Raw genomic sequence first — 72,089 nt, forward strand, 5'->3', positions numbered from 1 at the left:
TTCGTCTATCTTTTTACTATTAAACTAATATCAACAAGATCTTCGATTCTCGTTTAGATTGTTTCGGCTAAAAATCACTCGATCTAAAATTCGAGTTTTGGGTTGTATACTGCTAAACCAAAACTTTGAAAAATCATAACTTCCTCATACGAAGTCAGATTTTGGCGTTCTTTTTATGCACGCTCTCAGTTTAACGTATTCTACGACTTTCATTTAGTTCACTAAGGCCAAATATCGCTCTATCGTAAATTCACTATTTACATCGCGTTGTGTCGTGCCGGTTCTGTTGAGAAACTTCGACGGGTCATAACTTCTTCGTTATAACTCGGATTTCTGCATTCTTTATATGTACAGAATCCTTGTAATATATATTACAACTTAGTTAAGATTACTCCTTCTAAATAATCTTTCATCAAAAAGTCTTTTGACGCTCATTGTCCTCAAATTGACTAGCCCGAATCTGCGGGCGTTACAGACCAACTTTTAAAGTAGTACACAAGATTTTGTATGATAATCGTAAAATATTTAAGGCCTAAAGTTATAATAAAGAAATGGCTTGTTTTTGTCTTTTAGATGTCGTTAATGCTTTAAATACTTATGTTACTTGTGTAAAATAAAGTAATAATAATGACTAGAAAAATATGCTAAAGAAATGAGATTTTACATTTAGGGTCTTTTTGGTGACGGAATGACAAATGAGTTGAATGGAAGGGACAAACTAATGAAATTGTTGATAATCATTTCATTAACATGTTTTGTTAGTTTTTTGGATCGAAATAAATCATTTATCTATATTGTGTGGTATGTATGAAAAAAAAAGCATGAATGCAATAAAATTCAATAAAGTTGAAAAGAGAATGAGCTTAGAGAGACCAACTTTTGAGGCGGTACACAAATCTCCCTATCTATACTAATAAAAGAGTAGCTATTTTGTCATGTGTCACCATATTAGATCTCTTAATTAATGTGTTGCCATTTGTCAATCTATTAGTTTTTCATTTAAAATTTATTAGACATCCTCATTGATGTGATGCTATTTGTCAATAAATTTATTCTCTATTTTAAATTTTATATTATTGTTTTCATTAATTCACAAATAAAAAATGTCTAATATATAATAAAAATTAATTTTACATATTTTTTTGAATTAACGATTATAATTTTACATAACTAATAAAAATATCTCTTAATTAGTAATTTATTTAAAATAAATGATTAATAATTTTGATTTTTTACTATAAAAGTCTAATTAATTTTATAACCGTGGTTCCCACAGGTTATAAACTAGTATGTTATATAATGAAGACAAGATTGCAAAAATGGTATGTATGGTTGGTAAAATCATGTTGTTTTGGTCCAAAAAAGTTTGGTATTGCAACAGTGTGGTCAAATTTTGTATATCTTATGTGATTTTGGTCCATATAATTGACATTTTTGTGTGGTTTTGGTCAACAACCAATTTAAAAAGATGAATATACCCTTATATAATTTTGTTTTAATTTCTTATTATTTTTATTAAAAGAAAAAAGAAACAGGAAATACCACCTACCCCATCCCTCCTACTCACACCCTTACCTTTCTCTCTCTCTCTCTCTCTCTCTCTATATATATATATATATATATATATATATATATATATATATATATATATATATATATATCCATCCATCTATCTCTCTCTCTCACCAGTCACCCTACCATCTGTTGAACCACCACCTGTCGGACCACCATCTTTTCCTTTCCAGATCTGCAAAACGAGACCGGTGTCATCATAACACCCGTCGTCCACTATCGGCATTCGTCGTTGTCACCTCCCTTCACCGCCACCGAGTCCGACACTGTCATCCCTTACCCTTCATTCAAAAAACGACCATTCATAACCTCGTCGGCGACCATTGTACCACCAGATCCGACGGAAAACCATAGCCTCATTGTCAGAAAACCCTAAATTCGTTTATGCGCAGATTCGTCCCTATTCTGCCACCAGTGTTCGCCCCTTTCCCTTTCATTGGTGTGGTGGATAGTGGCCGAAGAAGACGACATATTTGCATCTCGATCTAGAATATGTATCTTGTCGAAGAGGGTACAGTAAGGGTAGTGTGAACAAAAAGAAGAAGGCCACAAAACCACCAAATCCGAGTTTTTGGTTTTATAACACTGGTTCTCTCTCGTCGCCTATGTTTTCTGATGACTTCAACATCTGATTCCTTTTGTTTACCTGAATGTCGAAAGAGTACCTGAATGTCGAAAGAGTAGGATAACAAATTATCAATTAGTGCTTGCTAGAGCTGCAACTGCTCGAAAATAGGACTTGCATTCGTCATCTATAGTCTTCTGTATAGAAATGGGGAAGGAGAGATGAGTCCACTACCAATCAACACCGGTGTTGGTGAGTGTTGTGTTAGGGGAGAAGAAGCAATAAAGAGAATTAATAGATAAAAAAAGAGAGAGTTACACATAGAAAGAGGGATAAGAGGATGAAGAGGGTGGGTTGCACTCTTATTTTTAATAACTTGAAATCATTAAAATAAATTTAAAAAAATTTAAAAAAAAAAACAAATATAAAGGGTATAATTGTCTTTTTAGGTTGATAGGGACCAAAACCAATAAAAATATTCAATTTTTAACCGTTTGTGCACCACCAAAATTTTTTAGACCAAAAGTCCGCATAATTTTACCAATTATAAGAACATTTTTTACAGCTTTATCTATAATAAAATTTTACATGAAAACGGTAAATATTTAAGGCATAAAAGTTATAACAAAGAATATTGTGTTTTCGATGTCATTTATGCTTTAAATATTGGTTTTACAAGTGCAAAATAAAATAATGATATAAAGTTGCAAATGACTTGACTAAGGAATGAGATTTTACATTTAATGAAATTTAGTTGTTATACTAAAGGCGTCACGTATTGCTTACCGGCGGTAAGCTTATGTGGCACATATGCCGGCAAATACTATGCTGGAGCCCATTTTCATCGCCGGTATAATACTGGCGGCACTTTTTCACCATTGGTAAATTAAAATACTAACTATTGATTAGTTAATGGAAATTTATGTTTTTTTTTATATTCAAAGGTAAAAAATTTACCACATCCTATTTATTTGCAAATTGTAACAAAATTGATAAAATCCTATGTGACGTCTATGTGCAGTGTGGATCCAATGGTGGATCCAACTCACAAGTAACGTGGGGTGCATATTGATCGTTGACTATTGATCATTGACCATTATTGTGTATTAAAGTCCAATTAATATCATAACTAGTTCCAAATGTCATATTATTTTCATAGATATAATTTTGTTATATTTAAGAACGTTTATTATTAGCCAAGATTAATGTTACAATTAGTTCCCACTTTCGCTAATGTGGGCTTACATATCCACTGTGAATAAAAGAAAACAAGATGCATATTAGAAAGCACAAGGTACAAAATTATATAGTATGAGAATTTAACATTTAATATTTAAAAAAAAAAAATAGCATACATTTAATATTTTAAAAAAAAATAGCATACATGCCTACTCAAAAGAGAGTAAATAAATCAGTTTTCAAAAAAAAAAAAAAAAAAAAGATTCGGGCCGACTGTAATGTAGTGGGGCCACAATCTATAATCTAGTGAGCCTCAATGTTTATAATTTTAAAAAAAAATGTATATCGAACTACCATATATGAAGAAGCCCACATGGTCTTAGTTACACCCCACTTAACATACATTGTATGTGTTACGTTTTTACCATTCGCAAAACAACTACCATACCATTTGGCCTTATTATTTCATCGGCATGTTTAGTTACTCCTTTGGAATGGAATGAATCATTGATCTATGTAGGACAAAGTAAAGAAATTGTTGATTATCATTTCATTATGTTTGGTTACTTTTTTTTGGAATGGAATGAATTAATGATCTATGTTGCTTGATAGGTATGAAAAAGCATGATGAAATAAAATTAACTGATACCGACAAAAATACCCTCATAACACAAATGAATAAATTATAATTTTTACAACATTATACACTCATTTTATAACATACATACGAATATATGGAAACTAAGAAAAAGAAATTGAAAATTATCATGTTAACCTGAATAAAATATATAAATACTATTATATATCAACGTTTGTATACAATACTTCAAAAAAGAGAAAATGCCCACACTCAGATTCCAAGAGAATAATAATAACAAGCATCATCTAACATGGGGTGAAAGATCAAATGGCATTGCTCCAGTTTTCGACTTCCTTGTAACGTTTTAACCGTTCCAACATAGTCCTTATGGTTGAATTTAAAATTGTATCAAGAAGTAAACATTTGTATTTGTGTGATTCCATTTGCAAATTAGATAAAATAATCAAAACAATAGAAATAATAAAAAGGACAAAATTGATAATAAACCACTCCAATGATCCATTTCATGTTGTGTCTAGTGCTAAGCACCAACAAGTTATGTAGTCTTTTTCCTAAAAAAATCTTCACAATCAAACATGCTTTACATAATAAAGCACAAACTAATCTTTCTTACTATACTTTAAGGCCCTGACATGAAAAAACTCTAGGCAATTTTCAATATAAACAATAGTATCGATTGTAACAATGTGCTATCTATGGTGCAAAAACGACAATCATCACATCTACAAATTCAGATAAACTTTTCAGGCTCATATGTGGATGAAAAACACAAAGAAATCAACAATTTTATAGTGTGAAACTTGTAATTGATGGATTAAAAAAAGCGTTAGTTTAACCGATAGATTAAATTGTTATAGGTAATTGAAAATCTTTATAGCAACCAAATGACATATAGGAACCAAGAATAAGAAAGGTTGATATATAAAGTTTTTAGAATTCATTAATTTCGTACACACGAACAAATTACTTAAAAAATGATCATCCATAAACTTTATGCTGATTGATACACACCAACAAAATTGACATCAACACCAATTAGATAGAAACAAATCATAATCAAGATTAAAACTAACCTTCCAAATTTGATCTCGACCCTTTGCTATCGTCGAAGAACATTAATCTTTTTTTACAAAAAGAATGAAATAAAATAAAAATCTATTAATAAAAAGCACATGTTAAAAGAAATGGAAAATTTATATTTTGAAAAAGAAATTAAAAATCTTTTAGTCACTTTCAGTCCTCAACAGCTTATGCTTCCAAATACAGCACCTGACTTTCATCATCTTTGCATTAACTAACCCAGTTTGCTAAACCTTTACAATCCTCATTAAAGGACCAAAACTGAAAAAATCAATTATATACCTAGGAACCAAAATATGTAATTTCTTATTATTACCTCTTTAATAATATGTAGTTTTTTTCAATCGTTAGACAACTTATCCAGTCCAGTGAAACAAATAAAGCCTAACAACACTTTATATGTGGAAGAAAAATTAATAAAAAGAAAAAAGGAACGAATAATAGTGACTTGTGATACACTTGTTCTCTAAATCCTAAGACTAATTTTTTTTTTTTATGAGAAAAAACTAGAGCAAGTATACTCTCCTGTTGAAGATAAAAACAGAGCCGCTTTTTCTAAACTTGTAAAGTGACAATCCTCCTAACTATTTAAAAAAAAAAAAAGGAAAAAAGAAAAAAAGAGAGTTAGATCTTGAAGCTTCTTCCACCTTTCTGCCATATTCCAGTGCCATGAAGACCTGATGAGAGAATAGACTTTGAATCAGGGCGCCATTTCAACTCTTTAAGAAGAGAAAAAAGTGTCGCTAATTCTGGTGACATGGCACTGTCTTTTATGTTGTTACAAGAAACTACTTTAAGTCGCTTAAGCTCTTTCCATGAATCAACTAAAGGGTCAAATCCGTCCATTGTAAGTAACGAGCATCCTTCCAAAGATAGAGACATCACTCTCCTACATACATGTCAAAAAAAAAAAACACACTCACTCATATATATATATATTGATTATTAAAATCATTCATGTGTAATTCACCAAACAAAACATATAACTTCTAAATTCTAATTCATGGAAATGAGTAGATAAGAGAAGTAAATACAAAATTGTTAAAAGAAAGTGAAGAGAAAAAAAAAAACACCTGCAAATAGTTGCAGTAGAGAATGTGTTGTTATCCAATCCCCAACAATCTTCAAAAACAAGTTCCCTAACAGCTTCACACACCAAAAACAAAGCTCCTAAACCTTGTTTATCTCTCAATTGACACCTCTGTAAATGTAATTCTTCAAGGGTAGGACAAGAACCTAAATGAACATCAGGCCCTGGATTTGGATCAATGAATTTGCAAGATTGAAACTTCAAAGTCTTCAAATTTGTGCAATATGACAATGCTGCTAACCACCCACCTTCCAATCTATGATCAGAAAGAGTCAATTCTTCCATCATTTGACAACATTGACCAATAGCTTTGATTCCATCGTAACTCCCTTCACAACCAACAAGTTCAAGTTTCAGTAATCTTGGACATACTTGAGCCAAAATGGTTAACCCGATGTCTGAAATCACTGAATCATATAACCCATCAACAGAGCCTATCAGTTTTAGGATCTGTAAGTTTCTAAAACCTGCAAGTCCTTTTAAATCCATGTCTGTAATGGAACATAGCTCTAGTTCCTGTAAAGCTAAACATTCATTTGCAATAGATGCTAACCCTTCTTTGGTTGCACCAAGTAAGACAAGCCTTCGTAAATTAGGGCAGCCTTGAGCAAGAATCTGAATACCTCTATCGATCAAATTAGGACTCAAAAAATCAGGTTTCCAAATAAACCCGGAATCTGATATGAAGGAATTAACATGAATAGACACAAATTTATTACTGAAACAAATACCCGAATTACGAGGGGATACTATGCAAGCTTGAACGATATCAACATCAAGAAGATTGGGAAAACGATGGGCGAGTCTACCGGAATCAAGAAAATCCCAATCTAATAATCTCAAGGATTTCACTAAACCACCGCTAATACGCAACCACCGTTTACAAACTAAACAACTTGAAATTTGTTGTGATTTTGTGAGATTGGAGAGGATGCTAATCAGTATCTGGTCGGAAAGCGGAGAGGTGAAATCTGGTTTTGACGAAACGGGACTATTTTTATCTGGGGTTGTTAGGGTTTCGTCAGGTTCAGAAGGGGGGGTGTCTGAATTCGAATGGGAGTTGAACCTCATTTTGATAATCTCATTCTTGAGAGGTTTCGCGTCTTCCACCAGCTGCGTATCCTTTTCTTCAATGGCAATGAAGGTATCACTTAGATTTGCTGGAGGTAAGAACTAGGGTTAGGGCTTGAAACGAATATCCCAATTCGAAAACTTTATTCCCACATTTTCCCTTTTGGTTCTTCAAGATTTTAGCATAAACAGCTGAGATTTGGTTGAAGCATCAACATGAATTTGATTTCTCAAGACAAAAAAATGATTTGAAGCTACCAGGTAAATCTCTCTCTCTCTCTCTGAAATTTGTAAATTTGTCTCACTCTTTCTTTCTCTCTCTGTGTATGTATACGTATATGTCTATATCTATATGTGTGTTTAGTTTTTCTCGCGAGTGGATGAGATTCGTGGGACGCACAAAGTTTCTTCTCTTTGATTCTTGGCATTATTATAATGGGGTGCGGTTAGTCAGAAAAAGGAGATGGAAATATATACAAATTTTCTTTTTATCAATATCTGTTTCACCATTTTTCTTTATATATCCACAATAATGAACTTCACAACATTTATAAGAAAAAAAAAAAAAATTAAATACATTTTATTCAAACAACAAATTTAAACACATTCTTGTTTTGAGCAATTTTTTAATTTTCGTCCTAGTGTATAATAGATTAATAGTACAATTTATCTTAAATACAAAGTAACTAAATATTATTGGTTATTTTATTGTCATCATTGTTTGTGTGTTTTTCTCTTAGAATTTTACCTGGATCATCTCAAATCTATACATGGACTTACCGAATTATAAATTTTTTGAAAGTATAAATATATTTGATTCGTTACCCATATTTTTCTTACATATATAATATATTAAATACTCTTAATTAATAATGATATTTTGTGTTTTAGTGTATCCAACTATAACCTAAAGGGCAAACCAGTTATAATAAGCAATGACCATAACTTAGCAAAATTACCCTATAATGAAAAGTAAAATGTTTTATTATTTTGTTCAAAAAATATAGTATTGCTTAAAGATGACATAATATGAATTAATTATTGTGTTTATTTGACCATTTAGGCAACATAGTTTTTGTTTTCGTTCAATCACGACGGTTTTTCAAATTTATGTAATCATTAATTAATAGCTCTTGTAAGTCGTTTTATGTGTTATTCACTAAAATAACTAAATTTTGTTTGTTTGATATTAACTAAAATAATCAAAATATGATGTGTTATATGAAATAACTAGCTTTTTGAAAAACATATTATAAAATAGTTATGTACATTGTAAATAAACTTTGTAAACAAATTTAAGTAGAGGCGTCACGCCATGCGATGATGCATAAATTTTGTGTATGTACGTTAGATAAGAAATTATTTAAGTGTTATATTTACTATTTTCGGTCAAGAACCGAACTTCATTCACTTCTTATATGTTGATGATGGCTTTGTAACGTCCCAAAATTCAAAACTAAATTTTTTTTTTGATAAAACATTACTTTAAGCAAATTCATCATTTCAAAACATAAACAGAGTATTAGTTTTCAAAACACATATACGTTATCATAGTAACATTCCCAGGCTGTCTAAATTATGGTGTGTGTCATGCGATCACCTCGAGCTCTTCCCTCCGCTACCGGAAGTACCTGAAACCAAAACTGAAAACCGTAAGCACAAAGCTTAGTGAGTTCCCCACCCTACCACATACCATGCATAACCACATACTGCACATACTGGGCCACGCCCGCTATCCTGGGCCTCGCCCCCTACCTCGGGCCTCGCCCGCTACAACGGCCCCGCCGCTCCAGGCCCCGCCTGGCTTCGAGCCCCGCTCGGATACAGATCTGTTTCACTTAGGCCTCGCCTGTCACAGGGCCTCACCCACTAACATATAATATCACGTAAACATATCACATCACATCACATAGGCTAAACACATACTAACGGATCTTGTCCTAAGGCCTCGCCTATCTCTGGGCCCCGCCCTTGTCCTGCTACTGATGAGTCATGGAACCCCGTCCATACTCCTGTTGATAGTGAGGTACGGGCCCATCCCACCCTCACTCCTTCCCTAACTTGGGCCTCGCCCCTGCTCTGCTGCTACTGAGATGTGGAACACCATCCACACTCTGTTATTGGTGAGATACGGGACCTCGCCCACACTCACCTCCCTACCAGGCACATACAAGTATCACACAGACAATAAGTATAAACTATCACATAAACCATTCCTTGGGCACCCGCCCTCTATCGTTGGACCTCGTCCCAAATATCATACTAGCATACTGTGCCTAGGGCTAACCCCCGGGTCTTCTACTCATAACTACATGGGCCGGCATTGTGGCCTTAGACCCATTCACACAAAGGGAAACTCACCTGCACTGGCTGAACTGGCTGATGAACCCACTAGTTGCTGCACGGCAACTCTCTGAACTTCAGGTCCACTCGCTCCCCGAACTACTAATATCAATACAACACTGAGTCTAACTGACCCCCGACAGACAACCAAGTCAACTCTGGTTTAAGTCAAAGTCCTGGTCAAAGTCAACCTTCCTGGTCAACCCTACTCGCCGAGTCCACCTACTGACTCGCCGAGTTCATATGCTCCGGGTCCTTCCATTCGCGACACGACTCGCCGAGTCAGTCCATGACTCGCCGAGTCCAACGATTTCCGAATCCTGACCTGTCCAACTCACTGAGTCTCCACCCGACTCACTGATTCGAGTCTCAACTCGAAGGGTTTGGGGTTTCGCGACCTGACTCGCCGAGTACAAGGCAATCTTCATCCAACTCGCCGAGTTGTTCTTCCAACTTGCCGAGTTCATGCCCAACTTCATCCGACTCGACGAGCTGTTCATCCCACTCGTCGAGTTCCTCCTCATCTTCAAGCTACTCTCCGAGTCCACTCAAAGGACTCGCCGAATCCATCCGGTCCTTCATACATGCAGAGGACTTTTGAGTCATGCAGGGACTCAAATCTGTAGATCTACCCTTCCCAAGCCTATTCCTCACATAAAGTTGCAAACTTTACGTGTAGAGAAGGAGATCTAAGCAAAATACACCATAAACTAGGGTTTAAGGCAAGAAGGCTCCATAATCAGCTCAAGGGCAGATACTTTATGGGACACTACACCAAAACAAGCATGGATCTGAGGTAGCAACCTCAGATCTGGACTTCTAACTCGAAATGGTTACTATTATGCCAAGAATGCCCAACACACATATAGATCTAGGTGCAAGGGAGTCCAAGGACTAGCTTATTACCTCCAAAAGCTCAGAAATGTCTTCTCAATCTCGGATCTACAGCCCCCTTCTTGCACTCTCAAGATTCTTCTTCTTTCTCCAAGCTTAATGCACTCTTCAAGGCAATAAATGGCTCAATCAATGGATATGACGGATAGGGTTGGTATCCAGGGCTAAAGAGGCAGTAAAAGAACCCTAGGAAGAAGATTAAGACGTTTATATAGGCTCCAAGTCCCGAATTTAGGGTTTACCACGCACAGACCAAACTCGCCGAGGGCGAGTCGGCCACTTACTCCTCGACCCGGATCCCGCTCGGACTCGTCGAGTTCCTCCGTGGACTCGCCGAGTCGCCCCTTAAAATTAAGGTTTTCTTTCCTTTCTTGGCCTTCAAAACTTTGGGTGTTACAGGCTTGTTTGTAGGAGTGGGACGAAATGAATATTACTAATTTGATTGTTATTTTGTAATTGTTTATTTGATGTTTGAGATAAATTTGAACTCGCAAAAGTCGTATTGTTTAGTATGAGGGTCAATACTAATGAGGTGGAGGATCTTGTGGTGGTTACATGGAGTAGTGATGCTACCTTTTAGTACAAAGATAAGCAAGGTTGATAGCTGAAAAAATGTCATTCAAAAATTCAAGAAAAGGTTAGCCACATGAAAAAGTTAAAAGGTTATCGAGTGGAGGTCAGTTGACTTTGATTAAGTCTATCATAAGTAGCTTGTGTATCTATTTCATGTCACTCTTTAAAGTCTAGTCGCTTGAATCAATGAAGTCTTGCTTCTTTTGGGGTGGGAATGACATGGAGTGGAAAGATATGGTGTCGAATCTATATGCCAAAAAACCATTATTGAGTGACATTGCTAATAATATATGATCCTATATGATCACACCTTTATCAGGTTGGCACATTTTGTATATTTATTATTAATATGATTACTAATAAATAATATCAGTTCTTGTATTTAATTAGTGAATTATTATTGTTTTATGAAAATAATAATTATAAGAGAGTATAACTAGTTATTATTTCATATTATATGAATTAATTAGTTATATACAACATTTTGAACTAGTTGAATTCTTTTATCTTTTACCTAAAGACAAAGTTTATATTTTATAAACTTTAGGTTTATAAAAATTAAAGAACTTTTCTCTTTTCAAGAGGTATGGCCGAAAATATTAAACAAATAATGAGGTTGCTTGTCAATCTCCATGCTTTGTTTCCTCATGCTTCTAAAGGCTACCATTACTTTAGAGTATTTTAATGGTTAGGCCCTACTTTTCATGGGGTATTTAAATGAGTGTCTTGCATGAGTTTTGAGCTAGTTTTTTGGTCATGTATTCTTCCTTTCTTTCTCTCTAAACCCGTAAGTAAGAAAGAGCCACGTCTCTTTGAAGTTTGGTGCTTTACTTTGGTGTTTAAAGCTTCCTTGAGTTGTCTCATTTAATGCTTATTTGAGTTAAGCACTTAAAGGCTTAAGACGCTCAAGAATACAAGAAGGAACTAGCATTCCAAGTGTCTTACTCTTGATGGTGGATACACATAGAGAAAATCATGTTCTTTGATTTTTGCTATCTTCGTCAACACCCCAAAACCAAGTGGGTTCAAAGGCTTCAAACGTTATCATTCTAAACACTCTTTTGTTTTTTTTATTTCATTCTAAATGGATCCATGATGGTTTGGTTTTGTTATGAACTAAAAATAAACTTGTTATTTTTTAAAGTCTTCCGTTGCCGATTTTTGTGAAAAACAAACTTATATTTTGTATCAAAACCCATTAGTTAAACCCCAAATAAAAGGGTTCAATATGACTTTGTTGCAAAAATGGAAGTGATGTTTCTTATTAATCAGAAGGAAGTGTGGGTCAAGGTGATAAAAGTTGTTCATGGTGAAATGGGAGGTTGTCTCGATTTTCTTCAAAACTGATCGGTGGTGGTTTTTGGTCGTTTATGGTTAAGAGCTTTGATAACCTTCATGAAAAAACTAATTTTCCATGACTCCTTGATGCGTAAAAGTGTGGGTAATGGTACTTGGACAAGAGTTTTGGGAGGATACATGGGTTGGTTAAACTAGGCTTATGGATTGTTTTCCTAGGTTGTATGCACTGGAGATGGAAAAAGAAAGGTGCATTGTTGATCATTGGCTTGATGTTGGATGGATGTGGAATTGGAGGAGTGGATGAATGGTCATGAAGCGGAATCAATAACATATAAAATCTAAGTTTTAAGATAAAAAAAATTAAAACATTGCCCAAAAACATAAAGAATGAAAGTTGGACGGATAGACTAGGGTCGGATCTGGGACGGACCTAGATTAGGATTTCCTTAAATATAGATGTAGTTTTAAAACCATAAAAACCATAATGTAATAGTAAATCTTTACCTATATCGAGTGTGAAAACGCAGTTACATATTCATGTAATACTAAAGAGGATATTATTAAAACAATAGATGTTTGTTGTAGTTAAATGTGAGTGATTATAACCTTGTTATCGACTATATCGTGTGTTTGTCTGACATTCTTAAAGCGTCGTGATATGTTAAGACATTTGTCACCCAGACCCATCGGTCGTAGTTGTAACGAACTGTTGGATTAGTGTCTAAGTCCATAACTATATTTGGTATGTACTTGACCCGGTTGTAGCATGGTCCTTTTTGGTTGCCTTTACCAAAGCAACTGGACTAGATGATTTATGGAGAGAGAGGATATTATGGTTTATTAATATATTATGGGAATAATATATTAAAAGAGAAATCATATTTTTTAATTAATATTGATCAAGAATTAATTAAGAAATTGATTTTGTGATCAAAAGAGATTGATTGAACTAAGGGGACTGGAATTGCAATTATAAGATAATTGGATTTTGGGCTGTGGATCTCTTGGATTATAGGGTGGATGATTTTAAGGTGGAAGCCCACTTAGAAATCGTCCAAGGCCTTGTTCTCGAGGGTTTCATTGGACTGCTTAAGGCCTAAGCTATCCAATTAGGGTTTTGATTGAAACCCTAGCAGCACACCTATATAAAGGATCCCAAGGCTTCATATTTCGGTTAACCAAGAAACCTTAGAGTTCTAAGAGCTGAAATTAATCCTCCATTCCCTCTCTTCTTAATCATCTTCTTGCCTTGGTGTTTGTAAGCCATTAGAGGTATTACAATTGTGATACTAAGCTCTTGAAGTTGAATATTCTTGCTGCTATCAAAGGTAATCATCTAAACTTGTTTTAGTTGTAGATTTCGATTTTATAGTATGCTAGATTAGGGTTTGCAAGCTTTGGATAAATTTGCATGTACAATAGAGAAACCTAGATCCAAAGCTTTAAGGTTTTGCATGTGCACATAGGAATGTTCTTTTGCTCAAAACTCATCACGAACAACTATAGGTGAGGATTGTCAATCCTATATAGATCTATACACAACTATCTCGTTCATTTAAGATTTTGGTTACAATTCAGGACTTGCCCTAGTACTTGTTTAGCAATTAGTAATATGAAGAAAATGTCTCACATAATCGTTCAACGTGATCTTTTTCATTGTTTGTAAATATTCCGAATTCTCCTTTGCACTTGTAATTATCAAAATGTTCATGATAATTATAGTATGTAATAATTATATTTTTATATAATTATTTTTCGTATATTTGTCATATCGTTTTCATTCGTTTCATAAATTATACTTATTATAATTTATATAAGTGTTTTCGTCGTGTTATGGTATTTTATGTCTAAAAGATTTTATATATATTTGAAACAAGTGGTTTTCTTACATTTAAGACACTAAATATAATCAATAAAGCAAACAAAACATTTTTTTGTAATAAGTGATGACAACTTACTAGTTTTGGTCATTTTATAAAAATGTGACAACATATAAATCTTGTCTTTTTGCCAAAATTCATATGGTGCACTTTTTATTACTATTTTTTACCAACAAAGTAATATTATGTATTTTTTGTTGGTGATTTTAAAGTGTAAGAGTTTTATATGTTATTTTCTCAAACTATACATGAATCTTAGTTTATCATAACACATTTTTGATGTAAAACACTTTTATAGCAAAATAACCAAACATATTCAACATACTATATTTTGAGACCAAAATAAATAGTTAAAAGACTTGTATCCCCCCCCCCCCCCCCCCCAAAAAAAAAATAATAATAATAATAAATAAATAAATAAATAAATAAAATAACATTTAACAAGTAGAAAAATGAGGGGTATGAACTCGCCTTTTATGCTTTCCCTAGAAGATGGTGAATAAGAGGGAAAGATCTAGTTCTTGCAAGCAAACACCTTCTTGACTTGTTTACGAGAACTTGCCTAGGGTTTTTGGTTCAAGATGGTGATTAGGAGTAGAAAAGATGATGACAATGATATGGAAACTTGAAAGATGCATGGAAACTTACCAACAACTCTTGCAAACACTTGGAAAAGCCTTGAAACAACTTGAAAAATCTTTGAGGGAACTTGTGTGACATCCCCATTTTTATAGCCTCAAAAGACCGATTTGTTTATGCTTTATTTTCAAATCGGAATAACTTTTTAAAGAAAAGTGTTGCGGAATTTGTTCCTAGAAAAACATGATAAATATGTTATCAAAGCATTTCCGAAGAAATGTATTTTATTCATTTTAAAAACTTTGGATGTCATCGTGAATACAGAAACATAAGCATAAACAGAACTTACATTCATTTACGCTAGTGATATACATTTTTTAAATCTTTCGGTTTAGTGTAGCTTTATATCGACATCTGTGATACAAATAAACTGAGTGGGTCGGGTTGGGAAACCTGGTGAGTACATAGGGATTTCAATCCCACAATGTTATATCATATATATATTTTTTAGAACTCACAAAATATACAATTTCACCATATATAATCAACTTTACCCCACCCCGTCGATCCTCACAACAAGACGATTCATACTTTAAAATTAACCTCTTTAACCAATCCATACTCACAGATCTAAAATTTACCTTTTTACCTAATCCATAATCCCAAATCTGAAATGTACCTTTTTACCTAATCCATACTCCTGGATCTAAAAGTTACCTCTTTACCTAATCCATGCTCACAGATCGGGTATGTCTGATCCATACTCTCGGATCTAAAATTTACCTCCTTACATAATCCATAAACCCGGATCGGGTATGTCTGATCCATACTCCCGGATCTAAAAACAAGTAACTATGTCCTAACCATGATCTCGGACTAAGGATAACAGACTAAGTCTAATCCATACTCTCGGATAAATGACAAGTTTTAAAGTTATTCCCTCCGTGTATATTTCACTTGTACTCACAAGGAAATACTACCCAATATCCCTCTTAATTTATTTAGGTCTACTATGTATCCTAAATCATCATATATTTATCAGATATGCTCTTAACATGTATTTCGGGCAGTATCAAAACCAACTATTTCATCTACTCATGTTCTACCCAACATATTCGTAGATATAAAATACATATACAGTTTAGATCTGAAGAAAAAATTTAGATCTAAAAAGAAAATACATATACGGTTTAGATCTGAAGAAAAAGGTCTAGATCTGAAAAACAAAGTTTAAATCTTTCATCCAGCATCGATCTCAAGTATAAAATACATATACGGTTTAGATCTGAAAAAGAAAAGTTTAGATTTGAAAAGAAAAAGTTTAGATCTGAAGAGAGAAGTTTAGATCTTTCATCCAACACAAATCTCAAGTAAACAGATAATATGCACATATAGCACGTAATTTATATAAAATGTTTCATATCTATGTGTAAGTAATTATGCACTCACACATAAAACTCTTTAACAAATATTTAACTCTTTAATAGATATTTAATACTTTAATTATCATGTTCATGAAAGGGACTATGCACTCACCTGATAAAGTGGTGATTCCAACTTGGACAGCGCTTCGCTTCTTAAAAATATGGTTTCCTTTGACGAAACCAAGTGGTTTGCTTAAAAACCGAGCTTTGCAGAGACAGAGTTTCTAAACCGAAAAACTCTTTTTCTCGGAGCCCTCGGGCGCTCCGGGGCTTTCTTCTAGTGCTAGGGAGGTTTCTTAGGCTTCGGGGGTATTTGGGAGGTTTAAAGAGAGAGTAGAGAGAAAAAGAAAGAGTGAGAGATGTGAGAAAATCGGTTGACCTCGCACCTCCTTATATAGGCCGAAGCCTCGATCTACGCGGGGCGTCCTTGCGGAGGTACGTTGGGCGTTCCTCGGTACACAGGGTGTACCCTCGTACGCAACGCGTAGGAGCGGGGTTGGTATTCGAGGTTCGTACATACGTGTCATTCTTCGGCTGGAGCGACGTGGCCGAACCGAGGCCTAGCATTCGAACGTTGCGTGTTCCTTCCTCTACGCGGGGAGTTCCTCCTCGGACAGCTTCACAGATTGCATCCCCGACTTCTAAAATTCTTAGCTTTCGCATACGAGCTCCGTTTTCGACGTTCTTTATATCCACGTGTAGGTAGAGACGTACTCTACAACTTTCATTTAGAATCCATCGGATAATTTTGACTTTATTTTTAAAGTTGTATTTTTAACAGGCCAGGACAGGAAAAGTCCGTTAAAAATTCATAACTTTGTCATCCGATGTCCGTTTCCGTCTGTTTTTTTATCATTGAGCTCCTATTAACGAGATCTCGATTCTCGTTTAGGTTGTGTCGGCTAAAAATCGGTCAATCTACTATCCGAACTCCAGACTGTATACTATTAAGCCGAAACTTGGAAAAATCATCAGTTCCTCATACGAAGTCAGATTTGGGCGTTCTTTTTATGCATGCTCTCGGTTTAACGTATGCTACGACTTTTGTTTATATTGCTAAGGATAAAAAGTACTTTATTATAAACTCACTTTTTACGTCACGCGGTGTCATATCGGTTTTGTCACGAAACTTCGACAAGTCGTAACTTCTTTGTTATAACTCGGATTTCGACGTTCTTTATATATACGGAACCCTTGCGACATATACTAAAACTTAGTTAAAAATTATTTATTCTAAATAACCTTCTATCAAAAAGTCATTTTTGCCGCTTATTGTGTCTTAATTGACTAGTCCGTATCTGCGAATGTTACAACTTGAGAGAGTATGAATGAAGTTTGAAGATGAAATGGAGGTAGGGGTGGGAACTCCCGGCCGTAAATAAGAGAAGAGAGGGAAGGGGTGGCTTGGTGGGTTGCATGGGGAATGACATGGTAAGGCTTTTAGAATAATAAATTTAGGGTTAAGCCTTTTAGAGTTTTATATTTTAAAGTATTATTTAGGGTGGTCTTATAATAATCATAAGGAAACAAATTTTGTCTCTAGTTAGTTATTATAAAAACTAACTAGTTTCTTTTATTAAAGTGGTTTTTATATAAGTGTTATAAAATGTGTTGTGTATTTGTATAACTTTAAAAGATATAATTACTAACTATTACGTTAATCAATATTGTTGAAAATAATATTAATAAATATGTAATTAAATCATTTCCCAATCCATTTTGTAAAAATATGAGCGTCTAAACACGGTGGATTTTCAGATTTAGGGAATTTGACATTTTATCGGAAAAATCAACGGAGTTTAAAATAAATACTAGGTCATATTACGTTCTATAAAGTGTGTTCCGATACTTTATAATTATCCACAGATATGTCCACTCCATTCCTCTTTTTATTTACTTAGGCTAAACGATGTAGACACCTTTTTACTGGTGGTAGTCTGACGTGGACACCTTTACCGCCGGTGAACACGGTGCCTTACCCCCGTTTTACCACCGGTGAGATATTGGAGGTGTAAACTCACTGATGGTGAAAAATGATTTGTGTCTTTCTCTTCCTACTCTCTCTTGTTCTCTCTCTGTGCCTAATTCTTTTCAAGAACAGCACACCTTACCTTCTTTTAAAAATGATAAAAAATGCAAATATGTCACTATTAGTCTAGGTACAAATATTGCCACCGGTGGGACACCCTTTAGTCTTATAAAACTCTAATTTGGCATTAACTATTAAATGCTTTAAATGTATGACATGCAGAATAGAACAAATGTTGCTTGGTAAATCAAACTATGTTTCATGCAAGTGGGAAGGGTTAAAAATTATCTAAGATAAAAAATAAAAATAATTACTATTTTGATTTTATTGGTTGCATATTTTATTTATCATTTTGTTCCAACCTTTTTTCTTTTAATAATTTTCAATTGTGCATGACTCCAACAAAACTCTATTAATGGCGTCACCTAGTTTTACAATAATATTGACATACAAAACTCATTAAAGACTAAGACCATTCTAAAAAGTCAAAGCTTAAGAGAAAGTAGTTGTGGTCTCCTATAAAGCATTGGTTGATCTTTTATGTCAGAAAAAGATCAATATAACTCGATATTGCTCTTAAACGTATAAAAACAAGTCCTTTACAAGGTTATAAATAAATTGGTTTTTGTAAGGAGTGCATATGATTTTGCAAAAATCATATATTTTTCGTACGGATTCTGTTTTTTGTTGTTCTTGGTTTTGTTGGTTTTATACCGAAGAGTATTACAATTCTCCTATTGGTTGATTTGACTAAAACTCAATCAATCTCCTTTTCAACCCTACGACGCTCCCTTCGTCGTAGGGTTAAATTAATAAGTTAGAAAAATCATAACTTCTTCATACCAAGCCAGATCTTTACAAAATTCATATTTTCGGAATTAGGGGGACTCGTGTTTTCGGAATATGTTATTATTTTTGCGAAATAATACAACTTTTTGCACACTTATTTTTATAGCTTTCGAATGATCTGACCGATTTTTTTTATATATTGGAATACGAAATTTTGTATTTTCATCATATATTGACAAATATTTTATATTTAGTATGTTATATTTGATGTTCGACGGGTTTGTGTTTAATGTTTGGTGACAATTTTGGCGATTGTCACACACGTCGTGGTGCTCTTCATCCACTAGCAACCTACTTTGGCCACTGCGTTGTGGCACTCATATGTCGCGTCGAGGAGCAAAGTGTATTGCTCTTCTTTTTGATGATGAACCCTCGTCACGTCGTGGTACTCTACCCACCGCGTCGCGGTTCCGACTTGACAGCAACCCCTTAGGCTAATTCCATTCCAGCTTTGGGAGATTTTTGTACCAACTTCTGACCTTCATATATTCTTTGTTTCTTACACTTCTATTGAGTCATATCTCACTTAATTAATATGGGTCTTAATCTATTAAATAACAAACTTTTCCCAAAAAACATAAAATTTATGTTTTACCCTTTTGACCAATAATATATCTTCTCATGCATTCTTTCTCTTGAAATTATTCATCTAACCTCTTCTAAGTGATGTAAACTCTTGTTGGCTATTTCGTGAAGTTACAACTTCATAATCTTCTATCTTTCTCATAATTGACCGTTTTGCCCTTTTAGTCAATATTTGACTAAAAGTCAAGTTTCTCTAAATTTCAGGTTCTTACAATTTCCATATACATAAATGTATTCTAATATTTCACTATCCAAAAAGGGGTAATGACACAGGTTGTTGGTTGTCTACCCGCTCCATCTATGTATAATTTTTATGTTTTTTTGTAATTTACTTAAAGCATAGTTGATTACAACAAAAGATGCAAACGATGTCATTAAATAATTTAACACCCAAGTTTTCTCACTAGGCATAATTATAAAATATATATTTACGTCAGTCAACAATTGTAACCTTTTATGAATAAATGAAAGAGAATTATTTGAATATATGTGTTTACATATTTTGTACGAGGAAATTAGATAAATATTTTTTTTAGATAACATTTATGTAAAAACGTAAATTAAAAGTTAATAAATAGGGCTAAAATAAACATTAAAAAACATAAAAATCAAAACCAAAATGCAAAACAAAAACCAAGAGGTAAATTAAACAGGGAGAAGAAGAAAATGGATGTAGGGACAAGAAAACTCTATCGATAAACGTCATATGGGTTTATGTACTTTAGTTTTGTAACATATTGATTGAAATGTTGTGTTGATGGTGTGTGAAACTGGATGTAGCTATAACGAACTCCATCATAAACCTAAATATACCTAAATTTGGAATCTTGGAGCGATTCGTTCCGGAGGACATGGGTTATTGATAGAGATTTTCAATTAACCCAAATCTGGAACCGAATACTTAAATCTAGAGAACCTCAAAACCTAATAAACCAATAAGGTCTTCTCTAATTTGGTGTTACATGGTCAAATACACACAAGGAAAACATCGACAATCGTCTTGGAAGGGGCTGTTGGAGTTGGCTATTCATTTGTAAACTAAGTTTGAGTTATTTGTTGCAGACGTAACTAGAGAGAGAAAGATGTGACTAGTATGTGTGTGTATGTAAGAAAGAGAGAGGGGGGAGAGAGGTGGGTCTTTTATTATTTTCTAGTTATTTAGATAGATAAAGAATGAAAGAAAAATAGAAAATAAATACACAAGGGTATTACGGTAATTTCAATTTTCGGATGGACTAAAACAACATACAAACATGGTCAAAATGACCATCAATCCAAAAAAAATGGAGTTTGGGCCAAAACCCAAAAAAAAACGCATACCACATGGACTATTTTTTGCAGTTTTGTATTAATTTAATTATGAAATGAAAATTCTTCAGAAATGGTCCTTGTGGTTTCCAAAAAATCAAGTTCGGTCATTAACTTTTTAGGTCATCTGTTGGTCCATGTGGTTTCAAAATTTTTAATGAATGATCATTTCGTCAGTTCTTTTCTGTTAAGTCTAATCAATGACAGGGTAAAATGATATTTTCTATACCTCAGAGACCATTCTTGAAGTTGTATATTTTATTAATAAAAACCCTAATACCCCCACCCTCCACACTACCCTCTAACACTTCCTCCTATTCACTATACTCGAATACCACCACTATTCGTCACTAGACTGCCACCTCCCTCAGCAATCAGACGTCACCCGAAAAAAAAAAGCATAGGTCGGGGTTCGAACCCGGACCTATGCTCTGCAAGTTCAAATGTTTAACCAATCGGCCGGGTATGCCTTATCCAAACAACTAACATAACAAAATATATTTATGTGCTAATAGATAACACCCATTGCACCAGATTTCATTGTATTAAACACTCCACGCGACTAAGCATTAAACACTAATAGTCATTGCCCTTACAGCTTCCTACAACACCTATAAACCGTCATTTTTCGAGGAGCATAATCATTACATAGATAACCACTACATAAATTGAATGCATGCAATCATCACCTTTTTTTTCATTTGCATGCATGCATCCTTTCTTAAGAAGCAAAATTAGTTTCGATCGATTACAGCTAAAAAAGAGAAGATCACAAATAACCTCAATTTAGGGATGTTATTCAGGTCGGAACCGAACCGACCCGAACCCGAATAAACCGAAAACCGAATAAGGGTAATTGTATGAACCGAAAACCGAACCAAATAAGCAATACGGGTTCGGTTCGGGTATTATTCGGTTCGGTTCGGTTCCGGCCCGAATAACCCAAATAACATGTACAAGATGATTAAGGAGCCGAATAACCCGAATAACCCAAATAACATTTACAATATGATTATAAATATTGTATTTTGTATGACTTTTGTAGCTTATGATAAAGACAAATAACATGGATAACACGGATTAACTATTCTTGATATATAAAATGTAAAATCCAACCACCACAATCTTAAGATATAGTTATTAAGCAACATATTAAACACTAAACATTAAACATCCAAAACACCTAAAAAAAACTATCTATAAGTATATAAGTTAAACATTAAACATTATTTGAGTATTTTGAGTAACGATTGATAGAACACAAGACCGAATAAGCAATTGTACAAATGGAAAAAAATGTGACTTTTCATATTCGGTTCGGTCCATTTGGACCGAATAAGCCCTTATTCGGGTAACCCGGACCGAATAAGCCCTTATTCGGAACCCGAAAACCGAATAAGCCTTATATAGATACCCGAAAACCGAATCGAATTGCTTATTCGAGTCTGATTCGGTTTTCGGTTCGGTTCGAGTTGTCAGGCCAAATTCTCATCCCTACCTCAATTAATGTTTCATAAATACAACATCACCACCATATCAACCACCCATTACAATCACATCATCCAAGCCCCTTATATACTTATCATTCCCCCTCACATCTACACTCTACAACAAAGATGAAATCTGAAGAAATGGAGAATGCTCAACACCCTGATTCGCCAACTCCAAATCACCCAGAAAGCATTGACATTAGTGCAACACAAAATCATCCAACACTATGATGCAAAAGAGGAAATCATGCTTAACATCTCTACTATTTCACGTTACACGAACTATATGATCCCGACATAAGTCCTCTAGGATGCAAAGAAATCTGATGCGGACAAGTACATGATCTAACACCTTCCTGACGACTAAGTCAGATGACTTAACAACAAAGAACTAACAAAATGACCAAGCATTAAAAGTTTTGATACCATAGGGACCAATGTTGATAATCTAAAAAACTAATGGTTAAACTCGATTTTTTTGAAAACCATATGGATCATTTTTGGAATATTTGTCTTATGAAATAAATACTCCCTTTCTTACAATTTACAAGTCAAAATAGGAGGGGGGGGGGGGGTTATTTTTTGAGAAAATGACAAAAATAGCCATTTACACTAATTGCATTACAAAAATAGCCAAAAAAAATCGAAATTACAAAATTAGCCTACGATTTCACAGATAGAGATGCCCCATCTGCGAAATGAGCATCTCATCTGCGAATGTACAAGTACCTAAAGCACAGTTGTGCTTTAGGTGCTTGTACATTCGCAGGTGCTTTTATTTTATTTTTTTTAATTTTTTTTTCTGTATATATAGGGGTAATTTCGCAGATGGAATAGGTCCATCTGCGATTTACTCTCATTCTATCTGCGAAATTGTGGTTTATATATATATATATATATATATATATATATATATATATATATATATATATATATATAGTTTGACTATGAAATGAATTGGTTTGACTACGAAATCATGTTGCTATATAAAAAGTTTTGTAGAAAAATATCATTTTGGTTGTTATATAAATCATGTTCCATTAACTTGCCATCTCCCACCGGTTACGAGACAAACCAAATATTCAATCATTTTTTGAGCAAATTGTAGAGAAAGTTCCTAAACAAATAACAACCAAAATGATATTTTTCTACAAAACTTTTTATATAGCAACATGATTTCGTAGTCAAACCAATTCATTTCATAGTCAAACTAAAAAAGAAAAAAAAATACAAAAGAAAACCACAATTTCGCAGATAGAATGAGAGTAAATCGCAGATGGACCTATTCCATCTGCGAAATTACCCCTATATATACAGAAAAAAAATTAAAAAAAAAATTAAAAGCACCTACGAATGTACAAGCACCTAAAGCACAGCTATGCTTTAGGTGCTTGTACATTCGCAGATGAGATGCTGATTTCGCAGATAAGGCATCTCCATCTGCGAAATTGTGGGCTAATTTTGTAATTTTGATTTTTTTTTGCTATTTTTGTAATTTCATTAGTGTAAATGACTATTTTTATCATTTTCTCTTATTTTTTAGTATAAGGGCAAAATAAAAGTAATAGTTCAAAATTCAAATCTAAATAAATTCACGTTTGCTTAAAGAAAGTCCACAGAAACAAAGGGTGTTTACATTACTACAACTCTACAAGAACTCCGATCTTCTAACGCGAGGGAGACTCGAATAGCTATCACCTTAGCATCTTCAGATCCTCTACGCCCTAAAGGTTCGGTTCATCGTTTCCTACTTTCCGTCGATTTAGATTATTGTTTTCTTTGTAAGCGGCATAATCATGTTCTAGCTTTTCCGTTGATCGCAATTCGTACCAATTCTTTTACTCAATGCAAATTTTAGATCTGTTTCCGATTAGATTTGTATCTGGATACACAAATCATTATGTAATGATGCAGAGTTAACTGTATATCTTTGTGATTTAGTTGAGATGCTTCGGATCTGATTCCCCGGTCTACTTTTTCATTTTTCTTTTCGTCATTTGGAGATTCTTTACCGATGTGAATTTGATTAAATGCAGTTTTATCATAAATTTGTAGCTAGATTTCCGGATTTGCTTGAAATCAACAAAAATTCAAACTAAATAGTTTAATTTCTGAAAACAAAGGGAAAATTTTGGTAGATAGATCATATGGAAACTTCATTTCAATCTTTTAAGATCGATTTGTCCATTGTGGATCCGAATTTTCAAGGTTGCCTGATCGAATTTCCTATATCTTTCAACAAAATTGAAAATTTTAAATATAAACTTATGGGTAATGTATGAAAGTGCATTGCTTTTTCTTGCATTTACCCTTTGATTTGATTGTCAACAGTTTTCAACTTTCAAGTTCAAAAATGGCTTTGAACGGAGCAGCTCCACCACGAGGAAGTGCAGCAGCCACTGCGGCCAACTTGCGAAGGAGGAGGACAGGCGGCACTGGGGCGGCAGCAGGCGGCACAGCCGGAAACATGCTCCAGTTTTACACAGATGATGCACCTGGATTGAAGATATCTCCAAATGTTGTTCTTGTGATGAGCATTGGGTTCATTGCTTTTGTTGCAGTTCTTCATGTCATGGGTAAGCTCTACTTTGTTCGTAGAGAGGCTTAAATCAGAAGATAATTTGTACTCCATGGGTTGACTATAAACATGTTTGTTAGTTTTTAAAATGGTAGAGATTTTATCTTTTTGTTGTTTCTTAAATCATTTGGTGATGAGTTGAATGCATTGGGCTGTGTTTGTTAGACTGGATTGGACTGATATGTTCAAGGTCTGTAGGGCTATTTTGTATGATTAGAATGACAAGGGCATTCATGTCTTTTTGTGCAGACAAGAAATTGGAAATGAGATCCTAACTCATCTTGTTCCACTTTTTTCAGTGAAAAAATTGCAATTTTTGCTCTATTGACATCGGTCACAGTCACATGAAATATAAAGTTGAAACGATATTCAGTCAGTAGATAGGATTTTCACATGCAGAAGCAGAACATAAAAGGAAATTTGATTAAGAATTCAAGGGAAATGCAAAGTTCAAAAGCAAATTGGAATAAAATTGAAGGTACAAAACATGAAATAAATGAGCAAAGAAGGTGAGAATATACTCTCAAGATAAATCAATACTCCAATGCAGAAAATACGAAGATCACCAAACGAAATCTGTCAAGGGGTTTTTTTGTCGATGAGAAAAAAAAGATGTTTATATTAGGGGATTGAACTCAATGGCTAGCTAAAATGATCAAAATACATAGTCCGTGGCCATTTAACGGCACCCGTGGCCACAAGTTGCAATTCGTGTAGTTCATGTGTCAGCCATGAATTTGACATGACATGATCAAAATACATCGCTTCCTTTACAAGATGTATTTGTGTCATGTTTTGTCACTCACGAATTCATGTATTCGTGTCTCGAATTGCCAGTGTAAAAGAAGGTTGAAACAAAGATCAAGCTATATACTCTTGTTAAACATCGAAATATCATATTTACCCAACAAAAAAATCAAAATATCATATTTACCCTATATAAACATTAAAATATCATATTTGCCTAAATTTTATTTTAAACATTCTTTCTTTAATTTTGTAATCTTTTTAAATCCTTATATTTATCAATTTACTATTATACCCTCTTCATAAGTTTTCAATTCAACAACAAATGTCCATCTAAAAGAAAGTTGATTGAAGTGATTTTTGGAACAAGAAAATTTTCAATTCAACTTCAAATGCCTCTCTAAAGAAAGTTGATTGAAGTGATTTTTGCAACAAAGAGGATGGTTCGTTGTTTAAGATGTATGCATATAATATCAAATGGTTTTTCTAGGGTTTTAGGTGCGAGGGGGAAAATTGTAAAGCGACTTTATAATTGGATTTGTCATTGAATCAGACTTTGACAAGTGATTGATTTGAGAAAAATTAGATTCACTAGACATTTTGTTCATTACTTTTGAATAGGATTTAATGGTGCCAAAATTCAAAGCAAAAGAGTTCCATACCTAATTTTGATTATCCGAATGATTTTAGATGCTTCAAAAACACATTGAGTCGTCCCTGATCATGGAAATCAACAGGATCGGGTTTAGAAGATTCCAAAGCACTCATGTCATCCTTGCCTGCTACCAGATGACTAGCCACCTGTTTCATTAAATAACAAAAAAAAAAAAAAAAAAAGTTAACATCCAAAAGTTGTTGAAGCACCTCAGGAGATGTGAAAATGACAGATATTGGACCTGCAGCCATTCTTCACAAAGCTCTTTTTGCTCATAGTGTGTCATCGGTAAGCTATAACGGATTAATACCAAGCATAGATTGATGGGCTTGAGTTATATTGAGAAGAGAATGTTCCATTTGCGAGCTTGAAAGTTTCTTTGTAAGTCGCCAGCTGACGTCTTCGACTTACCCTTTTGATCAAATCATGTGGATCTTCTATCCATGGTCTTATGACATCTTCATTTATACTTTTTTCTTCAATATTTACTTACAACTTTGTGGATTTAATAACTCAACTTTTGACATCTTTACAAATCCTTAAGATGTAGTTGAAGTTGGGAAAAAGCAGGATCATAACACATCTCCTTTTTTCACGACAATAGTGGTTGAAGGAGAGGATGTTTGATTGGTCATAGCTAGATCTTTTGTTGATGTACCAGCCAAAACATGGCATGGTTTTTATATTTAAGTCAAAGATGAAGATCATTTAGGGTAGTCTAGGCTTAGAGGTATGTTTTAAAAAATGTTGTTGGTTTCTTTAGACCTTTGCATTGCAAGGAGTACTTGTACTATTTATAAAGATAGATAAAAGATGTGACATTTCTATAATAAGAAAACAATTGTATTTAATAAAATTGAAGAAAGTAGTTTCTTTATATTGTTGTTCTGTAATGGTTTAATATATATATATATATATATATATATATATATATATATATATATATATATATATATATATATATATATTCCTTTACCATACACGAATATTTAAAAGATTTGGAATGTTGTGTGTCAATGGTCACAAAGGTTGGGGATGTGGGCGTTTATCGGCGTCAAAGGAGATGACTATCGATTGCCTGAGGATGATACAGATGAGGTGGAGTGGACATGGTTTATGTTAAAGATAATAAAATAGGGGAAATAATTAATTAAAATAGAAAAAAACTGATTATATAAAGTGTAAAACTGTCTTTTTACCCAGCTTAGAAGCCTTTTAACGGCTGTTATTTTTAATGACCGACAATCAAACTAAAACCACTATATATATATACACACATCATAAATGGTACCTGTGTTTTTCCCAAATTCAAAGTTTAGTCCTTAAATTCTAAAAATTTCACAGATGGTCTTTGTGCTTTCTAAACTTTTGATGTTTGGTCTTTATTGCTCACTCTGTTAAGTTTTGTCTGTTAACTAAAAAATATTTTTGTCATTTCACTACCACAAGGACCTTTTATGAAGGCTTTCGTTATTTAAAAAAAATATAATTATTTAATATACAAAAGGTCCCTCAAGATTATCATAATAGGATTAGTAAGTGAGAATGATGGGAAATTGGGTAATTGGGTTATTTGAATGTTGATGGTTATATAATTAAAATTTATAATATTGTGGGTTGAAAACCCTATGTATCTTACTAGGTTTCCCAACCTGACTCACTCATTTTATTGCATCACATGTAGTAGATCCAAAGATGAAATTGTTTAGTTAGGATCCTGAGTGGAATAAAGGATAGGCTTGCATTAGTGATTTCTGGAACTTTTTATTTACGTTTTCTCGTATGTGTGAATATAAACGAATGACATCTCAAAGGTTTTAATAAAATAACTTTTGTTATTTCAAAAATGTTTATTTAATTGGGAACTTCCGCATTTCAATACTTAAAAGTGTAAAGGTCTGGAGTAGCTCATACTCAACTAGACCAAGAATATGGGACAAAAAGGAAAACTAAGGACTAACAAGATCTAACAAACCATTCACCAAGTTCAGAACTTTCTACCTCCTAGAGAATGCTTGAGAGGTGCAAATCCCAGATCTACAATGATTGAAGCTTTCCAAGCAACACTACCAACTTCTTCTTCCTTCAAAAGCGCCCAAAAACAAACGTTTAGCTCACAAGGCACAAATATGGGGTTAGGGTTTCAAGGGAGTCGTTTAGAGAGATTGAGTCTGAGAATGGAAAAAGGTTTATGGAGATTAAGGTGTTTAAATGGGGTTCAAGACCCCAGATTTAGGCTTTATACCTCAGTCGAGTATGCCTTGCGTACTCCTTATGTACGCCTTGTGTACTCAAAGACATCCATGTCATTCTTTAATGACTTACGCCCAGTGTACGAACCATTTTTGCAATAATTAAATACTTGAGTCAAAAATTGAAATACCTGATTTGGCTGGGTGTTACAGTTCTCTCTCAATTGAATCACATTTCGTCCTCGAAGTTCGATGTTGCGAATAACTTAGGGTAGTGCTCCTGCATCTCTCTGCCTCGGGTTCCTAAGTCCACTGGGAACCCTTCTGATGTTGCCACTGAACCTTGACCAAAATCGTTATTAGTCTCTCAACATAGTTCAGGCGATCATCAACCTAAACATCGTGCAAAGGAATCATTGCTGACTCATCAGCTACACACTTATGAAGCTGAGAAACATGAATGTGTCGTGAATCTGGCTAAGCTCCTAGAGCGAATCTAGTCGATAGGCTACCCTGACCACTACTCGAAATGGTCCAATAAATCGTGGCCCCAACTTGCCCCTTTGAAACGTATTACACCCTTTCAGGGTGATACCTTCAGTAAAACCATATCCCCGTCCTGAAACTCTAACTCATATCGTCGTCTATCAACATAACTCTTCTGCCGACTCTGAGTTGTCTACAATCTCTGTTTGATCTGTTGGATAAGCTCTGTTGTCTGAAGGATCACCTCGGTCTTCCCCATAACCTTGACTCTGACCTCTCCCCAACAAACTAGTATAAGACACTTCTTCCAATAAAAAAGTTCGAAATGTGGCACACCAATACTAAAATGATAGGTATTGTTGTAGAAAAACTCCGATAGGAGATGGTACAAATCAATGAATAAAATTAAAAATGTTTTAAATAATATATTTCAAAAAACATATTACTTAAAGTTGACATGATACAAGTCATTATTGTGTTTATTTAACTATTTAGGTAATCAGTTAGTTATTGGTTTTTTTATTCGTTTTATGTTTTACTCTCTAAAATAATCAAATTTTGCTTGTGTGATATTCACTGAATAATCAAAATAGGATATGTGTTATATGAAATAACCATCTTTTTTAAAATATGTTATAAAATAGTTATGTACGTAATAAAATAAACTTGGTAAAAAAAAATTAACTAAAGGCTGCAGTAGAAATTGTGTATTTACAAACTACAATAAGGTAAGAAATAATTGACACTATTAATTTATATATATTATTGTCGTCGTTCAAGGGCTGGTCATATCCCAACTTCTTTTACGTCGATAATGCATTGTTTGTGGGATAGTTGGACAAAAAAAAAGTTATTGTTATTCTGATTATTATTTTGCAAATCTCTTTATTTGGTGTGTTTATGTGTTAAATCTGAGGTTGCAGAAGTTGATTTTTTTTATATCGGGATCGAGAACAATGAGGTGGAGAATCAATTGGTGGTAGCTAAAAAAATGTCATTCAAAAATTCCAGAAAAGCTTAGGGTGCATTTGGTTGTGGAAAATTGTTTTCATTTTCTATGAAAATGTTTTCAGAAAATAGGGTTGAGTTTTCATTTTCAATTTTCAATGAAAACGCGTTTGGTTGGAAAGGGTGGAGTTTTCATTTTCCATCTTAGAAATTTGGAAAACTATAAAAATCACTTTTCTAATTTACATACAATTTGGAAAACTGAAAATTTTCATTTTCTTAGAAAACTTTGGAAAACTAAATGAACCAAACGCGTTTTCGAAATTTCCGATTTTCTTGGAAAATTTTCCAGTTTTCTGTGAAATTTTTTCAAGAAAAACCGAAATTTTAAAAACGTGTTTGGTTCGTTCAGTTTTACAAAATTTTCCAAGAAAATGAAAATTTTCAGTTTTCCAAATTGTATGTAAATTAGAAAAGTGATTTTTACAGTTTTCCAAATTTTTAAGATGGAAAATGAAAACTCCCCCGGTTTCAACCAAACGTGTTTTCTAAAATTTTCATTGAAATTTGAAAACGAAAACTCAACTCTATTTTCTAAAAGACAAAACTGCACAAACGGTCGCTGTGGTTAGCTGAAAATTGTCACTTTGGTCCAAAAATGTTTAGCACCAAAGGTCCAAACTTTTCATTTTGTTGCAAGTTTGGTCCAACTTTCTATAAACTTTTTCATAATGACTATTTTGCCCTTTTTTTTCCTTTTCAGTTTTTTATTATTTAAATACTTTTTTGATTAAAAGAAAAAATAAAAAAGAAAATTTACATTTTCAATTTTATTTTTATATTTTTTATAACAAAAAAATGAAATCTCTCTCATATACAACATCTCTCTCTCTCTCTCTCTCTCTCTCTCTCTCTCTCTCTCTCTCTCTCTCTCTCTCTCTCTCTCTCTCTCTCTCTCTCTCTCTCTCTCTCTCTCTCTCTCTCTCTCTAGGTTTGTTTTGATAAACACCCAAGAACATCATCATAAATTCAAGAGCACTCAAGAACATAGTCATCACCACCATTCGACCACCGTCCACCGTCACCACCATCCGCCATCACCACCGTCCACCATCAACACGGTCCGCCACTACCACCACCTCTATCTCCACCTAAAAATCATTCTTGAAACAAACACACACACACACAACATCTGGGTTTGTTCTTGAGCTCTCCCCCAAAAAATTATTGTCAAATCTGAAGCTTCATCAAGAGTTCAAGAACACACACACTTACATTCAAGAACACATTCATGGACCCCATATCTGATTAACATAAACACGCACAAAATCAGATCTGACAAACACACACACACACGAAATCAAATCTGATGAACACACACACATACACACGAAAGCAGAGCTGATGAACACACTCACACACACAAACACACGAAATCAAATCTGATGAATACACACACATTAAGTCAAATCTGATGAACAAAAACACACGAAATCAGATATGATGAAGGGCTTTCAGATCAAGTTAAGGGGTTCTCAGGTTCACATCTCCGATATCCTCATCAGACGACGAGCTCCTCCTCAGATGATTCGCCATCGAGTCGCACATGATGGAGCTGGAGCCGCTTGTTAAAGCAAGCCCTAGTGCCGCCGTAGAAATGCTTGTCTCCAAAATCGGCTCACATCTCCGATCTCGTCCCTGAAAATGAAGAATTTTTTGTATGTGTTTGTGTGTGTGTTTCCAGGGGACGAAAAAGAAAGAAGGAAAAATTCTTGTCTTGAATGTTGATTTTTTCAAAGAGAGAGAGAGAGATTTCATTTTTTTATTTTCTTATAAAAAATTATAAAAATAAAATACAAAATGCAGTTTTTCTTTTTTATTTTTTCTTTTAATTAAGAAAGTATTTAAATAATAAAAAAACTAAAAAAGAAAAAAAATAATAAGGGCAAAATAGTCATTATGAAAAAGTTTATAGAAAGTTGGACCAAACTCGCAACAAAATGAAAAGTTTGGACCTCTGGTGCTAGTCCAAACCTTTTTGGACCAAAGTGGCAATTTTCAGCTAACCACAGGGACCATTTGTGCAGTTTTGTCTTTCTAAAAACATTTTCTTAGAAAATGAAAACAGTTTTCCACAACCAAACGCACCTTAACTATTGATAGGTGGTCAAGTTAAATTGTGTAGCGTTGCCACCCTTTCCTTTTTGTATTTAGCTACTTTTCACATGAAAAAAAAGGCCTTTATTCATTGGTGGCAGCTCACACGGATGCAAATGCAATGACCATGGATTCTATTTATTAGTAGTTCATCAGCTGAGAGAAATTGGAGCATACGTACATAACGTCAAGAGAAACCAATTGAACTCCAAATAGGCTGATAAATTGGTGTTTAGACATTCGAATATTCGTCTCCAATCGAGATTCTCTGAAAGTTACACATCCGGACCACACAAGAAGGGGGATAATATCCGGACCATACATACATTCAACTCTAAACATAATATCAGAGTTTTCCATTAAAAAAAAAAAAGAAGACAAACTAGTAAATATTCTCCCCCCAAAAAAGGGTAAACACAAGTATTTACACAAATCCAATTGAAAACCAACCTAGTCTCTATCTAGTGCATGGTATCAGATATCCCTCCAGCAACCACATTATCATCCACCGGTTTCGGCCCACCACATGATCTCGACACCGATTCAAATAGCTTCTCAATCTCCGGTGCACACCTAGTGAAAGATCGGCTCCAAAAGTTGTATCGTGGATTCTGCCACATCATCATCAATCATTAATCATTAATATAATATATAAACAAGAGTCAACAACCACTATGTATTATAATATTACACTCAAAACATGAGACAGATGTTTATGATAACTACCTTGATAAGCTCAATGAAGGTGATCAGAAGCCCCCAAGGGTGTGGCCTGTTAACTATCAACCGCTCCAACAGAACTCTCGTTATCTGTTCCTGGATTGCCTCCTGCATTTTAATAATAATATTATTGTTATTAACTCCTCTAAAGATATTAACTAATTAATTAATATATTTGAAAGTGAGGTAGCAGACCTGATTTGATTCGGAGAACAAGTAGAGAAGGATGAAGGAGAAGTAATGCGTATGGTTGTTGGGATATCTCAACTGATTTGCAACTGCATTCAAAAAGAGGTAGCGCCCTTCTGTCTCAAGCTCCAATATCAATGTTTGAAAGATGTCCAGAGCGGCCCCCACCAAGAAGATGGCCAGCGAAGCATTGCTCGCCATCGATTGTCCGTGTGGCGTTCTTGCCTGCAACTGCTGGATTGCCTGCATCAACGCAATTCTTATCATTCTTTCTTTACAACCAACAACTATTTAAGATTTTTTTTATTAAAAACACACACACCTGCATTCCAACATAAAGAACAAGGGAATTCATTAATGGCACATTGTATCGTGTTCCTGCCCTTGCTGCCTCACTTGGTGAAAGAAGCAGTTTCTGCTTTAGTTCAGACAGAAATGAAGTCCCTTGTGGCCTTGTCTGTATAACAAAACCAAAATTATAAATTAAATAAGAGTCTGAAACGAATCCATATTGTTAACAAATTAATTTTTTTGATATGTAAGTACCTTTAGATACTCATCCACGTCATTTTTCATTTGCTTGGTTTTCAGAGCTGCATCAACTTCCGACAGAATGCGAGGTGACTGACTGATCTCAGCTAGCAGATCAATCTGAAAATTTATAATTAAAAAAAAAATTAATAATGATCACTGAAAGTTATGATTAATTAATACTATGAATAAGAAAAGAAAAAACAAGGAACCTTTAAGTTGGGAGTTGAAGGGTCTGGTAGTCTCATGTTGCGAGGGAAAGCACTGAGCACTATATTTCTCATCTGAATGCAACTTGGAGGAATGATATCACAGAAACTGAAATGATAATCACAGAGAAACTCTGGGAAATCATGAAGTAACACCAACAGAACTCTCAGTGTGCCCTTGTATAGAAAACGAACCTGAGAAACATGAAATGGAAGTAAAATTAACAGATGATGAAAGCATTTTGCTAATTCTTGTAATGAAGATGGAAGTTATGAATGAGAGAGAGGCAAACCGGCTCGCCAAGTTCAGCATTCCTCAAGAAAGGTTCCATGAACTGGAATAAGTCAACCAGTAAACGTTGGAAATATGGCCAACCCTTTTGAGCGTTTCCACTCAGTAGTTTTGGCATGAAGCTTCTGTGACTCACTAGCTCAAGCCATACAAAGCTGAACACCAACCAATTTCACAATATCAACAACACATCATATATACATATATATTAAATAATGAATTATATTTCCTACCTGAATGCAGGAACTTTGAGAGGCTGCAGGGCATGGAAGGAGGTTGCTAGAGCTGTCAGAACCTGCACAGGGCAAATCGGTAACTTAACATACAATGCAATACAAGATAATATGATATGAGAAAAGAGAAAAGAGAAAAGTGAATACCCACCTGAAAGTTTGCACCTTCAAAAACCGGATCAAGGGTACTGAGGTCAAGCAGCCAATCAATGAATAACCTGAAATACGGTCTGGGGTTGAATGAAGTTTTCTTCTCCTCTGCATCCTTTTGAATGAATCTCACAGTCACGGCTAACACCTGTTGCAAAAAATGTCAAATAATCTACAGTGTAACATATGCAACTAATCACAAGTCTTGGTTGAAATTTGTGATTCTAACCTTTGACAGAAGAGACAGCTTGCTTACTCCATGGTCAACAGAGGAGAACTAGCCATATAAAGAAGCAATTATGTTGATGAAAAGTATATATAAACAAAATGCATTATAAAAGATAAAATGGTGAGAGTCAATAACTACCTTGAGTATCGAAAAGATGAGTGATGCGTACATATCAATGGCAAGGAAAGATAAGGTCTGTGCTTGTTGAGGAGCTTGGACAGGGCTAGAATTGATCACCTCAGAAGAGATACAGTGTGATACAGCAATTTCCTTGTAGAATTATTAATCCATAATTAGATTTAACTTGTAGGATAAAGAAGATTGCAAAAAATGGAAAATGTACTTCCTTTCCTTTGAATTATTTATTATTTCTTGCATATTAAGTTGTAAAACTTACCAAGAGACGGCGAAAGAAGCGGTCAGATGTATCGTCTGCTTTTAGCAACCCATTTTGCTGAAGTTGTAGAACAAACCGAGCAGACATCTGATCATTAGGGTGTTCATATATCCGATACCACTCGGCAAATAACAGGGAAACCTGTAACATACATACCATTTTCAGTCACTATTTTCCCACCATTTTCTGTTTTATATATATATATAGCTTCGTATTTGCTTATTATATATAGCATCTCACTTCTAAATCAATCTATTACAGCATTGTACTTATAATTGAGTGAATATTTCATACTACGATGCTATAACATGAAGAAATGAAAGTGTAATGCTATAATGAACAATCAAAAGGGAAGTGTGTTGCTATTTGGCATTACCTGATCATGGAAACCAGCAGGATCGGGTTCAGAAGATTCCAAAGCACTCATTTCATCCCTGCCTGCTACCAGATGACTAGCCACCTGTTTCATTAAATAACAAAAAATAAGTTGACATCCAAAATGTTGTCTAACAAAAGTCAAGAACAGCGGACATGAACATGAACTAACCTTTTTGTCTTTTTGCTGTCTGACAAAATCATCCTTCCCAGCAGGAAGTCCAGAGGAGGAAGAAGCTGATGGGTTCCTAGCAACTTCCACAAGTTGTTGCAGCGCCTCAGGAGCATCAGGCCTTGTTGCAAGCTGCATGTTAATTTTTATCAGAATTAATGTTGCCTTTGATTATTTTTTTTTAAATAATAATCGAAGGATCAAACCTTCGCCAACGCATCCACAAGATTATGAAGTTCAGATATCACTCTTGCATCATTAGCAACCAATGTTTGGATGAGAGAAATTGCAAACTCTGTTGCCACCTCTGTGTATATCATATAGAAATTAGTATGTTAGTCAAAAGTGCAAGTTTACCAATTATATTATACGCTGATTAATTAAATGGTGATATAACTTTTTTGTGTTACAGAATAATCAAGTAGTTATTATTAAGTATTAACCAGATATAGTTTTGCACATACTGTTCTTTCCAGCATCAAGAAGCTTTGCCATATGAACATTATATTCAGCAAGGTTCAACAACTCTCTGCGAATTAAGCCAATAGTAATATCTTTGTTGAACTTCCTATCTTCATCTGAATATATCACCTGCAGATACATAAACATGTGTCAAAACATGATGAAGAGAATGAAAAGCTTAAAAGAAAAGACATGCAAAAAGCATTTGAGAGAAAAGAAATAAACATACCCAACTGGTCAGTTCCTTCACCACAAGCTTGCTAGCATCTCGGATTGAAGCTAACATGGCAAGATGAGCACCAACATGTGCTGTGTTTGCTGCATTTTCATACAAGCCTTTGAAGACCTATAACATGGTTGATTGTAATGTTAAAAACTGTTTGTTAAGAAAGATAAACATCAAAAAATATTACAAAAATAGAAAATTAAAATACCTTCTGAGCCACAGCCAATGCAGCCTCATCGCGACTAATGCATCTAAGAATGACCACAGGAACCTCGCCGATAACAGACTAATAACAAGAATCCTCTTAATAAAAACTCACAAAAAACAAAGTTTAATAAATTCAAAGCATATTTAAATGATAAAATATTACCTGAACTTCAGCTTCTTTAGCATCATTTGCTATGAGAGATTCCAGCTGAAACAAGCATAGATATGTCAGAGAAATATATAATGGATTTCTATGAATAGTCAGAGAAAACAATAAAGTGAGGCCAATTCAATGTGACACCTTTTCTGAGATAATCCGGTATTTATCCAATGCATCACCAGTAGTCAATGAAGGTTCAGAAGTGGTACTTATGACACGATCTGAAGCTGAAGGCGAAGGTAAAGGCTGCGCATAGACTCCAGATTCCTATCAATATATACAAGTTACATGTCAGGCAAAGGATATGAACAATGAAAAGTCAACATCTTTCATAATTATAACTTTTACTGACTTTGGAAATGTTGGAAGAATCTGGTATGTGCAATTCAGGAGCTGACACTGACGAAAATGAAGAAAGAACAGCTTCATTCTCAAAATTATGTGGACCAATTCCACCAGCCATCCCAGCATGCCCCGAGGAACCACTGGAAATATTAAAAAAAAAGGTAAAGATGAAATAATTAAAGAAAAGACATTTGACCAGTCAAAAATTAAGAAAAGAAGCGTAACACACCTGAGGAGTTTGACAGAACTAGGCTCCATATCTTCTGAATCCAAGGAGTGTGCAACTGCATTCATACCAGAGTTTCCAAGACTAGATGAGAAGATGCCAGGGTTTAGATTCCCTGAGGCTGAGCCATATCCACGATGTAGTGCACCACTCCCAGGAGGAGCAGAAGGACCAAGAGGTACAGCGTTTGAGCTTTGATTGGACTGATTTTGCCATGGTAATCGAACAAAATCCTGAAAAAAGAAAAAACATGAGTATTACATTTAATGGTAAGTGATAAATCAATACCTTAAAAGTACAAAACTACCTCATAAACTCGCTGTTGGGAATGGGACAATCGACCAGGTTTAGGACGCAAAGCTTCCGGAAGAACACCAACATGACCTTGTGTATACAGGTTTGCATCAAAAAAGGCTGGGCCCACCCCTTCTCTATGTTTCCTTCTTATCGCAAGTTGTGGTGCAAGTTCACCATCTATGGTTTGTACAGCCTGCATGCAACAAAATTAAAAATTAAAAATTAAAAAGTCTGAAAGCTTCAAACAATCACATTTTTCTTTTTAAGAAGATGTAACCTTTTCTGTTGCAGCCTGTTCAATCAAAGCACATCCCAAGTCGAGGTTGTCATTAGTAACAAGCTGAACTGCATGTTCAAGCAGTTCACTGGTGATATTTACAGTAGTCCCAATATTGTTTCTCAGCTGACTTGATATCGAACCACGAAGAGGTTCCTAATAAGAAAGGAGATTTTATTTTAATTATAATTTATAATAAAAAGTATATGAGTAAACAATGAATAGATAAAAACAATACCTTGCATGTCACATGGGCTAAACTTCCAGCCAAACTTGCAACCATTAAATGAGCTGCACTGTGTATCCGGCTCTCATCAGACTCCATAGCATAGTCCTGAAATTATGTGTGTATATGTTTCAGTAATGATTCTATATTTTGAATAAGGTGACACTGACACACAATGAATGTAAAAATGAACCTTTAAGACAAGTTCCTTTGTTGTTTGAGTTGCTATAGAGACGCTACGCTGCACAATGCTGGAAACTATTTCTTTGATAGCTCGATCCATAGACATTGGAAGCACGCTGTAAAACAATGATAGAGCAAGTTAGGTAAACCCTAAAACACTTTTGGTTGTTTCCTTTTTCCTCATTATATCCTGCATATGTAAAGTGACCCCGGATGGGTGATAACGTCTGTTTGGATAAAGTGATGTATGCATATAGTTTTGTTTCTTTTCTAGACTGAATAAACCGTCTGGACAAGACTAAATAACCGATTTACCCTTGCATTCCAACAAACAATTTCCACAACATTCTTTAACTTTAACGATATTCAAATTCAAGGTGAAAGAAGTTGGAAGGAAAAAAGAAGGGCAAATAGGTAAATGGATTGGTGTCTTAATACATTAAGCCAGGTTTTTTTGGCTTAATCCATTGTCATTATGTCCATATTAAGTCAAAAGGAAACATCCATAAAACACTGTCTAGATTAAGTGCTTAACCCATTAAGTCAGAAAGAAACTACCCCTTAATTTAACTACTAGCCACAAGATGAGGAGAAGATTGAACCTCTGAAAGTGCATATGCAAGCCCAGAGCTTGGAGCTTAGGATTAACAATAACTTGTTGGTCGATATTTGATGCTGGTATCTGTAAAGACAAAAAATAACACCATTTAAATGAAGGAAATTAAAAAAAAAAAATTATATACAAGATGAATAACAATTAACACACCTGACCAACTGAAAATGGCAATTGTGCTTGTAGAAGTCCTTGAGCAGATGGAAGCTGATCAGACAAGCCTAAAGCTGCCATCTTTTCATCTTCACTTAAAGTTGCAGAAGGAAGATGGAGAGGAGCAGCATACTATTTATCAAAAGAAATTGTTAATATCAAAACATGGATGCAAAGAACATCTGGGAAATATATGTAGAAAAAAAATAAATAAATAACAAACCTGAGATAGAATACGCGAATGACCACCCGGATGTGATGAGCTGGCAACTTCAACCGGTAAATCGACTTGATTTAGAGTAGAAATCATGCTGGATTTAACTTCTCCAACCATTGGTTGTTGTTGAGTTGACCCAACATCTTTGTTGGAAAAATCAGGGTTTCCTTCAACTTCTCTCACTTTGTCCATAAGAAGGGAGGATGGGCTTACTTCCTTTAAATCAACATTGAGATTCTTGAACAAAACCTGAAAGGACACAATAACAATTGTGAATAGGTGAATGTAGTATATTATTGTAATTCATGTTGTTGCTAATTACATATAGGACTAAATAGATGAAAAAGCAACATACTTACATTTTTGGGATAATCAAATAAATTAACTAAAGGCAGTCCATTCTATGAAAAACTACCACCTTTTTGACCTTTTATACAAAATTACCACTAAATTCGTAAAGGATCCCATCGCAAATTGTGGAATGGAAAAAACCTTTAAAATATGGAGACAAAATCATATATTTTTCAATATATGAATTAATATGCAATAAATGAATTAGATTTGCAGTAAATTATTGTGCATGTCGCAATATATCAATTAATTTCGCAATAAAGAATTTTTTGAAGATATTATGTGGGGGGTCATTCAAAAAGAAACTTAACCAATCCATAATGCGACCCATGTCGAAATTGGTGGTCATTTTCTTATGCGAACCTTGCCAATTTGGTCATTTCTGTGATTACCCCTTCATGTATTTGTTTATTATAGCTTCTTTCTAATACAGCATTATACTTTTAACATTTTCTAAATAAGACATTGTCCTTTGAAAAATCTACCCAACTATAACATTATACCTTCGTTCTTTTTTCTTTTTAGGATATTGTTTTTTTTGAAAGATCTACCCAGTTATAATGGTAAAAATTGCTTTGTATTTTGACAATAATGATCTACTTGAGAAGTTTTAATAAAGCACAATAATATAAATAGAAGTACAACGCTATTATAAACAAAATAAGTGAAAGCATGTTGCTATTTCTTGTGCTTAACCCTTGTATTTACTTTAAACTATGATTCTGATTCAACTTATCATTTATTTGTTTTTTCCTCAATAAGAGTTTAATTTTATATATATACACATACCTCAATTTCAAACTTGAGATTCATTTTGAGATTCGGCATTGCATAAATTTCAGCAAGTAATCCAAGAATTCCCATGGTCCAAGGATTAGGAGGTGTATACGCTAGACTATTTTGGCATGCCTCTAAGATCTGCAGCATGAACAAATAAAAAATTAATACCTCACAGTCCTTCAGAGTAAAAAAAAAACTACCAGTTAATCTGTCTGCATACCTTGGAGGTAAATGGAATCACTGCAATCATCAAACCCTTCTCATACGCCTACAAATATTGATAATAAAAAAAGTTATATATCATTTTGAACAACAGAGGTAGGTGTTTTTGGTGAATAAACCTATATCATATAATGACCTCAATAATTAAGCCCTTTGGATCGATTTCTTTAGCACGCAAAACATGGTTTCTGCCAATTGTAATCTTTCCTAACCAGCCTCCAAGATTCTTCAGCAAAGAACGCTCTTCAGAACTGGATTTTATGAGTTCAGATCCTAAAAGAACCTGTTACATCACCAAATGATATATAAACTTCAGTGACCCATAAATGATTATCTTTAAAAACACCAAAAAATAAATTACAAAAGCGTACCTTGCAATTTTCATAGGTAGCTTGAACAATCTCTCTGGTTAGAGGTCTTGAGCTGGCTTTCTCAAGGAACTTCAAGTACAAGTCATGAAAATTTGGTTCGATACTTGCTCTGTTAACAAAAAGAGTTGTGGCAAGTTGAATGGTTGTCATATAATTGTTCAAAGGCTTAATACCACAAGATGAGCTTAATCAGTGATAAAGTCTCTCACCTTTTCATGACCATATACTGTGCAAACCAAGGATAGTACTGTTCTTTCAAAATTTCTGTGAATTCCTTTGCTTTAGCTTCAATATTGGCAGCCGATAAATTATTGATGATAAATGAGATTTTGTCTTGAGTTTCAGATGGTGGGGCCTGTAAATAAGATTCATATTAGGGAAGAGCAAATGAAAAACAAAAAACTCATTAACATTTAGAGCAACGCCTTATCAGATGCTTATATGCCTTATTGCCCTTTTCTGTAATTCTGAGACCTAATGTTTTGATTTTGCAATTCTGGTCCTTTCTGTAACAGCTTTGATCCTTATACTGATGTTTTATCATGATTTTGGGTCCATGTTCCAAAGAAATGACTATTTCACCCTTTTATCTGATTTTTTACTCTATTAGTTATAATGTCATGTTAATAAACTTGGTACAAAAATACCTCTATGGGTGTTTCTCTGCGTTCAGCAGCGGCAACAAGTGTTTCGATATTTAATGCAGAACCAAATCCTGCATCGGATAAAATATAAAATGTTAAATATATTAGGTGAAAAAAGACACTAGACACAAAATAAAGTTAAAAACTTACTTGCTGAAGTAACAGATCTAGATGGACGAACAAAAGCAGGAGATGAAGCCAATGCTGCTGAAGAACTAACTACACTCGGTGGCTGCATTTAACCATGATAAAATATAAAAATTAATCAAAAAGAAAAATCTGAAAGATGGAAATCAGCACAAAAAGTGTGTGGTGCTTGCCTTCTGGATACTAACAGGATCGTTTGCTGTAGCAACTGACATTTGTCCTGTGGTAGGTAAGTTTGGCTTCATATAATTGGATGAAGTTACAGAGGCTCTGTGTCTCTCTTCTAAATAACTCTGATTCCTCTGTTGAAGTTGTATTGGAGAAGACATTTGAGAACCAAGTTGTGCACCACTAGATCCAATCAAAGAGAAAGATGATCCCGCCGCCATCTACAACAATAAGTCAAAAAACAAATCTATAAATTTGATCTTTTATAACTAAAAGTTGAAATATCACAGGTGAAATGAGATGTAAAACACATACCTCAATGTTTGGTTGTGGGATAGAATTATGGTGTTGGTCAGAAGCAGGATTGTGTCCTGCATCTGAATCCAGGTGGCCTGATGAAATTCTTGCAAGCGCCCTTTCAATGAAAGCAACAAGCTCTGAATGAGTAGCACGCAGATGTGATATCTGCAAGATATGTTGGCAGTATTGAGGCCACTCAATCAGTCGATCCACAAACTTCTCCAAAGCCTTTGTACCAAAAACAAACATCTGCAACGAAACATTGTTATCATTAAATAATAGAAAAAAAAGGAAATATCTTTTGGAGTAAAGCAACAGATCATGAAAAGTTATTATTACTAACTTTGGAATCTGCAGGTTTGCGCAATGCATCCAAAACAGCACGTAATGCAATTCCAAGTGTCAGATGGGTCACAAGTTGATTCTTAATAAGCAATCCTGTCATTTCAAATTTATAAAAACCATATTTCCTGATATGGAAAAATGAATAAAGCTTCAAATAGATGATATACGAGGCGTTACCAAAGACAATAGCAGCAAGCTTAAGTTGTCTATCAGGGTATCTGTTGAAAAACTTGTACTCTTCAAACAAGTTTGCAATCATGCACTCAAATATTTGTTGTTCCCTGCCAAATCACATGCCACCAAAACATAACTGCTCAATAAACCATGAATGATATTAGCAAAATAACTTAAAAGTGAACAAAGGATAAACCTTTTATCAGAAGATTCTTTAAATCGGGCAAGCATTTGGATCATTGCATCAATAGTCAGCTGACCAGAGAACATTTGTTGGAAATAAGAATTGGCTTCTGCCTCTACATCATCTCCATATACTTCAGATGTTGACGACTCTTGACCACCATTGTTCTTCATCCTTGAACTGTTGTTTGGAGACTTCAGATATAATCTTTCCATTTCTTTAATAAGTTGGTTAGAAGTAAGCAAGCCTGTATGCGATTGAAGAACCTAAAAGAAAACAAGGGTTATATCAACATTCAACAGTGTTGTGTGGGCCCCAGATGATTGAAATTGAAAATGTACACACACCTTAAAGAACACAGAAGCTGTCTCTGCATAAATAGTCCAAATGTTACCAGGGCTATGCAACCGATTGGAAGATTCCTGAACACCAAACTCCACCTCCTTCAGGAATCTGAGGCATTCCTCAAAGAAAGCATCCCTGTAAGTACTTAAATTTGCACTCAACCACTTTTCCAGATCTATGAGTTCTTTTCTAGAAGCCAGGGCAGCCAGCTTAATACCCAAAGACATAGGTACCATATCCAATACGGGAGATATAATCTGTTATAGAAAAAGGGTATCTTAAAATACACATAATAAAAATATATGTAGCCTTTAACAAAAATGAAGTAGACATCTAACCTTTATCTCCTGGCATAAATCCAAGACTCTGTGTATATTATCTTGATCCATGTTGAGTGCATCGCTTAAAGCTCTCAAGAAAAAGGAACGGTTAACGTGCCAAAGATGGAGCAAAATGCCACCAACAGAAGGGTCTTTAAGTATCACAGGAAGAACAGCCAAAGAAACTTCATTTTGCAGGACATTATATGGTGTCTGCATATTTTCATAGGCATGCCATCAACCAAAACAGGTTTAATAAAAAAGAATAAACACAAACTGCTTAAGAATGTGAGAAGAAAATTACATTAACATGGGCCATCCCAACTAATAACACTTCAGGGCAATGCTTAAGAGGGTATTCAAGCAGCAATCGAACAGACTTTGCAAGGCCTCTTTCAGCCAGCTGGCATAAAACCTCCAAAAGATCAAGGCATAACCATGCATGATTTGCATACCCAGATTGAAACTTGGGAGTACTGACTGCATCAACATATGCCTGCAAGAACAAGTATAAATAAAAACTTGGATCCATAAAAAATGAAACAGCTTGATCGTTCATATAAACATCATATGAATCTTCATAAATCATACCACTTGTCTTTCACAGTGTGCAAATGTGAATACTTCAGGTGGGACAGAAACAGCATACTTCAAAAAAGACAACTGCCCCTCGGTGTTTTTCCAAACATTGCCACAAACAGCAGATAATGGAAACGGATCCTACATTTCCATCTTATGAATCAGTACAACATAAGCTTCAAATAAAGAAATTAAGAAGTAAAAAAGTATGTTAAAAACCTGGGATGCTAGTCTATAGCAGGAAATCAATAGTGAAAATGCTGCTTCATCAGGGATATAGAAACCCTCGTGATCAAGGTTCTCAATTACAGTGGTCCAGTTGATTCCAGGCGCCTATATATTATAATAGTAGTATTAGTGAAATATCAAATTTACATTAATGAAGAAGATTAAGCAAGAAAAAGAAGTAAATGGGACTAACAAGCTGCTTGATTGATTCTATAAGGACTTCAGTGTTCCAAGAACTCAACAAGGACATATCAGGAAGACTCCCTCTACCAAGAGCAGAACAAAATGTTGAAAATGCATTTTCTTGGTCCTGAAGACTGGAATCAGAGCGGACTATTGTCCCTAGTATCATAGCAACAGTGATTTCATTGAGGGGTGAGAATGATGATAACAAATCCTTGCAAAGTGATACATCTGATGTGGAATTGTAGCCCAATTCTTTCATCAAATCAGCCATGTTCATATGCTTCTCCATTTCTGCTAGGATAGCTTCGAATTCACTGTCAGTGCCATCATTGAGAAAATCCAGTTTCCTGAAGGGAAAATTTGGTAAAATCAGTTGTGAAATCATTAAACACAACTGAGAAAAACAATAGATGTACCTCATAAACTTGGATTCTTGTAGCTCATCAGAAAGGAGAGGTGCCACGATAAACTCTGAATCCTTATCAAACTGAACCAAGGATAACAATTGCATAAAAGAATCCACATGTTTAGAAAGTGCTTCGGATTTATTAAGAAACAGCAATATGTCTTGAACATAGTCAGCATTATGCAAGGAGGTGGTAGCACATAATTCCTCAATTTGTCGCGTACAAAAGTTCCTTCCTGCAAGCAGCAATATAAATTAAAATTCCCATAAAAGCTAATAGCATTAAAAAGAAAAAAGGAACACTAAGAGAGCTCACCAGCTATTCTGATGTCATTATTTTCCGAATCTGTCAAGGAAAGACCAAATCCAAGTTTCTCATATGATGATAACTGTAGTGCAACGGATAGATTATCCAAAAATTCTTCAGTGATTGCTGTAGGCCTAACTGACACTTGGAATACGGTACTAAACTGCGGCTTTTCAAGTAACTTTCTAAAAAGTGAAGCAACTACTGGTTCCAGATGACTACTCTTCAAGTCCCTTTCATAAACATTGAAGTGGTCAAAGCATGTCTCTAGAAGCAGAATGCTTCCCTCCAATCCATAATCAACATACTGCAGAAAATGCCATAATGTCAATCCAACTATGATATGTAAAGGTATTAGGATACATATGTATTTGTATCTCTATATTTGTAAATTTATACATGCAGTCATGCACACATGATTTTGTTCTTTTCATGGATTTGGTGACTAATGGTTGCCAAATGGATATGATATAAGTGAATGTAGTTTGGGTTTTCATTTTTATATATTTGTGGGTTATGCACAATGTGCAACAATGGCTCTTTTTGAGGTTGGCATCTACTTGCACCCCACACCATAGTAGTTATGGTGTGCAATTACATTCTCTTCTGCTTACCCTAACAGAGATTATACACACAAAATCTAATCAGGCTGGCATTTCTTCGGAGCTTCGTTAGCTTTGCGCAGCTTGATGGACACATTAAACTAGGAGTCAACAAAATTGCCAAATTGAACAAGCGTGGATTATTCGACTTGATAATGTCGCTGGACATCCAAATCCCCCATATCAAATGTAATTCCCCTACCTTCGACTACTAAATCAAATTCCAAAATCCAAAACAAAAAGACCACACAAACACAATCCATTACACGAAACTTAGCTTTTCTGGCAGTCTCATTTTTAGCATGATTGATACTCGTTCCACTTACAGTCATGCGGAACAAATTAAACATCTAGGGTTTTACTTTCAAGTAGATCGCAGGCGAAAAAAGCAAGCATATATGGATAAAATGAATCCTTTAAGGTATAAAGAAAAGAAAGTTCGTAATATACCTGAGAGAGTTCGCGAAGAACGGAGTCGGAATTGGATTCGTTCAAACTCTCGAACAACAGCCGAATTTCAGTTGAGAATCTTTGCGCCAACGGAATCATGGTGAAATAGCAGTAAATCAGAATTTGGCGATCAGAAACTAGGGTTTCGAATTTAGAGCGAGGGAAAATCGGGGATTTTTCTGAGTACGATATATAACTGTGAAAGCAAGGGGGTGAAATTTTGGGGACTATTGCGAGCATAAAGATATATAGAGCATAAAGCTCGGTGGAATCGGTGCAAGAACTATGAGCGATACACTTCACACTTGTGACTTTGAGTCCCTTTTGTCCATAGACTTCACAATTTTGCCCCAAAAAAATTTCATTTCTTTAGTTATATGTATGGTTTAGGTCACTTAACTTTTTATTTTGTGCTCATTTTGTCATTTAACTTTTTTTAAGTTTTAAAAGACTTTTGTCTTTGTGCTCATTTAGTCACTTAACTTTTGTTTTGGTCACGTTTAGTCACCTAACTTTTAAAATTGTGCTCATTTGGTCACTAAACTTTTTAATTTTTTTAAAAGTTTGGTGACTAAATGAGCAAAATTTTAAAAGTTAGGTGACCAAATGAGTACAAATCTAAAAGTAGAGTGACTAAATGTGACCAAACCAAAAGTTAAGTGACTAAATGAGCACAAAGTCAAAAGTTTGATGACCTTTTAAAACTTAAAAATAGTTAAGTGATCAAGTGAGCATAAAACCAAAAGTTAAGTGACCAAAAATGACCTAAACCCTTATATGTAAGTATCATTTTTACATGAAAGGTGTTCCTAATCAAAATCAAGATTGTTTCGATAATTAACAAATCATGTTTTTACTTTCTACTTTCTTTGAAAACTATTTGCATCATATTCTTGGAGGGTCTTTGGGGTTGCTTTTAAAATAACTTTTGGCTTTTAACTTTTTCCAAAAAGTTAAAAAAATGTCAAAAGGTGTTTAGATAATTCAAACGATCTTCTGAAAATGACTTTAGGCAAAGAATAAAATAAGGAGTTTCTAAAAGTCACAAAGCCTCACTTTTTGTTGTTTTACCTATAAAAGTTAAACTGAAAGTCATTTTGTCAATTCAACCACTTTTTTAAAGACCTTCTTTTACAAAAAGTCATTCTACAAAAAGTCCTTCTACAAGAAGGATTTTTTATGCTCAAAAGTAATCCCAAACACCCTTCTGGGCTTTTAAGTGTGTACTCAAACTTTTGAATTTATTATGTTACAATGTGTACTTTGAAAAAGCTACTAAATTATAGCAATGTCATTCAAAGATAACAATTTCACTGCTATATTTATGTATAATGCCTTGATAATAAGTACATTGCAATTTATTACATATAACCCTTATTATGAAACCCGAAGTACATAATATGCAAGATATGGAAGCGACTTAGCATACCAAGGCTAAAGCTTTAACAAGACTTATATGTTTATCTAAATTGTACACACTAATTAACATCCTTACTAAATAGTCTTTTTGCTCTAGTTTCAAATGTTTCATAAGGTCATGAGTTAACGTCTCTATTTTAGGTTGTGCAAGTTAAAGAACCAAAAAGTAATTCATGTCCATTTCATCTTATGTTTTCTTGAGCCTTGTTTCTTACACGTAATAGAATAAGACATGACATAACAAAAGAAAAATATGATATATTTGTGACATCCCCCATTTTTTGGAACCAATTAAAACATTTTTCTTTGAGCTTTATAAAATTGAGATGCGGAAATTCCCAATTAACAAAACATTTTGAGATAACAAAAGTTATTTTATTTTATTAAAAACATCGAGGATGTCATCGTTCATATCCAAACATACATTACAGCGTAAACACTAAAAGGTCATGAAACTACTAGGCACATCTCTTTATTCCACTTAGCAACCTAACTAGACTACTACAGCCTTGGTTCCATTATTTGTGATGCATAAAAATGAGTGGGTCGGGTTTGAGAAAACATGGTGAAATACGTAGGGTTTTCAAGCCCATAATAACTTAGTGATATAGTATCATTTCTGCAAAAAACAGCATTATCAGATATTACATATAAAATTTGACCTAAGACCAACTGCCCAACCTAACCAATCTACACATATCCTAAAGCAACGATTATCTCGAGGAATCACCCAACCTGATGAATCGTTTGAGCAACTGTCTGACTACACAGCTAACAGTGTCCCCGGCTAGTGTAAGTCATATAAGGAAACTAATGTTCAGAGATTTGATAAATATGGTATCCCATTTTATCTACGTCTCTGGGTTATAAGTCCATGCTAGCAAAATAATTCACTAGACCGCCTATAATAGTCAAGTGTTGTCATCTACTTTGGTCGATGACCCAGACATACTTGTCAGTTGTCTGATCAGGACCCACCATTTCTGGTAATCCAAAAAAGAAGAGAAACACTTCGCTCTTATCTCACGCACCCTACCCCATCCATGATACCTAATCGATATCTAACTTAATTTCAACTAAGTATCCTTTAGAAGTCTTATTCTTAGCCTAAGGCACGACTTATAACTAAAGGCAAATCAATTTCCAATACAGTTTCAAATTCAATAGTTTTATCCTAATTATACAAATAACATATAGCATAGATAATACGGGCAAACATATAATATCACATATAAATAATATTTTATTTTAGATTATGATTTTGATAGTAACTACACACTCACCTGACAAAGTGTCTGGTGATTGGTGAATCAGGCAGAGTTTCGTCTTACACCTTTTTTCCAAAAGACCTAGATGCACATAACATTGAGTCTTGGTTTATTTCCCTAAGGGTTTAGATTCCTCAGCAATCTCAAAGTCTACTTCAATATTTGAATAAGGAATAACCAGGTAAGATCATATCGGAGGTAGGGTCCGTTTGATATACAGAGTACACTGTTTGGAAATTTCACTTTAAACACCTCTCTTTCCAGCAGCATGCAATGGGTCCACAACTTTACAAGTCGGATTACCCCCTGGGTCCTCAGTACGAGTCTGGAATGCCTACCGGGCCCTCAGCTCGTATCTGGAATGCTCCTGAGTCCTCAGTATGAGTCTGGAATGCCTACCGGGCCCTCAGCTCATATCTGGAATACTCTAGGGTTTGTTGGCTACCGCACGGAGCAGTACAACCTCAACCCATCCCACATAACATGTCGACATGTAACAAATAAATGCACATACAGGTAATCAATCAGTGTCTCGAGCAGTCCTACAGATCTACCCGGCTAGCATATCAGCTGGCATACATTACTCACTCAACTCAACATATCAATAAATACTAAAATATCAATTACAATGGGCTGACCTTGGTGCCTTAGACCCCTTAGTATAGTGAGGATAACTCACCTGCAGCTGCCGACTTGAAGGATTAAGACCACGCTGCTCCGACCACCATCATGAACTCCACCACTGATCATTGCCAAATAACCAAACCAATAAATACCAATAATTTCCAAAATACCCCTGGAAGTCAAACTGGTCAACCATTGGTCAAAGTCAAAGTCCTCAGTCAAAATCAACCTTCCTGACTGACTCTACTCGCCGAGTCAACCCTATGACTCGTCGAGTCCCTATACTCAGAATATCCCAATCCACGACTCAACTCGCCAAGTCGCCCCAAGACTCGCTGAGTCCAACCCACTCCGAGTCACTTCATGCTCAACTCACCGAGTCGTCTCTCGACTCACCGATTCATTGCTCAACCAAAAAGGTTAGGACCTTACGACCAGACTCGCCGAGTCCAAGGCAATCTTCAATAAACTCGCCGAGTTGTTCTTCCAACTCGTCGAGTTCCTGCCTATCTTCATCCAACTCGCCGAGTACACCCATGTGACTCGTCGAGTACCTCTAGTTCTTAATCCATACAGTGGCTTTCTAAGCCATGCAGGGACTCCCAACCATAGATCTACTCTCCTACAACACATCCATCACATAAAGTGGCAAACTTTACGTGAATCCAAAGAGATCTAAGCATAAAACACTCTTGGGCTAGGGTTTGGGACAAGAAGGCTTCACTAACAACTCAAGGACAGGGTTTTTATGCACTTCTGGATCATCTTTATTCCAGATCTGAGGTAGCAACCTCAGATCCCACCTCCAACCCGAAATAACTATAAATAAGCTCCCAACAACTCCACAATGATAGATCTTGTTAGGCGTGTCAAACCCAACAAATAAAGGGTACTAATGACTCCTTAAACACTACTACATTGTACTAGAAATGTAATACAAGGTAAGTAGGGTTGATCCACAAAGACACAGAACAAATGTTTATACCTTTTTGCGGAAGGTACAATAATGGTCACATAAATGGGGGGTTGGTATGCAATGATTTAAACAAAAGAATAAAGCAATAAGTAAATGATAAATTAAATGAAACAAATTCAGGATTTGTGAGAACTCCAACTCTATGCAAGACAAATTAGCAATGTGATTCCATGGATGACAAGATATTTGTTTAATTCTATCTAAGTTGGTACTTGAAAGTGTTGGCAAGCTCTAACACTTCCCATTCACCACAATAATTAACCAAAACAAGCTCTTTGATTAATCCTAACCTTACTAACCTAATCTAAACAAGCTCTTAGAATTGGATTGAAAGGTTGCTTTAAGCTTTATGTGAATGTTCCCAACAACAATCAATACCCCTCACAAGCTCGAGAGCGTAAGAATGTGTGAAAAGATTTACACTAATTTCATTCAATAGAAATCAGATTAGTGCTTGTTACCTAGTCTAATTTACAAAACAATTACGGATTTTGCAATTAGATAACTTGAATGATCTAACCCTAATTCAAATGGACAATAAGAATCACAATTAGAATCAAACATTCGATCGAGACAAAATCAAATTCACTAGATAGAAAATTGAAAGCAAACATCAAGTCATATGCTTGAAATCACATCCAAATGTCAAGACATAAAGTTGGAGAATTTAGGGTTCTAGCCACTCATGGCTAGAACAAGACCACAAATCTAGAAAATGAAATTAAAGTTCTTACAAAATGAAATCAAATGTTCCCAAGTGTTAATCAACTTCAAAATCCTCAAGAAATTCGCCTTCTCTACTCCAAAAGTCGACCCCCCCAAAGTAAAAAGTCGGTTCCCCCCTTTAAGAATGGTGAAAAACTTCTTTAAAACCCACGTTTACGTTTACACGGCCCGTGTAAATTAACACTGTGATTTACACGGCCCGCGTAAACGCAAAAATATACTGCTCAGAAATCTACGTTTACACGGCCCGCGTAAACGCAAGGCTTCCATTTACACGGCCGTGTAAATGTCTGTAAAGCCAAAATCTTCATTTCTTTGATATCTTGCTCCTCGGTGCTCCGCAAGTCCTGAAATTTTGTCCGCAACTTTTATTTACCTCCTCCAACAATATCCTTCCTCCAAAAGTCCCTGAAATATCACAAAAGTATTTGAAGGAAATTGCCTCATGAAAAATCCCGAAAACGTGCAAAATTCATGAGTTTAAGCCTATATGCAATGTACTTTTATAAAATAAAGCTACAAAATGGGTACATGAAATGCACCTAATCTCTGCAAATCCCCTTGCTCCAACTTTCTTAATCTTCAAAATCTCTTCACCAATCACCTCTCAAAGCTCCAATTTGCTCTCCAATGCTCTCACCAACGGATGTAGGGTTTTTAGGACTTCAAAAGGGGCTAAGGGTACTGAGGGGGAGGACATTAAGTCCTTTAAATAGGGTGAAATCCTGAAGATTAGGGTTTTTCTCTCTTCAGCACCAACTCGCCGAGTCCAGCCGCCGACTCGCCGAGTTGGCCACTTAACACGTGACCAAAATCGCGACTTAACTCGCCGAGTCTACCCATGGACTTGCCGAGTTGACCATCCTTATTTACACTTTGAACCCTGAACTTGCACTTCTGAACTTGGGATGTTACACTGTCACACCCCAAAACCAAGAACGGCGGAAACGTTCCGGGGTGGATGACGTCATGTATAGTATTACAACAGTGTAAAGTAGTAAACAAGCAACAACATCATCCATTGCATTAAAAGTAAAGTTTTAATACATGTGTGCTCTTTCAATGTAATAAGACACCAAAAATACAATCAAAATAAAAGACGAGTCTTGTTTGTGCTCCGTCTTCTCAAAACCTGGCCATCATACCTGTCTACTGGTGACCTAAGAATACAAGCTATTTTGAAAGCGAGTATCAACCTAAAGCTGGTGAATTCATAAGTATTTAAGTGTCATTGCCTTGTTTTGGAAAACTGTTATGAATGCCTTGTAAATCTTTAAATGAAACAGTTGATGTAAGTAATGAAAAACCCTAGAAAATCCCTTATTTCCTACTAGTATGAAATGTAGTCTTCTACCAAGACCCGAATGTTTTGTAAGTAAAAATGATAGTTTTTCCTTTCTTTTGACTAGTACTAAAAGTACTTAGTCTAACTCATCGTTTATGTGAATGTATCACAAAATAAAGTAATAGGAAAATATACTAATGTAATTGTTATCCTTTTGTACTAGGATTAAGACGACATCGCGATTAGCGAAATGTATAACCTTTGAACATCCGTAGATTGTTCAATTGTCCTCTGTAGCTATAGCAGGTAGGAGGAAGGGTTAGTCCCGTAAACGTATTCCTAATATAAGTATTAACTGTAGGCATCCGTAGATGTTCATCGACCTCTGTAGCGAATAGTAGGCCCGAGGAATGGTTAGTACCGTAGAGGTACTCCTAGTATAAGTAATAACCGTAGGCATCCGTAGATGTTCATCAACCACTGGTGCTAATCAGTTGGGATTCGGAATGGTTAGTCCCGTCTAGATATCCCGTTGAACTGGGATAGGCAGGACAATTTACTCAGAAGGTACTAATAAATCATCCTAATGAATCGAGGTACAGGTATCCATGTTAATGTATACAGGAAAATGTATCTACGTAAAGGTACTCATGTAATGTATTAATGTAAGGTACTCATGTAATGTATTCATGTAAGGTACTCATGTAATGTATAGCATAGACTCATGAATGAACTGACTCTAATGTAATTCCTTGTAATAGGAATAATGTTTTGTATTTTCTAACTATCCCTATAATAGTTAACTGGCAGGTAATTGGTTGTTCAAGCAAGTTTATACACCCTTGTTACACAAAGAGTGTGGGAAACTGAATGAAGGATGAAAACTATAACATCAATACATATATAAGAACATAAGTGTATAGATATAGTTTTGTTCAAGAAGGTAAAAATGGTTTTGTAAAACATCTATGAGTTTTGAACAATAATTAACAATGATTTGATGTCATTTTAATAAACATTTCAAAAGTAATACATTTCATAACAAAGTATTCTTAAGATAGAAAACCATTTCATGCATCACATTTTGAAGTATGTGAAATTTGCTGGATGAAAACACAGTTTATAAATACATATGAGAGATTTAATAACATGTTGTTTTCTACTTGTATTCCCCCCCCCCCCCCGCCCATTAAAGCATTTAAAATCATTTAAACATTGATTATGGGGTATGAACTCACCTGTAGATGGTGGTTTGGATGTACTGAACGGTGAAGGATTGTTAGGTGTCAAGTGAGGACTTGTACACACACTATGATCCTAATGAACATATAATCACACATATATGCACCCAATTAGTCTTAAACTACTAATTGTAAACGTTAAGACATCCTAGAACATGATAAACACTTTATATAAGTGTTATAAGCCCTAAGGATTGCATCTAAGTTGTTGTGGGACAGGGCTAATGGGTTAAGGGTTCCAAAGGACCCTATATATGAGTTTACTCTCCAATAACCTCACACAAGGAATTTACGGTCGTAAACCCTTGAGTTTACGGCCGTAAGCTCCTAAGCTTAATGACATTTTGTGTTTTGAAGTGTTACATGATCCCTAGAAGCAATTCTACTTGGTGGTTTAATCCATGGAAGAGTTTAGGGCATTAAGACACTCCTTTGAGGAGTTTACGGCCCTAAGGCTATTCCCTTTTGAGTTTACTATCGTAAACTCATATGGGAAGGGGTATTTTTATGCTTTTCAAGTCCCATGCTCATCTAGGATAGGTTCTAGACATTTATCTAAGGCTAATGAAGGCCTTAGGCACACTTTGGTACCCCCTTTTGATGTTCACGGCCCAAAGACCATTTCCATAAGAGATTACGGTCGTAATCTCTCTTTAGGATGGGTCTTTGATGTTTTAAGGTGCTTGATTTAACTAGGAGTAAATCTAGGTATCTGTTAAAGGCTTTAGGAGTGTTTAAAGCACTCTTTGGCCATTGAGTTTGGAGTTCACGGTCCAAGAACTTCTTGGGTCGTGAACACCTAAATCTTGGTGTTCATGGGTGATTTTTAGTCTTATACACACTAGCATACAAGCCTAAGGTAGTTACATATCACGGGGGAAGGACTAGGCATCATTTTAAGAGTTTACTCCCCAAGGTGTTCTTGGGCGGTAAACTCTCGAATCTAGTTGTTTTGCTATGAAATCGATGTTATTATGCACATTACTAGCTATATAATACAACCAGAGAGAGGTACTCACGATTTGGGATGAAAACCCGAAGATCCGTGAGAGAGAAAATGACTTTTCTCTAGTTGGAAATGTAAATAATTAATGAATATGGTTCAGAATTCTATATATAGTCCTGAGATTTTTGGCAGAAAATATTTTATTCCCGAAATGAACTCTAATATAATAGAGTTTTGGAATAACAGAGTTGCACAAAACCCTAGTGCATCCACTCTCCTGATATCTCCTTAAGTGTAAACCCTGAAATACTCAAACTTATACGGGAAAGTCTGAAAATTTACTGTGATTGTTCTAACTTCTATTGACTTGATAATGTTCGTACAAAATGGAAATTTTGGGTTGTCACATACACAGAGTACAATAGATGATAATCGAGATCTAAGTGGACATAATACTGACTCGGGATCTCTTACTCGAAGGCTACTACTCCGAAAAGTGCTCAAGGACATCGAGAGTTTCACCGCAGAGCAGAAACGAAGGAGAAATTGGCTAACTGACAGAAAATTTAGAGAGAACTCGACTGAAATATGTAAAGATTGAGGAAGGAATGAGCTGGTATTTATAGTTGGGCTCCTTGGGTTGTGTGTCGTTCGGCATGGTGGCGCACCGCACACAGGGTGGCGTGGATCCTCAGGCCTGCTGACACGTGGCATGAACTGGGCGGGGCGGCGTAGTAGCTTCTAGAACCTTCTACGCGCCGTGTGCCGAAATTCATATTTTCAAAATTGCATATCTTTTTCATATGTACTTCATTTTTTACGCTTAAGCTCTTGACGAGATCTACAACTTTCGTTTAGACCCCAGCGACTAATTTTGACTTTATATTTTTCACATAGACTTAGACTGTTAAAGCTCGTATAAAAAAGCATAACTCTCTCATTTTGTCACACACCCGAACCAGACGGCGGAAACGTCTGTGGGCTTGCGTGATTTTAATTGAATATCATCACAATGAATATACATGAATCATAACATAAACGTCACCATGCATCAATATATTACAACTGGAATTGTTCACATCAAGTACATTGTTTTAACATTACACATTCATAACATAAATTGTTTGAGTGCTTTTAACAACATAACATCCTAACATTACTTCGTATTACTCTTCCGTTTACCTGTTACCTGAGAATACAAGTTATTTTGGAAAAACGTCAACATATGAAATGTTGGTGAGTTCATAAGCAATGTTGTGATAAAATGATTTGTGTGGTTTGTAAAACCCAGAAAATATGATATTTTCTGAAAAGACTTTTGTTTATCAAAGTGTGAAGATCCATAAGTTGATGCATGAATGATTTCAAAAACATATATGTGAAGGGTATTTTGTATTATAGTTATAAAATTTCAAGCGAGTAGCATTGAATTCCCCGGAAAAATCGATGTTTTCCGATGTTGAAATGTATTCGTCATTACAGATTTTTGTATTGTCTTAACGAATAAATATTGATTACTCCACATTGTATATCGTCCTAATTTCGTCTACTTTGATTTCTCGTAAGCCTTAGCGAACGAAGAGAAGAGGAGCATTATGTCCCACTACTATCGTAAGTACCTTAGGCTGTCGTGGATGCGAAAGACACGAGGGTCTAACACGCATTTGATTACCGTGACCTTACTAGCTTCTCTAATGGGCCTCTAGGGCCCAATAGCACATAAAAGCTATTGGAAGTCCTTTTATAAAATATCGGGTCATGGAAGGCCCAATAACATATAAGCGTTATCCCTTTGGGCCCAAAGATCATGTCGATGGGCTTGCAAGGCCCAACGAGCATGATTTGAAACTCATAAGCCCCAAAGTTTGAAGATTTACTCATTGTAGTTATCACGTATCTATTGAAGTGTTTTGATTTAACGACTGTTGTTTTGTATTGATTCGAGACCGAATCAATTCGTTTATAACGATACTTGGTGTTGAATGTGTATTCGTTTTCCGTTTTGTCGGTAGTCGTGGATCTTGTATTTTGTATTAATGAATTAATTTGTTTAAAAGTAGAATTTGACCTTTTTACTACCTTTCTTTTTATAAAAATAACACTTTTAGTCCTTCATAAAAAAAAGAATTTCATTTTTAGTCCTTAAAACATTTTCTTGACACTTTTGTATCATAAACTTGTTGAAAAGACAGTTTTAACCCAAAATTTATTTTGTTAACAGCTTCAGCCCTTCCAGAATGGTGTTTCTAGGTTATAACCCCATTTTTCGCAACTTTTACAGTTTTGGCCCAAAATCTAAAAACTTTACATTTTTGGTCCTTTTTGATAGCGAAAAGCATTTTTGACCCTTAAAATAGTTTTTTTATGCTAATTATCCCCTGTTTTACAAAAAGTTTCATTTCAACCCCTTAAATTTGTCATTTTCCGCAATTCGAGGCTTATTGGGCCAAAAAGCCCAAAATTAGCCCATTAAGCTAAAAATTTACATTTTAAGTCCTTTGAAAGTTTTATTATTCAGAAAAACAATTATGAAAACTATTTTGACTCTTTTGGCCCTTAAGAAACCGTGACTTGGCCATTTTTAACCCTAGTTTTGTATACTTGACATTTGAAGCCCAAAAGTGGGTTTTATGTTGAAATATGTTATCATAACCTTATAATTTATTATTCTTGACTTGATTAGTGTAGAATAACATATATTATATTTTTTTCTCTCCTCATACCATAGATCTCGAGATTTACCCCTTTTTAGTTACATATTTATCACAAAAACACATAAATATACACATACATGCATAAAATCACACATATCATACATATACACATAGATCTACACATTTTCTTGTATTCTCCCCCATAAAACACATGAAAACCGAAAAGAGAGGGGTATGAAGCTCACCTTGAGCTGTGGTTTCGGTTTTGAAGAGAGGAGTGAAGAAAATTTCGATCCTAGTAAGCTTTCTTGGATGATCTCAAATTTAGAGGCTTCTAAGATGCAAGATCACAAGATTCCATGGATTTAGAAAGATTTTTTTTGAAATGAAGTAGTTAGATCATGGATTAAACATCAACTTACCTTAGATTCGTGATATTAAGAAGAGATTTCCTTATAGCCCTTGTGATTCTCGGAATTTTTGAGGGAGAGTGTAAGGATGTTCTAGTGAGAGTTTGAGAGAATGAAGATGAATTTTGTGAGTGTGTGTGTGTTGTGTTTGTCCGAGAGAATAAGGGAGAGAGGAAAAGAGAAAGTTGATGAGATGTTTGCTTGGAAGCATGGGATTTGCATGGAAACCCACTAATTATTAGTGAGGTGGCAATGAGAAAGTCAACTCCTCTTTTTCTTGTGGGTTTGGGCCGAGAATGGAGAGGGGAAGAGAGAAGATTTGGGCTTTTTGCCCTTAAGCCCATATTATAGTTAAGTTAGATGATGCTTGGCCCAAATAAATCAAATTATAATTTGTATGACCTATTAAGGCTAAATTAAATTGGTTGTGACCCATTAAGGGCCAAAATATTATGTTTCATGTATATGGGTCCAATTAGGGCACATTAGAGAGTTCTAGGTTCAAGATGGATAAATTGGAAGCTTATTATTCGATTAGGCCCAATAAGGAAATCCTAGTCCAAAATGGACTTAAATCGGGATTTCAAAGGTTTCCAATTATTTGTTGACCATTTGTAGTGCTAGAATGAAGTATTTGATGAAGTTTTGTTGTTATAGAATAAGCATCACGCATGCTTTCATGTTATTGACTCATAGTTGTTATAAGTGTTGTAGTTACAAGGCACCAAAATTCCTAGCTGTGATACGTTTGGCGTTCGTTTTCGACAAACTTTTTATTGTTAGACTTCTAACAGCGAGATCTTTAACTCTCATTTAAATTATTTAGGGTAAAAGTCGACCGATCTAAAAGTCAACTTTTAAGCAGAATGTTGTTATGTTAAATCATAGAAAAATCATAACCTCCTTTTGCGAAGTCAGATTTGGACGTTCTCTATATGCACGTTATCGGTTTAACGACTACTACGACTTTCGTTTAGATCACCAAGACTAAAAAGTAATTTATCAAAAATCTACTTTTTACGAGACACTGAGCTGTGTCGGTTAAATCGTGAAACTTCGAAGAAGCATAACTTCTTCGTATGAAGTCGGATTTGAACGTTCTTTATATCTCCATAATCCTTATGACGTATACTACAACTAGGTTAAGATTATTTGTTATAGGTAATCTTTTATCTTCGACGCGTATTTTAATTTTATTATTTTATTCTTAAACACACCTAATATTATAGAGCACATAAGCACATAAAATATATGAATAATCCTTTCTTATCCACTCATATAAAGATTACAATAGTTGACCAAAGTTATTACAGACTATGACTTAATCTAGCAGGAAACATGGACGTTATAATTATCTCCGCCTTAGGATGATTTTGGGGATGGAATTGCAGTAAAAAACAAATGAGGATAGTGACTCTTCATTTCACTTTCTATTTCCCATGTGAGGTTCGACCCTGTCGTGTGTTTCCATCGCACTAGCACCAAGTTAATCATCGTGTGTCGTAATTTCTCCTTCTTATGGTCAATTATTGCTTTAGGCTCTTCAACAAGCCTTATATCTTCATCGATCATTAACTCTGAAAGTGGGGGTGTAACATCCCCAAATCCACGGTCATTTTAAAAATTTTATTTATGCTTATTTAAAAATCAGAGTATCCTTTTTGAAAAGTAGTATTGCGGAATTTGTTCCCAGAAAACATGATAATGATGTTATCAAAGCATTTCCGGATAAATGTATTTTTATTTAAAACATCGCGATGTCATCGTAAATACATAAACATAAGCATAAACAGATCTTACATTTATTTACACTGATGATTTACATATCCTTTTAATCTCTCAGTGTAATGTATCTTTGCATCGATACTTGTGATACAAATAAACTAAGTGGGTCCAGTTGGGAAACCTGGTGAGTACATAGGGATTTCAATCCCACAATGTTATATATATATATATATATATATATATATATATATATATATATATATATATATAGAGCTCACAATATATACAATTTCACCTCATATAAGCAAATTATTTACCCCGCCCCGTTGATCCTTACAACGACATGATCCATACTCTCGTATCTAAAATGAACAGTTTTACCTAATTCGTACTCTCGGATCAGGTATGAAAAACTATGTTCAATCCATGCTCTTAGATCAATGACAAATGACTATGCCCACTTCATACTCTCGGGCTAGGGACAAATGACTATGTCTAATCCATGCTCTCGGATCAATGACAAATTTTAAAGTTCTACCCTCCGTGTACATCTCACTCGTACTCATAAGAAGATACTACCAAATATTCCTCTTAATTATTTTAGGTTTACTTTGTATCCTGAATCATCATATATTGTCAGATATGCTTTTAACACGTATTTCAGTCAATATCAAATGTTTCACACATAAACATATATTTCACACATACACCAAGCCCAACGTTGTAACGCCCGGGTTTCAGGGCTAAGCATTTTTGTCAATGTAATAGTCTAGGTCAACTCTTTTAACTCATTTTGAAGTAATAAAGATGAAATATTTGAGTATTATGTGAATTATGTGTATTTATGTGCTTATAATTTAATTATAAATGTATAATTAATAAATAATAAAAATAAGCGTCAAAATTAAAGTATAAGAAAATCCCGATATCTCTACATAAAGTTGTAGAATATGTCTCAAGGTTTCCGTACATATAAAGAATGCCGAAATCCGAGTTATAACGAAGAAGTTATGACCCGTTGAAGTTTTACGGTAAAACCGGCACGACACCGGGAAGCGTAAATAGTGAATTTACGATAGAGCGAGATTTAGCATTAGTGATCTAAACGAAAGTCGTAGAATATGTTAAAATAAGAACATCGATAAAAAGAACGCCCAAATCTGACTTCGTATGAAGAAGTTATGATTTTTCGAAGTTTCGGAATAGCAGTGTACAGCCCGAAATTCGAATATTAGATCGAGCGGTTTTTAGCCGACACGAACTGAACGAGAATCGGAGATCTCGTTAAGGGTAGCATAACGAGAAAAAGATGGGTGAAAACGGATGTCGGATGAAGAAGTTATGAGGATTTAACGGACCAATCGTGTCCCGGCCCGTTAATAATATAAAATTTAAAATCGAGCCAAAATTAGCCGACGGAGTCTAAACGAAAGTTGTAGAGTACGTTCCCACCTTCGCGTGGATATAAAGAACGTCAAAAACGGAGGTCGTACGTGAAGGTTACGAATTTTTAAAGTTGAAGTGTGAAAATGCGAAGTCTGTTGCGAGGCTGATGACGTGGCTGCATCTGGGCCGCCCATCGCTGATGAAGGAACGCGCTTCGGATGATGACACCTGCCCTCGCTGTACGCTCCGCGTCCGAAGCCAGTACGCCCCGCGTACCCTCGCCCTTATCTCTTCCGGAATGCTAGCCAGCTGGTCCGAGGTGGCGCTCCTATCCGATGACTACCCCCCGCGTAGGTCCGAGGTACGCCCAGCGTACCGAGGCCTCGCAGGGCTATAAAAAGGGGCCGATTTTCCTTCATTTCTCACACCTTTTTCACTTCTCTCTCTAACTTCTTTCTCTCTCTACAACCCCAAAACACCTCTAAACGCTAGTTAAGCCCCTTAGCACCCTAGGGAAGCCCCGAGGCTCCCGGAGTCCCGAGAAAAAGGAGTTTTTTGGTTTCGAAACGTTGCTTCAATCAAGTCCCCGTTCTCGATAAAAATCGCTGTAAGTGTGCTACGCTTACGCAATTTTTAATATAGCTTTCAAATAATTATAGGAATGTTATTAGGTCCTTAAAATAATTATTTGGGCTATTATTATGAGTTATATCGAGTATTATTAACGCTTAATAATACTCGGACTAATTAATTTGTCGCGGTTATCGTTAAACTAAACCCTAGTGGTATCGATACTAGGTTTTATCGAAGGAATATCGTTTTGAGAGTATCGAAGCGCTGTCCGAGTGCTGAGTCACCACCTAATCAGGTGAGTGCATAGTTACTTTCAACTTACACATAGATATGAAGTATTTTATATAAATTACGTGCTATGTGTGCATATTATCTGAATACTTGCTATCTATGCTAGATGAACGTTGTTATACATGTTTTCAATGATTTAAACTGTATATGTATTTTATATCTACGAAAATGTTGGGGTAAAACATGGGTAGATGTAATAGATGATGTGTGATAAAATGATGAGAGGCCTCGATGTTGATGTTGTTGTTTCTGTCATCTAGCGGAGTATGGATGACGACCACGGACTCTTCTAGACAGTCCAGTGGAACACTAGCAGGCTCGCAACCTGTAGGTGTTTGTGAGCGATGTGTTCACCGGTGTACTCCATCCCCCACATGGTTGCCTTTGGGACATTTATTGCTGAGGAATCCCCTTAGCAGTAGTGTCCGTCCCGATGATGATCCTTAGGCTAGGTCCCTTATGATAGGTGTTTAGGGACGTAAAGTGAGGATAACGGGAACGGGTAATCGGGTTATTGTTGATTGATGAAATTAATAAACTTATTTATTGTGGGTTGAAAACCCTATGTGCTCACCAGGCTCCCAAGCCTGACCCACTCAGTTTTATGTATTACAGGTAGTGGCGCATGAGCATAGGTGTGATGTTTTGGACGAGGGATTACGGATATAGGCCTATAGATATGAAATATTGTAGTAAGGCTTATATTGTACTGTTTATGCTTTTGATCTGTACGAACATGACATCCCGAGTCTTTTAATGAAATACATTTCTATGGAAATGCTGTTGATAAATCTTTATCATATTTTTGTTTTGGGACAAATTCCGCAACACTTTCATTTAAAATGTAACTCTGATTTTTAAACAAAGCATAAACAAACCGGTCTTTTCTGGCCGTGATTTTGGGGATGTCACAGTGTGACCATTCTAGACACCTATCTCGTAAGTAGTTCGATAAGTACAACGACTTTAAATCATTGACAAATCTTGTTTATAAGTTCATAATAATGATAATGAACTTAAACATAAGTTATACTTAGCATAACTCACTTACAAGGGGGTTAGCGAGGAATCGGTCTCTGCTTGGGCAGAACTTCTGAGCCTAAAGCTCTTCTTTTCGGAGCCTTATGGCGCTCCGGGACTCACCACTAACTCCTAAGAATGGCTAGAGAAAAGCCTTAAGGCTTTGCGGGATTCAGGAGACCAGAGTTAGAAAGGTATGAAGAAAATGAGAGATTTGCGCCTCTATTTATAGGTTGGGAAACTGACCAACACGGCATGTTTCCGAGCCATACACGACGTGTTGAGGTGCCAAGTGTTGCCATCTGATGGAAAGGCTTGGTGAAGAAGCAGTGGCTCAGATCGCGCCACATGACACTCGCAGATTACTCCAAAACTAATTATCTTCTAAAATCCGTAACTTTCACAAATGAGCTCCGTTTTTTACGTTTTTTTATATCAGTGTGTAGGTAGTGACGTGATCTACAACTTTCTTTTATACTCTGTTGGCTAATTTTGATTTTATTTCTAAAATTATATTTTAATAGACTTAGACAATTAAAGTTCGTTAAAAATTCATAACATTGTCATCCGAGTCTTTATATCGTTGAGCTCCTATTAATGAGATATTTAATTCTCACTTAGGTTGTGTCGACTAAAAATTGATCGATTTAAAATTTAATTTATAGTGTTGTGTACTGCTATGCAAAATCTTAGAAAAAATCATAACTTCCTCGTACGAAGTCAGATTTAGACGTTCTCTATATGCACGATTTCGGTTTAACGTATACTGCGAATTTCATTTAGATCTATAAGGATAAAAAGTAGTTTATCAAAAATTCACTTTGTTACATTACATGGCGTCGTGCCAGTTTTGTCGCAAAACTTCAACGGTTCATAACTTTTTTATTATAAGTCGGATTTCAGCGTTCTTTATACGTACGGAATCCTTGTGGAATATACTGTAACTTTTGTTAAGAGTATTTATTCTAAATAATCTTCTATCAAAAAGTCATTTTTAACGCTTATTATGTCTAAATTGTCTAGCCTGAATTTGCGGGCGTTACAGGGAGCATATAAACTTTTTATCCCGAGTACTTCCTCAAATAACAAACGTGAAATGTATTATGGATACTTTGCAACTCGTCATGCAATTCAAGCTTGTATGCTTGATTCTCTGTCCTTTGAAGTACTTTGAATAATCCTATAAAACGAGGACTCAACTTCCCACGCTTTCAGAATCTAATAAGCCCCTTCTATAGCGAGACTTTAAGTAACACTAGTCACCCACATCAAATTTTATCGATTGTCTTTTCTTATATGTGTAGATTTTTCTGACGCCTTTTAGCAGCTAACATCCTTTTGTAACTCAGGACCCGCAACGTGCTTCTTTCCCGCTTCCAACCAACACGATGGTGTACGACACTTCCTTCCGTATAGTGCTTCGTAAGGAGGCATCTTGATGCTTGAGTGATACCTATTATTATAGGCAAATTCCGCTAATGATAGGTGGTCATCCCAGCTACTAGGAAACTCTAAACACATGAACACAACGTATCTTCTAAAGTTGATAGTTCTCTCGCTTTGTCCGTCTGTTTGTGGATGATAGGCAATACTTAGGCACAACTTTCTTCCAAAATATGGAAGTGAATCGACTGTCCTTATCGGACATGATAGATAAGAGTACTCCATGTATCCGGACGATTTCCTTTACATAGGTCTCGGCCAACTTTTCCATAGACCAATTATCTCGTGCGGCTATGAAATGCACTCTTCATAAGTCGGTCTACTACAACCCATATCATGTCGTGACCATTATTGGTCTTTGACATTTTTGTTATAAAATTCATGGTAACATCATCCTACTTCCATGTGGGTGTCGGTAAGGGTTCCAAATCCCCGCATGGGTTCTGATGTTGTACCTTTACTCTTGCACGTGTTACGCACTCTGCTGCGTAAGTTGCCACATCAACCTTCATTTCCGGCCACCAGTAATATGGTTTTAAGTGCAAGTACATTTTGGTGTTGCCTGGGTGTATATAATACATGGTTTTATGAGATTCTTCCATAAAAAGATCTTGTATACCTCCCAACTTGGGCACCCAAATGTCATTCTTAAACGTCTTCAATGCTTGCTTATCTTTTTCAAACATAAACGTCTTGCCTAGATGTTCTTCCTTCTTATCACCTTTGTCATATCCCTTGTCTGAGCTTCTTGATATTTTCCATAATAGTTGATATCACTTCAATCTTCAACGATCTAACTCTTTTTCCCTTCTGGAATCATCTTCTTACTTAAGGCGTCAGCTACAATATTTGCTTTACCTAGGTGGTAAAGTATCTCGCAATTGTAGTCCTTGAGTAGCCCCATCCATCGCTTTTGTCTCATGTTCAATTCTTTTTGCGCGAAGAGATATTGAAGGATTTTATGATCCGTATATAGTTTGCATTTAGTTCCGTAAAGATAATGTCTCCATATATTTAGAGCAAAAACCACTGCTGCAAGCTCTAGATCACGAGTCGGATAATTCTGCTCGTGGGGATTCAACTGTATTGAGGCGTAAGCTACTACTTTGTCCCTTTGGGTAAGGACGCATCCCAGTTCAATCTTAGAAGCGCCATTGAAATCCGCAAAGTCATCAGTTCCTTCCAGTAGGACGACGATTGGTGCTTCACACAACCTTTTCTTCAATTCACCAAAAGCCTTTTCTTGTTTCTCGCTCCACGTATAGGCAATTCTTTTTTTAGGCCTGTCAATGGAGATGTGATAGAAGAAGAGTTATGGATGAATCTTCGATAGTAACCATTGTTACAACATATCAACGTATCAGCCAATCAAACAACCAATCAATCAACATGAACAATACTAGCCTATTTGTCTAATCAACATGCCACAATACATCTGTAATGTCCCAAAATTCAAGACTAAAAATTTCTTTTAATAAAGTATCACTTAAAGTAAAATCATCATTTCAAAACATAAAAAGAGTATTAATTTTCAAAATACATGTTCATTATCAGAGTAAAACATTCCCAAGCTGACTAATCTATGGTGTGTGCCATGCGATCATCCCGAGCTCCATCATCCGCTACCGGAAGTACCTGAAATCAAAACTGAAAGCCGTAAGCACGAAGCTTAGTGAGTTCCCCAGATACCACATACCATACAAACCATTCATAGCCAAGAACCATACATAACCGACTTATCCATAACCAAGTAAGGTGCTATGTGCCAAACATAGTCTTGCCATTATGCCACGGGCCGCACGTGGTCTTCTTGGTCAAGCGTGGGCCGCTCCCTGGGTCTTACAGACAAGTGCCAAGGGCCACCCCCTGGTCTTACAAACGTGTGCCAAGGGCCACCCCCTGGTCTTACAAACGTGTGCCAAGGGCCACCCCCCGGTCTTACAGACAAGTGCCAAGGGCCACCCCCTGGTCTTCTATGCAAGTATCACAAAGACAACCGTACATGCTACTCTACTTAGCTAAACAGCATACAGTGTGCCAGAAGCCACCTCCTGGTCTTTCATATCTATAGCATACAATGCGCCAGGAGCCACCTCTCCGTCTTTCATACATATTGCTTAGGGGTAACCCCCGGGTCTTCCTACCATACAAAGTAACATACTGTGTGCCAGGAGTCGCCCCCTGGTCTTTCATGCATATTCTAAATGGGCCGGCATTGGTGCCCTGGACCCATACAAATAGTGAGGAGACTCACCTGATACTGTTGAACTGCTGCTGCTAATCCCTTTGACCGCTACTCGACCACTGACTGAACTCCTGCTCTACTTACTTCCCGAGCTATCAATATCAAAGCAACACTGAGTCTAACTGACCCCCGAAAGACAACCAAGTCAACTCAGGTCAAAGTCAAAGTCCTGGTCAAAGTCAACCTTCCAGGTCAACCCTACTCGTCGAGTCACCCTACTGACTCGCCGAGTTCATAAGTCCAGAGTCCTTCCACTCGCGACTCTACTCGCCGAGTCAGCCCCTGACTCGCCGAGTCTACTGATTCCCGATTCCTGTCATGTCCAACTCACTGAGTCCTTGCTCGACTTGCTGACTCGAGTCTTAACTCGAAGGGTTTGGGACTCCGCAACCTGACTCGCCGAGTATAAGAACAGACTCGCCGAGCACAAGGAAATCTTCATCCAACTCGCCGAGTTGTTCATCCAACTCGTCGAGTTCATGCCCATCTTCATCCGACTCGACGAGCTGTTCATCCCACTCGTCGAGTTCCTCCTCATCTTCATGGTACTCGCCGAGTCCACTCAAGGGACTCGCCGAGTCCATTCAGATCTCCCAACATGCAGAGGGCTTTTGAGTCATGCAGAGACTCCAATCCATAGATCCATACTTCCAAAACTCCATCCCTACGTAAAGTTGCAAACTTTACGTATAACTAAAGAGATCTAGGCTCAAAACACATTAGGGTTTGGTTTAAGGACCCAAGGGCTTCACCAACTACTCATCTCCTGATGCTTTATGACATAATGGACTTACCCAACCATAGATCTGAAGTGGCAACAACATATCTAAGCCCCTAACCCGATTTAGGTCTCAAACAACCATAAAACCCCCAAATCTCATGACAAAATAGATCTAGATGCAAAGAAGAGAAAATGGCAGCTTAATACCTCCAAGATGAACACAAACTGAAGTAGATCTCGAGCACACACCTCTCCCTTGAAGCAACCTTCTTGATCTTCAAGTTTCCTCTCCAAAGTCTCCTTCCTCCAAAGCTATTTCTCTCAATAATGGAAGCTCACACGAATTTTAGGGTTTACAGGTACCCTGGAGTGATATGGGGGCTGAGGGAGGGGCATAACACCCTTTATATAGGATACAACCCCCGGAATTAGGGTTTTCCTCGCACAGACCAGACTCGCCGAGTCGGTCACTTACTTCTCAGCCCGGATCCCGCTCGGACTCGCCGAGTCCTTCCTTGGACTCGCCGAGTCCCTCCTAAATTTAGGGTTCCCTTTACTTTCTTGGCTTTCAAAATCTTGGGTGTTACAACATCTACGTCATATCATACAAAAGACATATATTGGGCGACCGTGAAAGTCACCGAAGGGTTCAATCTTTTCCTTTACCCGATATTAAAGTAACATATAGTATAGTGAGATAACACACATGAACTTGACATTAGAGAATCACAACTACACACGTAACCTCGCAAGAAACAGTCTCATGAACCACATAGACAATAATCAAAGGTCAGACCTCCGCCTACGACTCAATCCTCAAAGTTTGACCAAAAGTCAGTGGTCACTGTCAAATTCAACGTTTAATAGAAATGTGGTGTTACCATTGACAATGCACGTCACAACCCACTACACGACAAAATAGTCATAAAATCAATAAGAGGGCTTGTCGTGGTCCTTAACTAAGTGTGTCTCGCTTCCTTGCTTAACAACCTTCCTTATTAAGGCCTTAATCCCTTAAGTCAAAAGTTCAAAACCTCACATCTAATTACTCCAAGTGACTTAATGGATAAAGTTTCAAACCTTATCCATTTTCAAGGCTTAATCATTTTGAAACTCCAAACCTAACTTTATAAGGGTTAAAACTCATACATTACACCAATGGAAATACATGCAACATAGTTTTCTATCTCCTTAACAAGTATAGAAGCAAATTAAGACGTCCATATGGTATCGGAGTTCTCCAAACTCCAGGAACACAAATAAGGGACCAAAATACACCAAACGTCTCACAAATCTCAATCTAGAAGATAAAGCATCGAGCTTGGAACTTTACACTTACAATGATCCAAAAAAGAGGTGAGAATGATGGATCTAAATTGTTGTTAAGCTTTCTTACAACAAGAATGACCTCCTTCTACTTCTACTACCTACAAAGACAAAGACCAAATCTCAAAACTCTTTATGGAGTCTAGGGTTTGGGAGAAGGAACATTTAATTTATGGAGGTGGAGGCCTCCACATGATGGAAACTCTATGAATATAAGTCTTTAGACAAGACCCAAGGCCCGAGAATTAGGATTTGACCAAACAACATGTAACGCCCGCAGACCCGGGCTAATCAATTTAGAGGCAATAGGGGTCGAAAACGACTTTTTGACAAAAAGATTATTTAGAATAAATAATCTTAACCAAGTTGTAGAAGATGTCACAGGGTTTCCGTACATATAAAGAACGCCGAAATCCGAGTTATAACGAAGAAGTTATGACCCGTCGAAGTTTCGCGTCGGAACCGGCACGGCGCCGGGAAGCGTAAATAGTAAATTTATGATAGAGCAAGATTTAGATTTAGCGCTCTAAACGAAAGTCGTAGAATATGTTAAACTAAGAACTTCGATAAAAAGAACGCCCAAATCTGACTTCGTATGAAGAAGTTACGATTTTTCGAAGTTTCGGATTAGCAGTGTACAGTCCGAAATTCGAATATTAGATCGAGCGATTTTTAGCCGACACAACCTAAACGAGAATTGAAGATCTCATTATTAGTAGTGTAACAATAAAAAGACAGACGAAAATGGACATCGGATGAAGAAGTTATGAGATTATAACGGACCAATCCTGTCCCGGCCTGTTAAAAATATAACTTTAAAAATAAATTCAAAATTAGCCGAAGGAGTCTAAACGAAAGTTGTAGAGTGCGTCTCCACCTACGCATGGATATAAAGAACGTCAAAAACGGAGTTCATATGAACGAGTTACAAATTATAATAGCATATTTACGTATTAAAATAAAGTATAAATCATATATACGTACACATATATATACATATGTATATATCATTAGAAAGGTATCGACGATGCGGTCATTATAAGACTAATGTTGAGTTCTTTCGACATTAGTTTAGTACAAATATCTTTAAATCTATTTAAAATAGTATTATAAAGGGGTGTTTAGTTGTTTATATAACTATAAGGTCATTAAGTAATTATGGGGGGTAGTTTTTTGTAAATTCAATTACTATAAATAAGAGGCTTGGGCTCTCATATTTCTTGCACCATTCTCTTGATTCAAGAGTCTTTCTCTCCTTATCCCCCGAGCATTTCGATCCCTCGTGATTCGACTTCTCTTTCTATAGTTTTAGTATAGTAAGGTGAGCGCTGAAGCGCTGCACGAATGTTTCTTAGAAAGATTCAGCGACGAAGTTCTGCCCCTACAGAGCCCGACTCCTAGCTAAAATCCCCTTGTAAGTAAGTTATGCTTACCCTATTTTAAATATAGTTTATATTTAAAATTAGTATTGTTATTATAAATTTATAATAAATATTTGAGCTATTATTATGACTTATATAAGTGTCGTTATAATATCTTTTTAACTACTCGCGGTACGGGGAATCTGGTTTAAAGGGCCGCATAGGGTTGTTGGATTTCATAAGTGCTATATGCCAAAATGGTCTTGCCCTCCGGTGTTTTATGTCTGGCCCCTGTCTGTACATAGTGGTTGGAAAGTATTGTTTAAACGCTTATATAATAATAATAATAAGACTAATAATTAGTCGCGGTAAATATTAGACTAAAATCTAGTGGTAATAATACTAGGTTTCGTCGAAGGAAATTATTTTAAAGTAAACGAAGCGCTGTCCGAGTACCGAGTCACCACCTTCTCAAGTGAGTGCATAGTTACTTTCATCTTACACATAGATATGAAGTATTTTATATAAACTACGTGCTATGTGTGCACATTATCTGAATACTTGTTGTCTATGCTAGTTGAACGTTTTATACATGTTTTAAAGGACTTAAACTGTATACGTATTTTATATATACGAAAATGTTGGGTATGAGATGGGTAGATGAATGATGAGAGATAGAAGATGACGTGAGTATACATTGGCAGCTACAGACTTAGTGCCTATGGGACAAACACCGGTAGCTATGGACTTAGTACCTTTTAGATGTTGGTAGCTATGGATTTAGTACCTGTAGGAATTGGTAGCTATGGACTTAGTACCTGTTGAACATTGGTAGCTATGGACTTAGTACCTATTAGATAAAGACTGGTAGTTATGGATTTAGTACCCGATGAATAGACTATAGCAGCTATGGAATTAGTGCTTTATGAACGAACATTGGCAGCTATGGATTTAGTGCCAGTCCCATAACCCTGGAAGTAAGGGACTTCGGAATAAACGAATGCAGGATAGATGACTCTTAGGTTAAATCCTTAAAGAGTAAAGAAGATAATGGGGATGGGTAATTGGGTTGATTGTTTGATTGAACATAATAATTATATTATTGTGGGTTGAAAACCCTATGTACTCACCAGGTTTCCCAACCTGACCCACTCAGTTTATGTATATCACAGGTGACGAAGTGAAGTGACATTACACTGAGAGATTTAAAAGAGATGTAGATCACTAGTGTAAATCATTGTAAGTATGTTTATGCTTATGTTTCGGTATTAACGATGACATCCTAAACAATTTAAAATGAAATAAATACGTTTCTTCGAAAATGTTTTAATAACGTATTTACCATGTTTTTCTGGGAACAAATTCCGCAACCTTTTTATAAAATGAAGTACTCTGATTTTTATAAAGCATAAACAAAATTGGTCTTTTCTGGCCGTGATTTTGGGGATGTCACACAACACAAATGCATCGTGACCACCTATGTGTCGCGACGATCCTTATTTAATGATACATCCCAAAAGTACGGTCCAAAATTTTCGTTTTGAAACTTAATATAAAACCACAAATCATCCATAAACATAAAGAAAACGACGTATCATGTATCTCAAAACATCATATCAAATATTGTGACAAAACCATATGATAAAAATATCAGAGTCTAAAACAATCCCAGGCTAAAGTTGTGGTGTGTGTCATGCGATCATCCCGATCCTTTCCCTTTGTTAGTGGAAGTACCCGGAACCAAAACTGAAAATTGTAAGCACAAAGCTTAGTGAGTCTCCCCAAGCTACCACATACTATACACATAATCACATACTGGGCCTAGCCCACTGCATCGGGCCCCGTCCGACATCAGATGAATCCAGCATCGGGCCTTGCCCGACATCGGACCGAGGTCCGACATAACTTGGACCTAGCCCCTGCATCGGGACCCGCCCGACATCAGACCGAAGTCCAATATACATTCATGAGCATAACATGAACATACACATAAACATAAGCATAACAAGAAAGCTAACATTCCTCGGGCTTGCCCCGACATCGGACCAAAGTCCGGAACACATAATCATTCACATGC

The 72,089-nt window shown here is 35.7% G+C and overlaps 3 protein-coding genes across 3 annotated transcripts; 1 reads left to right on the plus strand and 2 right to left on the minus strand.

Moving 5' to 3' along the window:
• Positions 1-5,271: 5,271 nt before the first annotated feature.
• On the minus strand, positions 5,272-7,549 carry LOC111904114 (F-box protein At5g07670). The gene is made up of 2 exons (XM_023899893.3): positions 6,071-7,549; positions 5,272-5,886 (listed from the first exon to the last, which is right to left on the minus strand). The coding sequence occupies exons 1-2, from the start codon at positions 7,156-7,158 to the stop codon at positions 5,622-5,624; spliced, it is 1,353 nt and encodes a 450-aa protein (XP_023755661.1). The 5' UTR covers positions 7,159-7,549; the 3' UTR covers positions 5,272-5,621.
• Positions 7,550-23,985: 16,436 nt separating this feature from the next.
• Positions 23,986-25,278, plus strand: LOC111904113 (protein transport protein Sec61 subunit beta). Its single transcript, XM_023899892.3, has 2 exons — positions 23,986-24,141; positions 24,743-25,278. The coding sequence occupies exon 2, from the start codon at positions 24,765-24,767 to the stop codon at positions 25,017-25,019; it is 255 nt and encodes an 84-aa protein (XP_023755660.1). The 5' UTR covers positions 23,986-24,141; positions 24,743-24,764; the 3' UTR covers positions 25,020-25,278.
• Positions 25,279-32,389: 7,111 nt separating this feature from the next.
• Positions 32,390-46,600, minus strand: LOC111904112 (uncharacterized). The gene is made up of 50 exons (XM_023899891.3): positions 46,373-46,600; positions 45,330-45,627; positions 45,024-45,249; positions 44,615-44,954; positions 44,413-44,526; positions 44,206-44,334; positions 43,919-44,110; positions 43,633-43,827; positions 43,297-43,551; positions 42,962-43,215; positions 42,769-42,872; positions 42,590-42,684; positions 42,262-42,495; positions 41,952-42,167; positions 41,782-41,863; positions 41,635-41,702; positions 41,197-41,342; positions 40,988-41,096; positions 40,753-40,899; positions 40,615-40,662; positions 40,404-40,532; positions 39,270-39,512; positions 39,047-39,178; positions 38,883-38,962; positions 38,291-38,396; positions 38,110-38,205; positions 37,872-38,027; positions 37,605-37,787; positions 37,301-37,530; positions 37,079-37,211; positions 36,868-36,993; positions 36,730-36,774; positions 36,568-36,645; positions 36,363-36,479; positions 36,136-36,262; positions 35,878-35,978; positions 35,672-35,803; positions 35,501-35,584; positions 35,125-35,265; positions 34,866-34,997; positions 34,728-34,775; positions 34,500-34,646; positions 34,349-34,410; positions 34,117-34,270; positions 33,827-34,018; positions 33,630-33,734; positions 33,406-33,540; positions 33,090-33,326; positions 32,901-33,002; positions 32,390-32,785 (listed from the first exon to the last, which is right to left on the minus strand). The coding sequence occupies exons 1-50, from the start codon at positions 46,469-46,471 to the stop codon at positions 32,636-32,638; spliced, it is 7,254 nt and encodes a 2,417-aa protein (XP_023755659.1). The 5' UTR covers positions 46,472-46,600; the 3' UTR covers positions 32,390-32,635.
• Positions 46,601-72,089: the final 25,489 nt, after the last annotated feature.

The sequence above is a fragment of the Lactuca sativa genome, chromosome 7 (assembly GCF_002870075.4).
Source record: "Lactuca sativa cultivar Salinas chromosome 7, Lsat_Salinas_v11, whole genome shotgun sequence".
NCBI classification, from domain to species: Eukaryota; Viridiplantae; Streptophyta; class Magnoliopsida; order Asterales; family Asteraceae; genus Lactuca; species Lactuca sativa.

Excerpts from the sequence above, each read along its gene's own strand:
- LOC111904114 (XM_023899893.3), bottom strand. The coding sequence starts at position 7,158 with ATGAGGTTCAACTCCCATTCGAATTCAGACACCCCCCCTTCTGAACCT. Across the intron at positions 5,887-6,070 it reads TCTACTGCAACTATTTGCAG|GAGAGTGATGTCTCTATCTT; the intron begins GTGTTTTTTTTT and ends ACATGTATGTAG.
- LOC111904113 (XM_023899892.3), top strand. The coding sequence starts at position 24,765 with ATGGCTTTGAACGGAGCAGCTCCACCACGAGGAAGTGCAGCAGCCACT.
- LOC111904112 (XM_023899891.3), bottom strand. The coding sequence starts at position 46,471 with ATGATTCCGTTGGCGCAAAGATTCTCAACTGAAATTCGGCTGTTGTTC. Across the intron at positions 39,179-39,269 it reads ATTCGCGTATTCTATCTCAG|TATGCTGCTCCTCTCCATCT; the intron begins GTTTGTTATTTA and ends TTTGATAAATAG. Across the intron at positions 36,775-36,867 it reads ACCGGATTATCTCAGAAAAG|CTGGAATCTCTCATAGCAAA; the intron begins GTGTCACATTGA and ends TGCTTGTTTCAG.